At 58.2% G+C, this 51553-nt stretch overlaps 2 protein-coding genes across 2 annotated transcripts; both read left to right on the top strand.

The window, feature by feature from the left end:
• Positions 1–238: 238 nt before the first annotated feature.
• Positions 239–21269, top strand: EHD1 (EH domain containing 1). Its single transcript, XM_070427439.1, has 5 exons — positions 239–782; positions 5550–5647; positions 16092–16504; positions 18784–18948; positions 19324–21269. The coding sequence occupies exons 1-5, from the start codon at positions 379–381 to the stop codon at positions 19846–19848; spliced, it is 1605 nt and encodes a 534-aa protein (XP_070283540.1). The 5' UTR covers positions 239–378; the 3' UTR covers positions 19849–21269.
• A 6293-nt stretch (positions 21270–27562) lies between these two features.
• On the top strand, positions 27563–45921 carry CDC42BPG (CDC42 binding protein kinase gamma). The gene is made up of 37 exons (XM_070427437.1): positions 27563–27807; positions 30242–30333; positions 30412–30495; positions 30866–30961; positions 31255–31403; positions 31898–31991; positions 32249–32449; positions 32574–32822; positions 33220–33299; positions 34160–34257; positions 34347–34427; positions 34714–34811; positions 34908–35087; positions 35337–35429; positions 35576–35697; positions 35776–35848; positions 36061–36167; positions 36253–36367; positions 36590–36738; positions 36817–36905; positions 37217–37269; positions 37344–37448; positions 37543–37599; positions 37886–37991; positions 38252–38385; positions 38466–38605; positions 38703–38784; positions 39432–39648; positions 40528–40590; positions 40707–41306; positions 42388–42485; positions 42565–42649; positions 42791–42911; positions 43106–43223; positions 43403–43517; positions 43635–43720; positions 44752–45921. The coding sequence occupies exons 1-37, from the start codon at positions 27648–27650 to the stop codon at positions 44806–44808; spliced, it is 4647 nt and encodes a 1548-aa protein (XP_070283538.1). The 5' UTR covers positions 27563–27647; the 3' UTR covers positions 44809–45921.
• The last annotated feature ends 5632 nt before the right edge of the window (positions 45922–51553 follow it).

Here is a 51553-nt window from a genome sequence, read left to right as displayed (position 1 = left end):
GGCGGGGCGGGGAGCCGGGCCAGCGGCGCTCGCGAGATTTGGAATCGGCCAATGGGAGAGGGGGCAGAAAAGACGTGGCGCGGGGTCCGCGGGCCGGGCGCTTCCTCCCGCTCCCAGCTCCCTGCCCCCTGCGGCGCGCACGCCCCGGCGCCGAGACCGGCCTTATAAAGGGCGCCGGACGGGGCGCGCGCTCCACTCCGCAGAGGGCGCTGCGCGGCCTGTGACTTGCGCCTGCGCAGTGCGGCCCCCTCCCCGCCCCTCGCCCCGCCACCCGGCCGCCTCTCCGCCCCTCGGCCGGCCGGGCCCCGCCTCGGCTGCGCGCCTCGCCCCGCTCCAGCCGCCGCTCTCCCCGCAGCAGCCCGCCCGGTGTCCGGCAGCATGTTCAGCTGGGTCAGCAAGGATGCTCGGCGCAAGAAGGAGCCTGAGCTCTTCCAGACGGTGGCCCAGGGGCTGCAGCAGCTGTACTTGCAGAAGCTGCGGCCCCTGGAGGAGCACTACCGCTTCCACGAGTTCCACTCGCCGGCGCTGGAGAACGCGGACTTCAACAACAAGCCGATGGTGCTGCTCGTGGGCCAGTACAGCACGGGCAAGACCACCTTCATCCGGCACTTGATCGAGCAGGACTTCCCGGGGATGCGCATCGGGCCCGAGCCCACTACCGACTCCTTCATCGCGGTCATGCACGGCCCCACCGAGGGCGTGGTGCCGGGTAACGCGCTCGTCGTGGACCCGGGGCGGCCCTTCCGCAAGCTCAATGCCTTCGGCAACGCCTTCCTCAACAGGTACTCGCCCCTTGTCCTGGGGAGCAGGGGGGCGGCCGGAGCCCCGACCCCCCGACCCCGCGCTCGGGTCTCCCGCGGCCGCCGCCCCGCCGTCCTTTGTCTCCAGGGCCCCGGCGAGACCCTCAGCGACCACTCCCTGGGCCGGGACAGGGGTCAGGGGACAGGGTCCTCTGCCGCTTCATGGGAAACCCACCTGTGGCTCTGGGGTGGGCATCAGCGGCTCCCCCTCCCCCGGGTCTGTCACCTCCCAGAATTTTCTAGGTTATCAGTTTAGCTCCCAACCCACCCGCCCACCCCCGCAGAGCCCAGCCCCACTTCCCTCAGAACCAGGGGTTTAGTCAAGTCTGCACATCCTTCCCCCAGATTGGATGCACCTAACTCATTCAAACCACCCCTTCCTTCCCACAAGGGTCTGTTTTCTTAAGTGGAAAAATGTGGTGAAACTTGTAGCCATTCTTTTGCTGGTGCTGCGCTGCCTGCCCCGGGGCCGCTGGTTTTGTGTGGGGCAGGGAGGGTCTGCGCGCCCGCCCAGTTGGGGACCGCAGGCCGATGGGCTGGAACCCCTCTCTCAGGGTCTGGCTGCCTTAGGGGGTACAGGGGGCAGCGTCGCGTGGTGACCCTGGGAGCCCTGGAATGAGATTTGGACCCTGAATCCCTCAGCAGACGCACTAGGAGGCTCCTTAACCTACTTGGTTAAGTTTCCCCAGTTAACTGGGTGAAACTTGCCTTCCGGTGATGAGAGAGATCGGTCCTCCAAGATTCAGTCCTTCCCGATGCAACCAATGAAACGCAGTGACCTCTCTAAGGAGTGCAACAGCCACACTCACTTTTTTAAAAAAAAATACTATTGATTGATTTTCTTTTTAATTTTTTTTTAGAAAGAGAGAGAAACATCAATTTGTTGTTCCACTTACTTATATATTCGTTGGTTGATTTTTGTGTGTGCCCCGACTGGAGATGGAACCTGCAACCTGGGTGTGTGGGGGCGATGCTCTAACCAACTGAGCTACCCGGCCAAACTCACTCTTGTGTAAAGGAACTGGGAGCCCTAGTCAGCGTTCTTAAAACCCTTACCCCTCATCCCCATGGTGCATCCCGGGGACCTCACAATCTGCCGCCTCCCACTCGAGGAGTGACTCCACATGCCGTGCTCAGCCTGGGTCTGGGCAGCAGCCTCGCAGCCTTCCAGGTCTCCGCCCTGCATGATCACATTCCTTTCCAGACCCTGCTCAACTGGACAGGGTGGACCCGCTTGCCCCCAATCCCAGCCGCCCAGGCCTATTCCAGTCACAGAGCCGACCATTAACAGAGAAGACAGGCTGCTGTTGTCTTGTTGCCCTTTTCAGGCCTGTAAGCCTGCCCTCCTGTTTTATAGCCGATGGCGTTTGTGTGGCCTGCGTTGAGTCAAGCCCTTTGGGGAGGGCTCCTGAAGAGGTGCGGCCGTAGCCTGGAGCCTCTCTCCCGAGGATGCTGGCGTTTTAGAATTATTGTGTCTGTAGATAGGGGATTGGCTCAGACTGTTAGCTGGTGGGCGCGGTGCAGTCTTGTGGAAAACTTGGCTGCTGTGCTGGGAATTCCAGGCATTATTAGGTCTCTACGTTCACGCAGAACTTTGGGAGCTAGAAGGAAGGGTAGCTAGACCTACCTCTTTTGCCCTTAGGTTTCCACTTCTGCTTGAGATAGTAAACCTTTTTTTGGAAGAAGAAATGGGCATATGGCCTGCTTTTTTCATTGATTTGAGAGAGAGAGAGAGAGAGAGAGAAACATTGATACGCTGTTCCACATATCCATGCGTTCATTGGTTGATTCTTACATGTGCTTCACCACAGCCTTGGCGCGTATTGGGACGGCACTCTAACCAATTGAACTACCCAACCAGAGCATATGGCCTCTTTTTTGAATTTGCAGACCTAAAGTTTTGGAGCTAGAAGGGATCTTAGCCATCTAGGCCAGTGGTCGCCAACCTTTTGGACCTCACGGACCACCAGTGGTCCGCAGACTACCGGTTGGCGACCGCTCATCTAGGCAATCCCCACCTCATCAGTTCAGGAAACTATTCGGCCCCTGAGCCGGGTTGATTTGTGGAGCTCACCCTGCAAGTGGTTGCCGGGCGGACTGTTCGTGCAGCCTGTTGCTGCTGCTTCTACCTGGCAAAGAGCAGTTCGGGAGAGCTGGGCCCAGACAGGCACTTGGAGATGTAGGTGCCCCAGCAGCCACACTTGTTTCCTTCTTGCCACCACCTCAGCTCCAGACGGTCCCCAAATGCTAATGGCGCTGCCTAAAGGCCCTTCCAGCGGAGGGTGGGGGGCACGGGTGTGCACTGAAGCCAGGGCCTGAGCTGTGTCAGTCTGTGCCTCCTGGCCAGCAGGGCACACAAAGGGGGCTCTTCTCTGGCTGGCACAGCCTCTCCCAGGGCTCTTAAAGAGACCCATTGAGTCATGAACTTGACTTTCCGGTCTTTTCCCTCTAAGTGGCTGTTCTAAGACCAAAATCAGATGGAGCTGACTGAGGGAGGCAGGGCAGTCAGGGTGTCCTAAGATGGTCCTGTGGAAACTCCTTGTGTGACGTTCTCACCCACCTGTAGTGTGAAGTGAGATCTGTGCATCCTGGTTGGTGAGAAGATGGGATGGGATGCATCTGTACCGCCTGATCCCCTGAGTGTTTCCGCCACAGAGCATGTTAACGCACTCGCCAGGCTCATGTGCAAGGCTTTATTTCTCTAAGATTTTTAATTGATTTCGAGAGAGAGAGAAAGAAAGAGAAACATCGATGCCAGAGTAGGACATCAGTCAGCCGCCTCCTGCACACCCCGTACCAGGGATCAAGCCTGGGTACGTGCCCTGACCAGGAATCGAACCAGTGACCTTTCAGTGGACGACACCCAACCAGCTGAGCCACAACGGCCAGGGCTACAAGGCATTTTGTATGTGACTACCCAGAGCCAGCTTTACTCCGGATCCTTTTAGTTTGGTCTTCTCTCCAGTGACTCCCTTCCCTAGCTGGAGCCCCAGGTCTGGCACACACTTGTTTACAGCACGCAGCTCTGCTGCTGGCACCGGGGAGGATGCGGTCCAAGGTTTGTTCACCTTGGGCAGCTGGTTTTGCTCTGTTGTGTTTGCAGGCAGTACCTTTCACCCTTAGCCTGGGGGCCGCTGGTCACCAAGGGGGTGGGGCCTTAAAAGGGGAAGCTAAGCAGCTCAGATTTCTCCCAATTGTTGGAAAGGCAGCTTTAAGCCTGTGTCCTGCAGACCTTGGGTCAGTGTTTTCTTTGCTCACAATACCTTTTCCAGAGAAGTTGTCAAAGGAGCCTTTTCTGTGTCTAATCAAGAATCTCTGCTCCAGTCGGGACAGCCCCTTGCTGTTCTAAGTCCAGTGGGAACTTACACACACAGCTAAGTCCTCACTCATGAGTTGCTAGCCTCTCTGTGCCTTCATTCTTTTATTTTTTTTAAAGATTTTTTTTTTTAATTTCAGAGAGGAAGAGAGGAAGAGAGGGAGAGAGAGAAACATCAATCATTGATCAGCTGCCTCCTGCACGCTTTGACTTTCAGAGAATGATGTCTACTTCCCTGCCCACCGCCAGCCTGTATGGTCCTCCAGCTTTCCCTGGCTGCCACTGCAGCCCCTTCCCCCGAGGAGCTGGTGGAAGGGAAGGGCTGGGAAAGGGCAGCAGCAGTGGGAAAGGACCTACTCTCTTTGGTGTGTGGAAATGTAGTCAGTGGTGCTCTGGCCAGTGTGGCTCAGTTGGTTGAGCATTGTCTCATGTACCAAAGAGTTGCTGGTTCAATTCCCTGTCAGAGCACATGCCCAGATTATGGTCTCAGTCCCCACTAGACTAGGGGGCATGCAGGAGGCAGCCAATCAGTGTTTCTCACATGATGTTTCTCTCTCTCTTCCTCTCCCTTTAAAATCAATAAAAACTAGTCCTGGCCGGTTTGTTCAGTGGTTAGAGCGCCGGCCTCTGGACTGAAGGGTTGCGAGTTCAATTCCTGGTCAAGGGCATATATCTCCATTGCCGGCTTAATTCCTGGCCCCCAGTCAGGGCTCATGCAAGAGGGAACCAATCCACCCTAACCGGTTTGAGTCAGTGGATAGAGCTTTGGCCTGCGGACTGAAGGGTCCCAGGTTTGATAGTGGTCAAGGGCATGTACCTTGGTTGCGGGCACATCCCCAGTAGGGGGTGTGCAGAAGGCAGCTGATCGATGTTTCTCTCTCATCGATGTTTCTAACTCTTTATCCCTCTCCCTTCCTCTCTGTAAAAAATCAATAAAAATATTTTTTTTTAAAAAAGAGGGAACCAATCCATGTGTCTCTTTCACATCAATGGTTCTCCCTTTCTGTCTCTCCCCCTCCCTTCACTCTCTAGAAAAAATCAATAGAAAAAAATATCCTCTGGTGAGGATTAACAAAATAAATAAATTAAAACATTTTTTAAAAAGAAGTGTAGCCAGTGGTTGAGTGGTGACCTAGGCTCATGCTAACATGTCAGCAACTTGAGTGCTGAACTCTTGAACTCGGGGTGGGGGGGAGCTAAATGTGAGGGACGTGCTGATGTGGGTCAGTCTGAGCCTGCTGGTTGGATATCAGTTAAGAGACCATGTGCAGTCTGCTGGCCACCCCTGGCAACTAAGCTGATAGAAAACCTTTAAGTTTCTTGTTCCTGGAAAGGAAGCGGAGGTGGCGAGGGAGCACAGAAAGCACCGCTGTGCCCTCTAGAGCGGCGATAACTGAGTCTTGACCTCTCTCTTCTGGCTCTTGCTCGTGCAGGTTCATGTGCGCCCAGCTGCCCAACCCGGTCTTGGATAGCATCAGCATCATCGACACGCCCGGGATCCTGTCTGGGGAGAAACAGCGCATCAGCAGAGGTAAACAGACCGACAGCCCAGGGCACCTCCGGTGGTCGGGCTTCTCCCATCTGATGTCTGCGATGCAGACCAGATGCTGCCCTTGAGGGCTGTCCAGCCCAAGGCAGAGCCCATTTCCCATCCGCCCTCTGTGTCCACGGTTCTCCGAGCCAAGGAGCTCCTTCCTTCCTTGGCTCCTTTGCTGAAGTTACAAGAGCCATCGATGAAACCACAGTCAACGTGTGGTTTTCGTGCTCTCCAGCCCCTGGGGCATGCTGGGAAGGAAGACAGGACTGGAGCTGGGGCCTCAGGCTGGCTGTGAGGTCATAGGAAATTGCTTAGTATCTGGGCTCCAAGGTACCTCAGCCAGCATTGCTGACTGTGAATGAGCCAGCCCTTGGCTCTTTGGGCTCACTCACTTTTTTTTTTTTACATTTTTATTGATTTCAGAGAGGAAGGGAGAGAGGGTTAAAAACATCAGTGATGAGAGAGAATCATTGACCTGCTTCTTCCTGCACACCCCACACTGGGGATTGAGCCCATAACCCGGGCATGTGCCCTGACTGGGAATCGAACCGTGACCTGGTTCATAGGTCGATGCTCAACCACTGAGCCCGCCGGCCTGGCTGGGCTCACTCACCTTAGTTTGTGTTTCAAAGCTTTGCCTCCCAACACCATGTGCATTCCCAGTGAGTCCTGCAGACCCGTGGGAAAGCAGTTGGACTCTAGCAGGCTACCAAGAGGAGACGGGCAGGAATTGGCTAAATGTTGAGGGGCTGGCGGAAATGGTTTAAATTGCCTAAATGTCTGCAGTCTCCCTGGGCGTTGTTTGTGCTGAGTCTGAGTGCACCAGACCCATTCCGTGTTGTAAACTCCTGGTTCGATTTTGCCAAGCTTTTCTGAGGATCTGGTTCAGGATGCGCCTAACTGGGCTCTGTTTCTGCTGTCTCTCCCCGCCGCCCCCCCTTTTGTAGAAGGGAGGGGAGCTTGGGGCCTTGAGGTGCATGAGGGCAGGCAGATGATGTCTGGCAGGCCCAGAGGGGAGCCTGCAGCTGCAAATTAAAAATGGAAGGAGGGCAGTCTCAGAGAGGGGCTGAGGACAAGGGAAGTTTGTTTAACCATCAACTTGCAGATTTTTCCTGCACCCTTTCCCTCTGGGCTGCCCAGCATTGATGAGCACTGAGAGGGAAACACCTCAGCACTGAAGCCAGCAGCCTGAGATTTGGGGGGTGGTGTGTGTCTGCGGTAAAGGTCAGAGGATGTCAGGTTAGATCTGTACGTATAGTCTCCATCACCCCAGAATGTGGGCCCAGTCATTGGTGCTGGCAGACCTTGCTTCTCTTCCTCTCTAGGCCTGTGCCCTGCCTGTAGGATTGCATCAGAGCTTCCTGACCTGCTCTAGCTCTGTCTCTAGATCTGTCTTAAGCTTTTAGGTTCTCCACCCAAGGATAATGACATCCTAGGGGTTCAAGGGAGCAGATTTAGGGGCCCCTTTAAGAGGCCAGGGCCAGTTTTCTCCTATTGCTGTGATTGTTCCAACCTGGTGTTAACGTAAAAAAAAAAACCATTGAAACCTGTAAAGAATTTTTGTGAGTTTATTTGAGCCTAACTGTCCACATATGCCGGGAAGTAAAACCTCAACGAATTGAGATAATGCTCCGGAGAATGGCGGTTACATCTGTATTTATACATTGCAATCAAAGGAAAGGGATGTAGGTGGGTTACATGAAATTCATTGGTGATAGATTAAGGAGGAGGGATAAAGCAAAGCAGGGAAACCCCTGAGATTGGATAAAAAGTAAAATGATGGACACATACTTAGGTGGGTGCAGGAACATCTAACATGATAATGAAGAAATTTGTGGTATCTGTCCTGGCGCCCAGCACATTTGGTTGTGCCCTGAGGGGGTCCAGAAAAAGGGAAGTTACAAGTTACCTAGACATTTCAAAGGGTATGTTATCATAGATGCAAAAAGACAGATAGGCTCAGTTAAGGTAAAGGTTGACCTTGTCAGTGAAGATACTGGCCTAGGACGTAACTGCCCACCATAACTGCGTTTAAAGTTTAATTTCAGACCGTTCTATTTGGTTACTTTAGGTCTCTGAGTTTGCAAGACTGCCATGCAGGCCTCCCCTGAGCTTGTCAGGTTAGCATGTGGTTTTAAGAAAGTGCCTAAGCCTTGACATTTGCCAAAATAAGGCCAGAAAAGCTGAATCAGTTACTCTTAAAGGGAGAGTCCCACAAAGGGGATTTATTCTCAATCTCCCTCCAGGGTTGAGCTATCCTAGAGGGACTTCTTTGAACCTCTATAGAGCTTTCCTTTTAGTGACCTGGAGGAGTGAACGGAGGGGCTTCTGACTGGGGCCACCTCTGGGCTTCCACAGTGCTCCCAGCCCCAGAGGCCAGCTGTGTATATCTTTGCATAAAGGACAATAGCTCACAAAAAGAGGCTTATCTTCCCAAAATGCAGCCCTCAGTGTGACCTTCAGAGCTGGGAGTGAAGATATTTGGGGGAAGGATTTAGGGTCCTGTGGCCCCTGTTGTCACGGAAAAGGGAACTCAGAAAAAGCTCTTTTCCACCAGTGCGGGAAGTCCCCTGCTGGGCTGTCTTTGACACTTCAGCTTTTTAGAGCTCAGCCGGCTGAGAGGTTGGGAGCGTATGTCTTGCTACATTAGGCACCCAGATCCTGTCTGCTAGGCTGTTGCCGTCCCTGCCTCCCCTTCTCTCCCCAGAGCAGTCACACAGAGTGTATTTGACTGGGGGCAGGGGAGCACGCGGTGGGCAAGGCAGCCCTGGCCCTCAAGTTGCGTGCAGAGGGCAGATGCTGGAAGAGGAAGCCAGCAGGAGACTGGCTCCATTAGCTTTCCCCCTGGCTCCACCTGTGGGTCCTGCTATTCTTCTCCAGGTGTAGGGTGTTGGCCCCTCTGGGTCCCTGGGCAGCCACAGGCCTTCCCACCCATCATGGACAGGAAGGAGGGTGGCTTAATGAGAAGCACATGGCCCTGGCTGGGTAGCTCAGTTGGTTAGAATGTCATCGTGACATTCCAAGATTTCGGGTTCAGTCACCATCAGGGCACATACAAGAATCAACCAATGAAAGCATAAACTAGTGGAATAACAAAAATTGCTCTTCCTCCCCCTCTCTCAAAGCAATTTTTAAAAAGGTAAGTGCATTGTTCTGATAAAAGAAGGATTTTCCTCCTGTGAAGTAGTGAGACATCAAACTGATTTTGCCATTTCTTTCCCTTTGAAACCCTAGAGGTCTCAGTTTAAAGTGTTTTACTAGAAGTTGCCGAGTTGGAACTTGCTGTGGAACATTTTGGTGTCAGCATGTTATCAGCAGGAGAAAGGCCATCCTGCGGGGCTCTTAGATGTGCTGTGTGTCACAGGGTCCCGGGGTGGTGGCCACTGGTGGATGGAAAGGGAGTGGATTTCTCTTTGAGGCCCCACCCGTCAGTTACTGCAAAGGTCCCATGTCCCCTGGTCCGGCCGGGAGGTCAGAGCAGGGCAGTGTGTCCAGGCTTCCCGGCCGCCGCCTCTGTTCCCTTTGCTGCTGCGTGGAAAGCAGGTGTTTCCCTCTCAGAAAGACAGAGCCAGCAGAAGCCCTGGTTCCCGGGCAAGCAGCATGGGCGTCTGGTTCGCCATCCTCCCTCCCTGGAAGCAGAACATCCTTCTGGAGGTTGTGTGTGCATTAGAGCTGCTCATTACACCCGCTTCCATGTCCCACCCTGTGGCCTGGTCCCTCCTGACTTCCCCCCGTGGTCCCTACTGTGTGCAGGAGATACTGTCTGGGAGGTAAGGTAGGACCTGCAGGCCCACTTCCCTGTTGGGCTAATATTCTTAGTGACTTTATAGATAACGTTCTCCTGTGTCAGCTGAGAAGGTGACCTGCGGACGCAGGGTTCACTCGGGAGTGCTGCCTGTGCGACAGACAAGGCGTCCCAAAGGGCATCGGGCCGGCTGGGCCGGTGCCCTGGGCTTCCCGGCTGCTGGGCGCCGCACAGTCGCCTCAGGGTCCTTGGTAGCAGCAGGGGAGGCACCCTCAGGTGGAAGTCCCAGCCAGCGTGCTCCTGCCATGGCCGTGTGGCTGAGCTGCGCGGAACCTGTGGGTCTGTTTTCCCTGTGGCAGGTGTGGCAGCAGTGACGTGTTCAGACTTGGATCAGGAGGTCGGAGCCGCTGGCCTTGTCCTGGCCTTGTCCTGGCTTTGTGCCCCGTGAACCCACTTCACGTATTGTCACAGCAGCTGCACCTAAGAGGAAGCTATTGCTTTCCAGAGGAGGAAACAGAGGCTTAGCAAGTTGAGTAATTAGCCCAAGATGACACTCAGGCTCGCATGTGTGGTGCGAGGATTGGAACCCAGCAGAAGTGCTCACACTGCACTGTGCTGAGAGGGTGCTCTGGGGTGAAGGAGCCCCCGAGAGCTTGGATCAGACAAGTCTTTGACCCTCTTCGGTCATCACTGTGCAGGGCTTCTGAGCTCTCCTACAGCGCTTCTCTGCAGCCTGAGATCAGAATGGACCTGCAGTCACCATGCTGGCATCTTCCTTCCCTGTTCTCTGCACCAGTCCTAGGAGCCCTGACCATGGCTGCCTGTCCCCTGGGTTCTCACCTGCCCTCCGCTCACTGTCTCTGGTTCACAGGGTCTGTCTAAGACCAGGAGCCGGCCTGCTCCTTCATAGTCAGGCTCTGCCTCCTCAGGCCAGAGCTGGAGCCCTCATCCTTGAGCCGTCCCTTTGTGCTGACCCTCACGCTGACCACCTCCTCAGATGCCCCAGCCCTAAAAACCCTCCCGGCCAGAGTGTCACCAGGGCTTTTCAGCCATAGAATGCTCCATGGAGTTTCCCAAAAGCCCCTTGTAAGGCCTGAGTGCTGCGTGCTCCTGGCTGCCCAGCGCCCCCAGCACAGCTAGTGACCGAAGGTTCCAGCCCCAGGTCAGTACTTTAGGGGCCAGAGCCGCACAGAAGCTGCAACCTCAGGAGCCACTCCAGTGAGAGGACAATGTACGGCCTTGGTTCTTGTCCGGGTTGCAGGCATTTCTCCATGGACTTCTTGCCCCGGTGCCCAGGGCACAGCTGAGTGCCCTACAGATGTCAGCTGATTGAAAAGAAAGGCACTGGAAAATCCAGGACTTCCCAGACTCTGATGAGGAAGACGTTTTTCTGAATAGCATCTTGAGCTGGAGGGTGGGGAAGCACTGACTCAGCGGGGTTTCCCTCCAGATTCCAGGTCTCCTGGGTGCTCGGCCCCTGGGCAGCTCCCTCCTGAAGCCTTCCTCCCCCCGCTGCCCCCACCCTGTCCAGCCAGGCAGCTTTGGGCCCAATCCCTGGATGGGAATGCTGCCGGCTCTGCCGAGGGGCGTGGGCCACTCTGCCTACGGAGGAGTGGTACCAGCTGGTGCCGGCACTCGGCACCTGTTCCGAGGCTGCCAGCTCAGCGGCTGGCTGGGTAGCAGCTGGCCCGAGCGCCTGCAAATGTTCAGTTTATATTTGGGGTACAAGGCATTCTTCATGCATTAGAGCGGTCGTTGCTTACACACCCATTAGAACCTAAGCTTCTTGAGTCCAAAGTACAAATCCTGTGAGTAAATACTAGCAAACATTTACCAAGAGCTTACAGTGTGCCAGGCGCTCACTCGATGCCCACAGCAGCGCTGTGAGGGCGAAACACGCCATCTTCACATTACAGATGAAGAAACTAAGGCTCAGAGGGAATGTGGCCTGGCCGGGTCACACTGCTGGTTGTTGAGTGGAAGCTCCAGGATTCAGAAGGGGGCCCATCTGTCCTCCCCGCTGGCCTGTCCTGTGTTGTTGGGTCAGGTTTACTGAGGTCTCCATTGGACACAGTCACATTCACCTTTTTTAGGCGCACAGCCCTCTGAGCTGTCATGAAACCACCACCATGACCTACGTATAGTCTCCCATCACCCCAGAAAGTTCCTGCGCCCCTTGTAGGCACTCCTGATCCCAGGCAACCCACTAATCTGATACTTGTCCCTAAGGTTTTGCCTTTTCCAGAATGTCGGAAGGGAATCATTCCGTTTGTGTCTGGTGTGTCTGCTTTTACCTGGCCTGTGCTTTCTCGGGTCCTCACGTAGCTGAGTGTCAGTGGTTTGCTCCTTTGTTGCTCTGCTGTCCCACCATCATTTGTTATCCACTCAGCTAGCGAAGGGTATTTGGATTTCCAGTTGGGGCAGTTTTGAATAAAGCTGCTATAAACATTTGTGTACAGTGAAAATTTTAATTTCTTTTTAAATTTGTTTTACTTCACTGATTTCAAAGAGAGGAAGGGAGAGTAGGAGAGAGAGACATTAGTGATGAGAGAAAATTATCGATTGGCTGCCTCCTGCACGCCCCCTACTGGGGATGGAGCCCGCAACCTGGGCATAGGCCCTGAACGGGATTTGAACTGTGACCTACTGGTTCATGGGTCAAAGTTCAACCGGCCGGGTGATTCTCAGCTCTTTAATATTTGTTTTGCTCTCCTGGTCCAGCACGAGTTGGAAACGTGTGTGATGGAGAGCGATGGTAAGAAATACCCAGGCCCACACAGCTTGAATGGCAGGAAGCAGAAGTTGATTGGAGACAAACCCTCTATTGTTCATGTTCTAGAAGCTTTTGGAATGTATGAAGCAGCTTTTCCCCTCTGGCTGCTGGAACTGCCTGTGTCTGGAGGTGCTGGAGCAGGGCGAGCAGGCGGCAATCACAGCTGCTGCCTCTGCACCTCGGTGCTGGGTGCCGGGTGCTGGTGTGGGGAGAGGGAAGCATGGCTTGTCGGGAAGGCACCCCCCTCAGGAGGCACCCCGGAAGGCAGAAGGGACCCAGAGGAGGCTCAGGAACCCAGCCTGATGGGCTCCACCTTTCCCCTCTCTTCTCCCAGCCCCCAGGACCGTGTGGGTGGGAGGGGTTATATGTGCACAACATAAAACGTAACCATATTTTGTTGTTGTTCATCCTCACCTGAGGGTATTTTCCCATGGATTCTTAGGGAGAGGGAGAGGGAGGGAGGAAGAAGGAGAGGGAGAGGGAGGGAGAGAGAGAGAGAGAGACCTCCCGCACAGATCTAACCTGACATCCTCTAACCACTAAGCAACACTGGCCAGAGCAAGACTTAGCCATTTTTTAAAAGATTATTTTTATTGATTTCAGAAAGGGAGAGAGAAACATCAATGATGAGAGAGAATCATTGCTCAGCTGCCTCCTACGCACCCTCTACTAGGGGTCAAGCCCAAAACCCAGGCATGTGCCCTGACCAGGAATGGAACCGTGACCTCTCCCTTCTCTCTCACCAAAAGCGAGCGTTTTCCATAATAAACAGGAAATTTCATTCACCTGCAAAAAAGAGGACTTAGCTCTGTTGGCTCTGCGTTGAGGTGCTGGTGAGTGACAGTGTGTGGCCGGGGCACCCAGCTCTGGCTGGGGCGTAGGGATCTGCAGGCTGTGACTCCGGTGCCTCGCTCCACCTCCTCCTCCTTTCCCTTTCCCTGTCTGCTCTTGGCCCCCCACCGTTGGGGAGGGGGAGGCCCCGATGGGTGGAGTGTGGGGGTGACCTCAGCTCCCCGCTGCTGTCCTCACTCCTGGGCCAAAGCTAACTTGGGCTTGAGCCCAGCCCATCAGGGCGTCCCTGTTCCCAAAGCTTTAGTTTTGGCATCGCTGCCTCCCCAGCTGTGGGACTCTGGTCATTTGAACTTGTGTCAGTCTGAGGACAAATAGTTTGACGAGGGGAGAAGTTGGGCCTCATTTCTGCTGAGAGGGAGCCTCTGTTCAGTCCTGAGTCATCGCTTTTTCAGCGCTGACCTGCTGGTCGCAGAGCAGCCATAGAAGGCGCTGGCGGAGTGGCCTGGGCTCCTCAGCCTGCGCCTGCGCCTTCCTTTCTGGTTTTCTGCAGACAGCTTCGCTCTGGGCCCCAATGTGCTGGGGCCACAGGGGCTGTACTTTGGAACCAGCCGTGAGGGCACTTGCTCCATGCCCTGCCACACTGAGCACGGGAGGCTGGTGGCCCTGCCCTTTGCCTCCAGCTGCCCGGGCCTTCGGAAGGCTGGCTGCTCCCCTGCCCAGCCTGGGGGTTCAGAGTCGCAGGGGCTTTGCTGCACGCCCCCCCCCCCCCGTTCCCCCTCCCCCCCTCGCTTTCACCTCACCTCCACCACATCAAGAAACCCCAACCAGCTGAGTGGCTGCCTCTGACTAGAGCATCCTGTTTCCTGGTGTGCTGGGGTGGGCGGAGGCTCTGCCTCGCCCTGGAGGCTGCCATGTGTGCGCAGAAGCCATGGATTTGGGGGCTTCCTTAAGTGTCCGTGTCTTGGCCACAAGAGGAGAGCTGGCCTCTGGCCTCAGAGCCAGACCCAACATTTGTCACGTAGTTCTTGACCCGTGATGCCATCCCAGGCTGCTTGTCCCCTGTTCCAGTGGCCCTGTCACCTCTCCCCTCGCCCCGCCTCCATGGAAGTCATTCCAGTGCCCGGGCCTGTGCTGGGAGCCCAACACATTGCCTCATGTGACCCTCCCATGATCTTAGAAGGAGGACTTGGTTTTTAAACTGGATAGACGAAGAATGAGTAACTCAGAAGTTAAGGTCACAGAGTCAGTGGCTGGAGCTGGGGGTTGAATCCAGAACCGTCTTCTTTAAAATCCTGTTTTCTGAGTGCCCGGGGAGAGGCTGGGAACGCCGTGGCTTCAGGCTTGCAGAAACTCCGAAGCACACTTGAACCTGGGGGCCTGGCAGCCAGAATGTTTATCCAGCCAGGCAGGGGGCCAGGGTTCTGGTCCAGTGGAGGCCGCAGCCTTCAGGGCCGGGCTGTGGCCTGGCACTCAGCCCTGAGCTCGGCCTCAGGTTCCTAGAGCGGGACTGCCCTCCCCGTGGCCCTGTAGGTTGCGCTGGGCCCTTTCTTGACACTTTGTCCTTTTCTTTGGTCTCCTCCCCTACCGGATAGCTTTTCTGTTCCATGGTCTAGAAAACACAGGTCTGAATCCCCACCTGGCAGGGGGCTGAGGTGGGGCTGAGGAGGGGCCAAGTGGGGAGATCGGTGTGGCTGGCTTGTGTCCCCGTCTCTTCCCCATAGGAGTGGCTTCTCTGGCTAAATCTCCGGAGCCTGACTGCGCTCTGGGAAGTACAGGGGGCTCCTAAGAGGGCCGGCCCCCATCTGGGTGGCCCGTGGGTAGCAGGTGGAGAGCGAGAGGACAGATCCCAGCGACAAGGAAATGCCCAGAGTCACCCGGAGAGGCAGTGCAGTGCAGGGGCTGGGGCCCAGGCTTCCCAGAGCTTCTGAAGTCCTGGTGTCCACAGGGGCTCCTACCTCTCCTTAGGGTTCCTAAAAGGTGAGAAACAGTTTCCCTTCTTCTGGGGGAAGTGAAAGAAATGGAAACATTTTGAAGTGTAATTACAAAATAGGATACAAATTCAACCACTGTTAGCGAAACCCCCAAATCCACTGGCTTCAGTCAGGTATCAGGTAGCGTCTGTGAGCATAGCAGTTCAGCGAGGCCGTCCTGGGCGCTCAGCTTTGCTCTCTGAACCCACGGTGGCTGCTCCAGCTCCCACTGTCACATGTCCATTCCAGCCGCAGGAGAGGCAAAAGGACAGAGGGCTCACACTCCTTTTCTTGTTCATTTCTGCTGTCAGGCAGCTGGTGGGGCGGTGTGGTGGGGGAAGTCCAGCTGAAATAAGACAATTGTTCCTGAAGGAAGATTTCCGGTTAACGCTCTCTGTTAGCGCTCTCTGCCACGGACGCCCGCGCACCACGGGCGGTGGGAGCCAGCAGTGAATGGAGTGGAAACTGGAGTCAGATCAGCCCTTCGCTTTGGGGAAGTGTTTAAGACCTAGCGAGGGAAGTGGTTTGTCACTTCATGAGCTCGTTGTGGAGCAGAGGTCAGCAAACTCTCCGTCGGGGTCAGGGACTTCATGTTTTTGGCTTTGCAGGCTTTACAGTCTGTCGCAACACGGTGAACTCTGCGCTGTAGACGAAAGCAGCCGCAGGCGGTGTAGCCCAGTAGAACCTCACGTGGAGAAGCAGGGGGTCGGCCAGATTTGGACCCTGAGCTGCAGTGTGCCAGCCCCTGTTGTAGGGAATGCATGGGATTCCTGCAGAACAGGGAGCCGGCAGGTGCTCGCGCTGTTTTCCGCTGTCACTGCTGTGCCAGGGCACCTGCCTGGCAGCACCCGAGTCTGTCCTGCCACACAGGGCCGAGCCGCGCTGCTGGGGTCTCCTCACTCCTGCCGGAGTCAGACCCACTTCAGAGCGCGGGCGTGGTGACTTCCTTTGCATTGTTGATTTTCTAAGCGTCTCTTAACGCCAGGTGCTGCATGGGTGAGGGCGCTCCCGTGGTGGGTACAGAAATGGGAGACCTGATGACTCCCTCAGGGTGCTGAGTACATTCTGGAAATGTAAATGACCCAGGTGGAGAGGTACCAGGCCACAGCAGAGCCGCCTGTCCCTGGGGCCCCTGAGCTCACCCTCCTCTTCCCACAGGGTACGACTTCTCGGCTGTCCTGGAGTGGTTCGCCGAGCGGGTTGACCGCATCATCCTGCTCTTTGACGCCCACAAGCTGGACATCTCCGACGAGTTCTCAGAAGTCATCAAGGCCCTCAAGAACCACGAGGACAAGATCCGCGTGGTGCTGAACAAGGCCGACCAGATTGAGACCCAGCAGCTGATGCGGGTGTACGGGGCCCTCATGTGGTCCCTGGGGAAGATCATCAACACTCCCGAGGTGGTCAGGGTCTACATCGGCTCCTTCTGGTCCCACCCACTCCTCATCCCCGACAACCGCAAGCTCTTCGAGGCCGAGGAGCAGGACCTCTTCAAAGACATCCAGTCTCTGCCCCGGAACGCTGCCCTCAGGAAGCTCAACGACCTGATCAAGAGGGCAAGGCTGGCCAAGGTAGGCCTGGGGTGGCATGCCTGCTCCAGGGTGGGCTCCTGTGCTGGGACTGCCACTGGGGCCCGGGGGTTGGTCTGCCCAAGACCCATCTCTGCAGACCCCCAGCCCCAGCCCCATTGCACTGTGTCTAAACCAGTCCTCTCTCTGCACCTGTGGGCGCAGCTGTTTTTTTAAGTGAAATTCTTAATGCACATGAACCTCAAAATGGAAGGTCCCACTGTACCGTCAGCAGCCTGGGGAGTGGAAGTGGGTGGAGGTGCAGCTTAAGGCCTCACGGGCTTCCGCCCACAGGTCTCCTGAGCACTGAAATACACTTGGCAGATGCTGGCGCTGGGGACACAGTGGGGACTGACAGCAGGTCCCCACCCTTGTAGCACTGGTCAGCCATAGCAGGGAAGGCATATGCATATAAAGCACAATTTGGGGAGACCCAGGCTGCTGCAGAAGCAGACTGGGGAGCTCTCTTGGTGGGCGGGCCAGGCCGGGGGGCCTCTAGTGGGAGCTGATGCTTAAGCCAGGACAGGAAGCTAGTGGAGAGGTGGGTTTCTAACCTGTGGGCCCAGAGAGAATGCTGGTGGCTTCAGCCTCCAGAGGCCCTGTTATACCATCCCTGCCCCTCTGCGGAAGCACGGGGCCTGCTGGCACCTGCTGGCAGCATCTGAATTGCTCAAGAGGTTGGAATCTCAGTGTCTGGCCGAGCACATGACCCTGGGCTGGCTGGTCAGCGATGGGGGCCTGCAGCGGCCCTTGTGCATCCCTGATCTCTGATGAAAGGGCCGTGGAGAGCAGGCGGCGTGCAGAGGGTAGGAAGGCAGTGTGTGGTGTTTGGCTTTGGCGAAGGCAGTCCTGTGGCCTGTGAAGCAGGCACCCTGGGCCCCTGAGTATCAGGACTGAGGATGGGTCTTCCCCGCTGGGCGGCAGGCCTGTCCTGGGAGAGCCGAGAAGAGCCCTGCCGGCCTGCTCCTGCCTCAGGGAGCCACTGCCCGTGTGTAGCCCTGAGGTTTTGAGACTCCGCCGTGGATAGAACACCGTGGCCCAGGGCACCCCACACTCTCTTGAGGCCTGGTGTCAGGTAGCTTTTGGCCTGAGTAATGACAACTGACCCTCATCCTTTGCCGCCGGCTGTGTCTGTTGCCCAGAGTGCTGGACCAGCACATGGGAGCTCGCTAGGAGCTGGGTTCTCAGGCCCACGTCTGCCCTGCTGAGCATTTGGACTCGAGCCCCTGGTGACCTGTCTGCCTAGACAAATTGCAGAGGCCCCCAGGAGAACACAGGGCTGTGCGCTTTTCTAGCTGTGTCTCTGCTGGAGCCTTCTTGGTGAGTGTCGCTCGTCCTAAGAAAGGAACCTGTGAGAAAACCTGAATAATTGGCTCCTGACCTCAAAGGACTAAGGGACACCTGGAGCTGAAGAAGGACAGGCAGTGAGCGGAGAAGAGGCCACAGGGAAGGGCGGCTCCCCTCCCTGCCCTGCCCCTCTCCTGGACCAGCTCCCTTCCAGGACAGAACAAAGGGCAGACTTCCTCCTGCTTGTTCACTTACAGAAATGGTTGTGTCATCTCCTGGCCTGAGGGCACATTGAGTCACTTTGCCTGGGAAACTCGGCCTCCAGCCTTGTTCCCCCACCTGCTGTTCCTTCTCCTGGCGTGTGCGGCTCTGGGCTCTGGCGGCTCTCTCTGCCCTGACTCTGGCCTGCTTCCCTCCAGCCATTCTCAGCCAGGGCCAGGCCGTGGAGGGGATTGAATGGGGTGGAGTCTGGGAGAAGGTGGCCGGCTGGCGGGCTGGCTGCAGCCTTCCAGGGCTGAACACTGCGTGGCAAAGGCAGGGGATTTGAAGGGCTGGTGCCCTGGAGGGTTGTCAGCATTACCAGCCCGATGTGAGGAAATGAAGGTGTGCAGCCTTGAATTGGCAGATGTCTAAGCAAGGTATTGAAGCTAAGATAAAGCTTGAAACATCTGGGGAAGCTTGTGGTGTTTTTCTAATCCTTAGTCCCCCCAAGGCTTTGGTAATGACAAAGTGGAGCATAATTCAGGCCTGGTGGTGTTTTATGACCTTGATGTGAGCGTCCACATGTCTGCACATGCAGGAGGGTGGGGGCCCTGCCCTGCTGCCCCGTGGAGGGGTCCCTGGGGGAGGGAGGCTGCGGGAAGCAGAACGTGGGCTTGGGACTGCCTTTGCCCTCCCGGGTCACAGCCCTGGCTTCCTGGGGCAGCCCAGGTGCAGGCCACACCCCTGCCGAGGTGTCCAGGAAGCCTGTGACGCCCGCTCCTTCTGCCGCACAGGTTCACGCCTACATCATCAGCTCCCTCAAGAAGGAGATGCCCAATGTGTTCGGTAAAGAGAGCAAGAAGAAAGAGCTGGTGAACAACCTGGGAGAGATCTACGCCAAGATCGAGCGGGAGCATCAGATCTCCCCTGGCGACTTCCCGAGCCTCCGCAAGATGCAGGTCCGGTGGCCCACACCCTAAGCAGGCTGGGGGCACTGGGTCTCTGTGGGGTGGGGGCTCCCAAAATGGAAGCAGCTGGGAAAGTCACCAGCCCCCCACCCAAATCGGAGAAGTTGACCCAGGTCCTCAGGGAATGGGGGACAGGGCCAGGCACTCTGGCCTCATCCCAGTTCATTCTCCCCATAGCCCTGCCAGGAAGGGACTCTTTTTACCTTCCAGGTTACAAATTGGGGAGCCAGGGCCCAGTGGGGTTAACCGAGTTGCCTGAGCTGTGAAGTGGTTCCCTCTTTCTCTTGGGAACCCTTGCTTTGCCCACTCCATCTGGAGCCTGGGAGGGCCCAACCCACCCTTCTCCTTCCTCCCCGCCCACCACAGGAACTCCTGCAGACCCAAGACTTCACCAAGTTCCAGGCCTTGAAGCCCAAGCTGCTGGACACAGTGGACGACATGCTGGCCAATGACATCGCCCAGCTGATGGTGATGGTGCGCCAGGAGGAGTCCCAGATGCCTTCGCAGGTCGTCAAGGGCGGTGCCTTCGAAGGCACCATGAATGGGCCCTTCGGGCACGGCTACGGCGAGGGGGCCGGGGAAGGCATAGATGACATCGAGTGGGTGGTAGGCAAGGACAAGCCCACCTATGACGAGATCTTCTACACACTGTCGCCCGTCAATGGCAAGATCACGGGCGCCAACGCCAAGAAGGAGATGGTGAAGTCCAAGCTGCCCAATACGGTGCTGGGGAAGATCTGGAAGCTGGCTGATGTGGACAAGGACGGGCTGCTGGACGACGAGGAGTTTGCCCTGGCCAACCACCTCATCAAAGTCAAGCTGGAGGGCCATGAGCTGCCCACCGATCTCCCCCCACACCTGATCCCACCCTCCAAGCGGAGGCTCGAGTGACCAGCCGGCCCCGTGCGTCCAGCCAGCAGAGACGGGGGGAGGGGAGGGTCACCGGTTCTCAAGGTCCATAAAGACTGAGTGGCTGTCTCCTCAGCTCTTGAAAAGGAAAACCACCATCTTTCTTTCAAAGGCTGTTCCTGGGCCCAGCAGGGGAGGCAGGGTGATGCTCGAATGTGAATGATGGAATTTTATGCACAAGAACTATGGATATTTTTAATATATAACGTTAGAGGCAGCCTTCTTTCTTGCCTCCGCCTCCGTCTGACAGCCCCATGCCTTCACGCACACCGCTGGCCTCCCCCTTGCCTCCCGCTCCGGCTGTGCAGCACTCAGCGCCCACAACCACTCCCGGCGCACCCCTCCTGCCAGCTGCCGGGCTGGGGCCTGTGTAGACAGGAATGGCTGGATCTGGGTTATTCCGAAGCTGAGCGCAGCTTCTTCGGGCCAGTGGCCTCCTCCCCATGTCCCGGACTCGGTTCTTGTGCCTTTTGCCACCTCTCAGCCCCCTGCGCACAGCCCTGCTCTTTGCTCTCCTAGCCTCCCGCCCCTTGCGTGGCAGTCACCGAAGCAAGGCCCAGCTGCCTTTGGGGGATCAGAGGGGTGGGTGGGTGTGAAAGAAAACATCTTCCAGAAGATACATAAGCTAGTGTTGGTTCCGGAAAGTAACACCTCTTATACTTGACTGGGTTTTCCAGTAACTTCCCAACCACTCGTTCAGAAGCTGTGATTCTTGTCTCCTTCCGCACTCTAACCAGGGGCAGCTCTACCCGGGAGCCATGAGACACGGTGTGTGCAGAGCTCCCCCGCCGGGGACCCCGGAGGTGTTCTCTGCGGCACCCTCTCACTCCCTGGATATTCCGGTGCACCTCCCTGCCCCCACCCTTGGGTGGGTGCTAGGTCCTCATGAACTTGGCATGGTTTGGTGCTCTAGCCCCGGCCTAGTGGCCAGAGACCAGGGATAACCCAGCCCCTTGAGCAAAGGAAGGTGGGATGCCCTTAGAGCAACCCCTTCCCCAGGCTGTGAATAAACAGGCAGCGAGTGGCCAGCTCAGGCCGCCTCACGGCTTTGCCTCGGCCGGGCTGTCTAAGCGGCGCGGGGCCTGGACATACTGCCGGCTCCACGGCCTGCAGCCGCCATCACTCCCACGGGGTCTCAGGGACTCCTGCACTCCGACTTTTCCAGCCCCGCCCACCCTCCCAGTGCTGCTCTCCAGGCGTCCGTCCGCTGGGTCCCAGTGGCCAGGAACTGGCCTGGTTACGTCCAGCCGGCCTCGGCCCACCATTCCGTACGGTATTAGGTGAGGGTGAAGGTGCATTGTTGAGAATTCACTGTTTCCGATGCAGTGGCTTTTCCACGCTCACCTGTGGGAAGAAAAGCAACTAAGACAAGACTTTCTTGAATTAAAGAAGTTTGTGCTGAAGCTGGCTTCTGGTGCTGCGTTCTCTCCCAGGGGCCTGCTCCCCACGGTACCTGCTGGGGCACTGGCAGGGCAGGGACAGATTGGCAAGCCTGCCAGGGTGGGGCCCAGGCGCAGTCACGCTCAGCTCTGGCAGCTACTACCTCTTAATAGACGCCCGCAGACAGGGCTGATGACCCCTTTCCTTGTGCTCGGTGGGGGCTGAGCAGGGGTTTGTTTTAGGAAAGGATGGGGTGAAGCTGGGAGAATCTCTGATGACAGAACTAGGGTGCCTGCCCTGGGGCTGGGGAGAAGGTACCTGCCTTGTATGATCTTCACAGCATCTCCCCCAACCTGGGCCCGCCCTGGACATGGGCAGACAGGTGGGCAGACAGGTGGGCGCCCATGGGGCTCTGGGCACTGGGAGGGATCAAGTAGACAGTGGTTGACTGGACTTTGTGCTAGGCCCGGGGGTGGGGTGGGGGTGGGGTGGGGTGGGGTGGGGTGGGGGTGAGAGTGGGGTGGGGTTGAGATACAGTGAAGCTGGTACTCAGACCAGCAACAAAAATACAATTACTTAGGGTGGGGCCGGCCATGCCTCAGATGGGGGTGTGGAGGGAGGGGGCGGGAACTGCTTGTACCAGCCCAGGGAAGGAGACAAATTGGGAGCTGATGCACCATGCAGGCCTCAGACGTGTAATCAGGGTGGAGCGCGCCAGGCTCACTTGTGGCAAAAGACAGGATGTGAACAGGTGCCCACGGTCCTGCCAGCAGGTTGTGCGTGCCAGCCGGCTTGGGTGTCTGGTCTGACCACCAGTATCTGATCGCCAGCCTGGCACCACTCAGGCGGTTTGCCTTGTACCGGGGTTACCTTGGCCATCATGATGGGAGGTGGGTGTTTTCCCCCATTGCACAGCCAGACTCAGGTGGGCAGGTATATAGGATAATTCAGACCTGGTGTGCCTGACTCCAGGTGTGTAATCCAAATGCCCACCAGCCTGTAATCCAAAGTACCCTTTTCAAAGGAAAAACAAAGCCTGCAGCTCACTCCACCCACCCCACCCCCGCCCCCCCAATTCTAAGCTACGGACTCAGATTTGAGAAACCCACATGGAAGATTAAATGCTACCACTGCAGCTGGGGCCCGGAAGGCTTGGCACAACCCCTCAGTTTGCAGGGTCACCCAGGAGGTGCAGCTGGCTCGCTCAAGCTGGAGCACAAAAAGAACGCGGAGTGTGAGAGGAGCGCTGCCTGGCCGCTCTGCCCCCTCCACTGAGCCCGCACCCCACAGTCAGCACCCTCCCCCAGCACGTGGAGGCAGGGTGAACCCCTAAGGCTGCTCCAGGAAGTGGCGGTTGATCTGAGACTTACAGGGCCAAGGGCAGGTGGCTGCACCCCTGCTGGCCTGGAGCTCAGGCCCCTGGTTTGAGTTTTACAGATTGGGGGTCTTCTCAGGCAGTGATGGGAGTTCAGGGGGGAGCCAGTGTGTGGACAAAGGAGTGGCCACCCCTCAAAGGGCAGCATCTGCCCCTCACCTCGTCCCCAGCTCCCTAGCTGGCCAGGACCCTGGATGAAAGGCCCCTTCAGAGCTGCTCGGGTACAGGAGAGCTGATTCTACCCGCACCCAGAGCTCCTGCAGTAAGAGGCCTTTGGGGCCATCTGCCCACGTGGCACCTCGGAACCCATGATGCAGGACGCAAGGGGGCGCACCCACTGCTCCGGGCCCCACACGGGAGCCCTTCATGTGAGATCTTGTCAAAACAGTCACTTCTGCCGTCAAAAATGTTACCATGAAGCTGACCCCTCGTCCTGTTCTCATCTCAAAGAGGCGGTCACAGAACTTGCCCAAGGCCACCAGGCTTGACAGGGTCAGGACACCCAGCCACCAGTTCTGCCCCTCCATCCAAAGCACACAGAGGGCGGGGTCAGGCAGACAGGCCGGGTCGGATCCCAGCTCCGCCGCTCGCTCCCTGAGCCTTGTCTTCCCTCCTGAGCCTGATTCCTCGCTGGAAAAATGCAAACAGAAGCTCCTGCTTCAGAGGCAGGGCCCCTAGGGTGGCCACCTCTGCTCAGCACCCAGTGCAGTTGGGGGGCCCGGGGGGGTCCGGGGGGGGGGTGTTAAGGGTCGGTGCAGGGAGCCCAGCGCCCCACCCAACTCCCAGAACAAAGCAGGTAGGACCCACCCTTCCCGAAAGCAGCTCACAGACTCGGTGGCGCCCATGGGCCAGAGGGGTGGTGGCCGATGGGGCTCAGGCCTGGCTTCCTGTGCGCCCAGAAGGTTTGCTGATTATAAAACCACATGGCCTGCAGCCTCCGTGGAGCGTGGGAGCCCCTATGGTGTGTTGGAGCAGCACAGAAGGTTTCTGGAAGAAAAGCCAGGATGATGAAATCACCATCTGTCCACCCATTTGGAGCTTTGGACTTTTCAAAGGACACACCCTGGTGTGCTGGGGTGGGCGGGGGAGGAGGAGTGCAGGGCTGCCAAGGACTAGCTTGGGGAGTGGGGACCCTCAACATCACCCTTTCCATCAGCCTCTCCCCCACATAGACACACGTTTAGATAAAACGTGGAGCCTGAGCGGCAATGCAGCTCCCACCCTCCAACCACACTCTTCCTAGTCCAGCGGTTCTCAACCTGGGGGTCGAACGACCCTTTCACAGGAGTCGCCTAAGACCATCGGAAAACACATATATAATTACATATTGTTTTTGTGATTAATCACTATGCTTTAATTATGTTCAATTTGTAACAATGAAAATACATCCTGCATATCAGATATTTACATGATGATTCATAACAGTAGCAAAATTACAGTTATGAAGTAGCAACGAAAATAATTTTATGGTTGGGGGTCACCACAACATGAGGAACTGTATGAAAGGGTCGCGGCATGAGGAAGGTTGAGAGCCACTGGCCTAGACAGTCCCACGACCATGGGTGGCCACCCCGTGTACCTCTTGCCCCTCACACCTGAGCTGGGGCAGTTCTCCACTGTGAACAGACAGCAGCCCAGAGAGAGGGAAAACAACTTGCCCACGGCCACAGGCCTGGTCAACAGTCTGACCCCCAGCCAGCCTCCCTTTGGTCCCTGGCTCTCTGGGGCAGGGGTGGGGCACTGTGCTTCCGGTGGGGCCCAGGGCCAGGGCAGCGGGCCAATGCAAGTGGCCCTGCAGGCCCATCTGCTGAGAGTGGCTTCCTGAGGCCTGGCTGGGAGAGGCTCACCCCCAGCCACTGAAGGGAGCCCCATAGGCCTCTCAGGAGGCCCAAGAGGTGGCTGGGACAGACCCCGAGGCTGCCTGTGTCTGAGCCACTCCCAGGCTCAGGGACCTATGCTCTGGGGTTCAGAAGGCCTGGGTTCCTGGCCACTCCCCTGCCCTGGGCTTCACCTCCCCCTCTGTGGCAGCCCCCTTATGTGAACCACCATTTTCTTTCTGCTCGCCTCAGAAATATACCAGAGGATATATTTTCCATTGATTTTTAGAGAGTAGAAGAGGGAGGGAAGGTGAGAGAGAAACATCCATGTGAGACACTTTGATTGGTTGCCTCCCACCCTCTCCTGAGCAGGGCCAGGGATCAGGCCTGCAAGCCAGGTACGTGCCCTTGACCGGGAATCAAACCCTCGACCTTTCGGTATACGGCCAACACTCTGAGCACACCAGACAGGGCCTGACAGTTTCTTTTTCTCGTCATCAAGGCCCTTCCCAGAGGCCTACATCAAGTCCACCGCCCTCTGGCCTTTCCCTGTCCTCAGCGTCTGGGGACACAGGCTGCCCTTCTGCTGCCAGGCACTAGCCTCGGCCTGGAACCAGGAGAAGCTCAAGGCTGGCACCACCCACCTCCCCAGCCTCAAGGTATTAATCTGTTATGGGAGGGCCCTTGTGAAGATAGCAGATCTTAGCTTTGAAATACTAAGGACCACAGGAATGAAGATGTAATTACCATGATCTGCTATCCCCAGGGCTCCCTAGAGCTAGTGCCAACACCTCAATACCAAAGGGCCTGGGAAGGGGGAGAGGTATGGGAGGACAGGCGCCCCTGCGCCTGGTGGGCCTCCGGAAGCAGTGACCAGGGCGTGTGAATGAGGAGGCGATGGGAAAGTCTTCTGCTCAGACTCACTGGGCCAGGGTCTTTGCCACACGCAGACCCTGCTCCCTGGGGTGAGGCCTGTGCAGCCCTGGTGGTCTGGCTCACACAAGATTAGAAAACAGATCTGCTGGGGCAAAGCAGGGCCCAGTGCAGGAGCTGCTTCTGATGGCGGGGCTGGGGGACTGGCTGCTTGTGGAGTCTGGAGCAGGGGTTCAGGTACAGACTGAGTCTTGAGGGGTTTTCTGACCTTGAGCTGCAAAGGAGCAGGGAGCCAACCCCCTTTTACAGACAAGGACACTGAGGCTTGGAACAGGATGTGACAAAAGGAATACAGGACCAAAGGAATCAAGTACCAGATGGACTGTGCCCCCCGTAGACACCGGTGGGTCTCAGTTTTTGTCTGTTTCCCCTCTGCTGTTCTACGCGGGATGGAGTATGAAGGGTCAGGGAGGGACCTGAGAATTCAGCGTTCAGAGAAGCTAAGAAACTTGCCCGAGGTCACACAGGGAGTCAGCCAGGACCCAGAGGCCCCCCCAGCTGGTCCTTGACTGCTGACCCTGGGGGCTGGGTTGGAGTGGGTTTGGGGATCAGAGTGTCCAGGAGGGGCAATGAGGAGTGGTCCGTTTTCCTACCCAGGAGCCTTTCCCTACCCTGTAACTCCCCAGAAGATGGGAACTTGGGCTGGTCTGGAGCACCTGGCCCTCCGCTGGTCTCTGGCACCCCCCTGTGGCCTCCCAGGGCATTAAACCCTACCGTGGGCCCCGCCCCCAAAAGGAGGATCCAGAATGCTACAGGTGAGAGCCCGGAGGACTCAACCACACAATCCCAGCCCCCCTCCCAGAAGACACAGGCCATTGAAATTTAAATCTTGGTAACAATAATAATAATAATAATAATAATAATAATAATAGTAGTAAATCCTGGCTCCCTTCCCCCACCTGGCTTGGGTAGGAGAGAGCCTGTTGTCTTGGTTCCCCCAGGGACAGGTCTCGGAGGAGATCAAATGGGAGAGACCTGTGAGGAAGCCCCGGGCTGCTAGGGATGCTGCTTCAGCTCCAAGGACGTCAGAGTGCCTCCTCCCTCAAGGCTCGCAACCGGACCCAGAAGACTCCAGAAGGTCTCCCCGCCTGAGGGAGGAGGCAAACCCGCCAAAAAGATCTTTTTTAATAGAAGAATTTGTTATCTAAAGCCGCTAAAAACCCCACCCTTCGATCCCTCCTCTTGGACAGACCCACCGTCCTGTGGTTTCTGGTCCAGCCCAGCTGGAGACAGCTGGGCAGAAGTCAGAAATGCCACTGGATAAGCCAACCCCGCCCTCTCCTGATCTCCAGCCCCGGTCAGACTTCTCCTTGGCCTTTAAGTTCCAGGCCGGCGAAGGCCCTGCTCCGCCCAGGGCTTTGAGAGCCTGTGGTGGCCTGCTCTCCCCCCTCCCCCCAGGCGTGCATCTCCTAAACTCTAAGGACCCCCGGAGACTTGCCATCAGGGAAGCAATGGCCAGCGGCAGCTTGTCTCTTGCTAACTCCCTGAACCTGGCCGCAAGGCTCCCTTTTCGCTGGCTTCTCAGTGATTTAGCTAAGGGTCCCCTCATCCTCGGCCTCTCAATTCATTTTGTCCTTCCCAAGTCTCAGTGTGTCCATCTGCCAAATGGGTGTGACCATTCCTGCCTCACACACCTGTCTCCCAGGTGGCTGTAAGGATACGAATAAAATGAGAGCAGAAACTGGCGAGTTTTTTGAAGGGGGACATCCCGGGAAGGGAGCGGACTACAACTCCCATCCGGCTCCGGGGCCGCGGGCGTCCCGAGCCCCTCTCCCTAAGCTGAGAAAGAGGCGGCCGCTGCCCCGCCAGCCGAGGGGAGCTGCCGAACCCCGGGCACCCCCACCTGGTGGGGGGCGGGCGAGGGCCCAGGTCAGGCTGGGTCTAGGGCCGCGCAGGGGTCTAGCAGGCTCTCCAGGAGCCCAGAGACCCCCGCCTGGCCCCGCCCTGCCCAGGAGTTCGTGGCGCTTGGGCCCGCCCCCCCACTTCCTGGCCGGGATTGGCTCCGCCCCCGCTCGCCTCCGCCCTCCCACCTTCACCTACTGTCGGATCTCCCATTGGCCGGCGCGCACCTGCCCGTCCGTCGGGGGGCGGGGCGGAGGGCGGGGCGGGGCGCCCAGGTGAGGGCGCGCTGGAGGCCTCGGAGGAAGGTGACAGCGGGGAGGGCGGGAGGGTGGGGGGAGGACGCGCGGAGGATCCGAGGACGGACAGGCGGACCGACCGACGGCGGACATGCGGGCGGCCCGGCTCTAGCCCGGGCCGGAGCCTCGGCCGCAGCCATGGAGCGGCGGCTGCGTGCGCTGGAGCGGCTGGCGCGGGGCGAGGCCGGCGGCGGCCCGGGCCTCGACGGCCTCTTGGATCTGCTGCTGGGGCTGCACCATGAGCTCAGCAGCGCCCCCCTGCGGCGAGAGCGCAACGTGGCGCAGTTCCTGAGCTGGGGTGAGTGACTCGGCCGGGACCGCGGAGGGTGGACGCGGGACTCCGCCTCAGGACCCTCTCCCTCCGCGCTGCCCGCCCACAGCCCCTCCCACAGGGAGCCCCGCGCCCACAGCCCCCCTCCCCACCGCAGCCGCTGGGCACTGGCCTGACAGCGGACCCGCGGGCCTCTTAGTCACCTGCACACCTTACCGTCGCTCAGATTCACACTCCTTTCCACTCACAGACCCTGGGACATGCACACGACACTCATCTCACATGGACAGACTCAAAGAAACGTGGTCCCAGGTTAGACCCAGACACAGGTGCAATACACGCTCGACAGCGAGTCACGTCCAGATCTCCCTCACGCATCGCACCGCATGACCTGTGAGAACACAGACCCACACGCACACTCCGTGCATGCCACCCGCTGGCACACATGTGTTCTCAGGCTCCTGCACCCCACACGGCCGCACTGAGACGCTCGTATTCAGCTGGTGGAGAGACACCTGCTTCGACGCACAGTCTGTGGGTGTCACACTCCCCCCCACACGCACTCCCATCTCCCTGCATCTAAGACCACCCCCTGTCTGGACTGGACACCAACCTCAGCCCCTTTGTCCAAGCCGCTGGCCAGGTTTCCTGAGGGCTTTTCCCCAGGGCCAGGGAGGGAGGCCTGGCTGGAGGTGGATCTGTGCCCCTTCCTGGTTGACTCATCTGAGTCACCGGGAGTGGCTGGCCCGGGGTGACCCTGAATTCACTGTGAGCACCGGTGCCAGCCAGGCCATGGGGGTAGGGCATGGGGCCTGGCCTGGAGGGAGGGTGAGGTGAAGCGGGTGTTTGCCCAGTGGGCAACTAGTGTGCAGGCACTCCTGAGCTCTGGGCAGGCACAGGGCCCAGCCTGGCACAGTTGGGGGCCTGATACGTGCCACTGAGTGGTCCCCAGCCCGCAGCCCTTCCTCAGTCCTCCATCTCCTTGCTGCCTTCTCCTCTCCCCGGACTCCTGCACCTGATGCTTGTGTCTCACTGTGTTGTCATCACCCCCTGTGACGCCACACCCACGTGTGTGTGTGTTTGCACACACATGTGCTCCTCCCTGCCTGCCTCTGGCACCTCTGCCTGGGACCCCAGTGTGGGGGCCTGTTGACATCGCCCGAGGTAACTTGCAGGGTGGTGACTCACTCTGCTCCTGCCCCAACTTGTCCCAAATCCTGCCTGGAGCCCCCATCCCCTGGGGCAGGGCCAGGGGACTGGGCAGCCTATCCTGGGGACCTGGGTCCTCCTGTCTATGGGCCCCTGGTTTGGGCCCCTGTCTGGCTGATGGGTAGCCGTCCTGGCCTCGGCTCCCCCTTGGAGGCCTGTGGCTGCTCCTTTCAGCTGCACACACAGACCTGGGAAAGAGACAATTAATTTCTGTAATGAGGTTTCCACCCCTGCTGCGGGGGTTCTGCCTGATAAACCTGTGGAGCAGCTCTCTGTCCCACCCACACACCCGCCCAGCTGGCAGGGAGTTTACCGCCTGGCAGGGGAAACTGAGGCAGGGAGTCAGACTGCAGCTGACCCCAACCCCTACTGGTCACTCTTGGCCTCCCTCAGTTTCTAGGCCCCAGTCCCACCTCCCGGCCTGGAGAGGGCCTGGGCGTGGCTGAAGATGCCCCATGTAGGAGTAACAGGGACTGCAGGAAGGAGGAGGATCCTGGCCAGGTGAAGGCCAAGTCCAGAGAGGGAGGCGGGCTCAAGGGCTGGTCAGGCCCAGAGGAGGTCCTGAGTGCTCGCATCTTCCAGTGCCAGCGTCAGGAGCCGCGGAGAGGTTTTGGCCCTGCATTTGAGTCTTGTGAGGATCTGGGCAGACCTAACTATGCCTGCCGACGAGGAGGCCCCACATGGGGAGACCCTGTCCTATCTGTCCTCTGGGCTCCCCCAGGCCTCACCCCAACCAAGGTACCCTGGTGCCTACAGGGGCCCAGGACTGGGCCACAGCTCCTCAGTGGCAGAGAAGCCTCTCTGGGGACAAGGAATGTTGCCTGTCCAGTTTCCCAAGACAGGCTCTGGCCTGGTCTTGCTAGGTGGCTAAGAACTGTGAGCTGGGGGTGGGAATGGTATCCCCACCTGCCCCGGGTGACCTGGCTGGCCAGGGGCAGCCCCCAAGCTGGGGAGGACTACAAGTTCCATCAGTCCCTGGGACCCAGGCTGCCTGGAGTCTGGGGGCAGAGGTCCAAGGATTCAGGGAGATCTCAGGGCCAGGTAGTCAGCAGAGTCAGGATCCCACCTTGCATGCATCCTGCTCATGGCTGAATGGGCTGCAGCCCCTCTCGACCCCTTAGCCAGAGGTTGTTCTGGGGAGGTCATCCTTGCCCTGGCCTCATAGGAGTTATAGCTTCTGGCTGTCCCCAGGTGAGAGAGGGACCTGGGGCCTCCCCGAAGGTTCCCTGAGCCCCGCTCTCTGTCTCCTCAGCCAGCCCCTTCGTCACAAAAGTGAAGGAGCTGCGGCTGCAGAGAGATGACTTTGAGATCTTGAAGGTGATCGGCCGAGGCGCCTTCGGGGAGGTGAGCAGAGGGCCTGGGGGGGCGGGAGGAGGGTGTGTGCCCCCACGGCACTGAGTCCAGTGCTCTCTGTGGCCTCAGGTCGCCGTGGTGAGGCAGAGGGACAGTGGGCAGATTTTTGCCATGAAAATGCTGCACAAATGGGAGATGCTGAAGAGGGCCGAGGTCAGTTTGGAGTCTGGTGAGACTTCGGCACCCTAAACACGGGGGAGGGGGAGGGCGAGAGGGTGCTGGCATACAGGGCGTGCAGGCGAAGAGGTGGTGTGGCTGCCTAACAGGCAGAGGGTCCACCCCCAACGGCTGCCGACTCCCCCATCCCTTCCTCACTAGAAACCTTCCTTGGAAGCAAGTGGAGTTGTTCCCACCTCCCTTATGATAACACTGAGGCCCAGAGCCATAAAGCGTGGGCTCTGGCCCATACAGAGACCTTAATCTGAGCTCCTAGACTTCCTGAGTTTTACTCCATCCCCTGAGCTGGCGTGGGGCTGTCCTGGACTCTGATCCCACCCCATCCCGCCCCCCAAACCTGCTATAGACAGCCTGTTTCCGGGAGGAGCGGGACGTTCTGGTGAAGGGGGACAGCCGGTGGGTGACGGCTCTGCATTACGCCTTCCAAGACGAGGAGTACCTGGTGAGGATCCCGGGCCAAGTTGGAGGGGGTTGCCTGGGGACAAAGGAGAAGGCCCTTGGGGTCCAGAGGCACTGGGCCCAAGGGGAGAGAGGGCCCTCCTACTGGGACCAGCAGGCTTCCCCTCCCAACCAGCTCCAGGGCCTGGACCCTACGCCTGAGTCCTGACTGGGAGCTGGCTGCCCCAGAGCTGGTGGGAGCCATAGCCCTGCCTCCCACGGGGCCACTGGGAGGTGGGGTCCTGGGGCAGGTGTCCCTTTTCCCATCTGATTCTTGCCCTCCCCACCACCATCCAGTACCTGGTGATGGACTACTACGCCGGTGGGGACCTCCTCACTCTGCTGAGCCGCTTTGAGGACCGCCTCCCGCCCGAGCTGGCCCAGTTCTACCTGGCTGAGATGGTGCTGGCCATCCACTCTCTGCACCAGCTGGGTTACGTCCACAGGTGGGGCCCGCAAAGCCCCCGCGCCCTCTCCAGTCCCTGCCGACAACTCTGGGGACAGCTGCCATTCGCCGAGCACTCACCACGTGCCGAGCCCTGTGCTGGGTGCTTCACCTGCTTGATGCCTCTGAACACTCACACCAAAAACTTTATGTGATGGGGCTGCTCATTGTTCCATCAGATAGATGAGCAAGTCAGGGCTTAGCACAGGTGAGCACCTGCCTGGTTCCAGGTGACTCAGCTGGTGGGTGGCCAAGCTGTGGTTTGCTCCTGTGTCCCCCACAGTATACTCTGCTGCCTCTGAGGGTCGTCCTTACGGATCCCTTTCCCCAGGCTAGCCACCTTCCTCCTTCCTGGGGGCTAGGAGGCCTGGCCACCAGCCTTCACCCGTCCCACATGCCGCATGCAGGAGCATCTGTGAGCATACACACGTGTGCCCGTGCACACACCCAGCCACACACACAGGTCAGGCCCCTCACTCTCCCCGCCTCCCCCAGGGATGTCAAGCCGGACAATATCCTCCTGGACATGAACGGGCACATCCGCCTGGCCGACTTTGGCTCCTGCCTTCGTCTCAACAACAGCGGCATGGTAAGGACTCCGCCCCGGGGTGGGGCAGGGAGCACGTGGCTGGAAACACCCCCAAGGCCTGGGAGGCACCAGGCCTAGTGCAGGGGGCATCAGGCTCCCAGGGGAAGGAAGGACTAGGCCCAGGGCCCAGGTGGGCGCACCAGGCCAGCCAATGCCTGGGGAGTGGGGGTGCCAGGCCTAGACCCTTGGTGAGGGGCCAGCAGGCCCAGCCAAGCCGGGGGCTGTCCTCGTGTCCTCATCACCACCACCGCCCACAGGTGGACTCGTCAGTGGCAGTGGGGACTCCCGACTACATCTCCCCTGAGATCCTGCAGGCCATGGAGGAGGGCAAGGGCCACTACGGCCCACAGTGTGACTGGTGGTCACTGGGGGTCTGCGCCTACGAGCTACTCTTTGGGGAAACGCCCTTCTATGCTGAATCCCTGGTGGAAACCTACGCCAAGATCATGAACCATGAGGTCTGGCTGCCAGGCTCGGGGGTTCTGGGAGGGCAGCGGGACTCCCGAGTCCACGAGGTTGGTGGTGCCTATAGGTGGGGGTGGGATTCCGGATACCCACCCGCGCCTCTCCCCCGGCCTGCAGGACCACCTGCAGTTCCCCTCGGATGTGCCGGATGTGCCGGCCAGTGCCCAGGACCTGATCCGCCAGCTGCTGTGCCGCCAGGAGGAGCGTCTGGGCCGAGGAGGGCTGGACGACTTCCGGAACCATCCCTTCTTCGAAGGTGTGGACTGGGAGCGGCTGGCGAGCAGCACTGCCCCCTACATCCCTGAGCTTCGCGGGCCTGTGGACACCTCCAACTTCGATGTGGACGATGACACCCTCAACCATCCGGTGAGTGGTGGGTCCCACTGCAGGAGGACCCTCCCTGGCTGTGGGAAACCCCTAGAAGTTTCCCAAAGCAGTTGCTGGGCTGGGCCTGAGGCCTTCAGACCCCAGAGGCTCTTGGGAGTTACAGTTCACCTGCCTTGAGGTGGGTTGTGCCAAGTGAGGGTCCTTTACCTCGTGTCATTCTATTAACCAGAAGTTGTATAAGGAAGAAGACGCCCAGTGGTGTCTGGGAGGCCATAGCCTCAAGGACTCATGGGAAGTGTGGTCTGTTTAGGTGGGGGCCATGTTCCCACCTGCGCAGGAGGAGGGCGGCACTCCCAGTTCCCAGGCGTCTCCTGGATCTGAAGCCTCGGCCTGGAGCTGTGCCCGGAGACTCTAACTCTTTCCCCTCCTTCTGCAGGGGACCCTGCCACCACCCTCCCATGGGGCCTTCTCAGGCCACCACCTACCATTCGTGGGCTTCACCTACACCTCGGGCAGGTGAGTCTGATCCTCACACACCTGGTGGGAAGCTGGGGGCTGCCTGGCTTGGAAGACACTGGGAGGGTAGCCTGTCAGGACTGGTGCCTGCAGGGGACAGGTGCTGAGGATGTGTGCTCTGAGCCGCAGGAAGACAGGCCCCCGTGTCCTCAGGGTCCCGTGATTCCATGCCCAGGCCCCCTCCGGGTCCCACCCAGCATTTGGCCCTCACAGTTCCCTCCATGGCAGACTAGAAGTACACTGGACTGGGAGCCACAGGCCTCGCATGGGAAGGGCCCGTGCTGCTGCCCAGGCCTCACCTTGTGCCTCTGTAAAATGGGCAGGATGACCCAGTTCCATACGTGGGGCTGGCCTGAGGCCATAGTGAGGTCCCGGAGAAGAGGCAGTGCAGGTGTAAGCAATGCATCTGAGCCGCACGCGTGCAGCGCCCACTGGGTGCCGCACTCATGGGTGCTCACTGTTCGTTCCCCAGGCGTGGGGCCCATGGGACCCATGTCACCGAGTCCTCTTGACGATCCTTGGAAGAAACCCTGTTATCACCTCCATTTTCCTGTGAGGAAACTGAGGCTCAGATATGTTAGATGACTATTCACGGTCACATAGCTTGTAGGGGCTCGAACCTGGACCTGGGGGATCTGGGAGCCGCTGCCCTGGGCTGCTGCCCATGGTACCAGCCCGGGGACTCCCAAGGGCAGGGTCTGGTCGGATTTGTTTCTCTTCCCGGCACAGAGCCCAGGGTTGGGTACAGACCTGGCACAGAGTGGGTGTTTCTTGGGTGAATGAATGATTGGATGCGGGAGAATGGAGGCGGTTTTAGCGGGTGGGGTCCCTGCTGACCTGTGTTGCCCCGCTCTCCCCAGTCCCGGCCCCGAGAGCAGCTCCGAGCAGCTGGCTGCCCTGGAGCGGAAGCTCCGCTGTCTAGAGCAGGAGAAGACGGAGCTGAGCCGGAAGCTCCAAGGTACCGGGAGCCGGCGGGGCCAGGGCTGCGGGTCTGACCCGGGCTCCTGCCGCGGACTAGCTGCTCACCTGTGGTTCTCCCCACGGCAGAGGCCCTGCAGGTCCCCTCAGACCACCGGGAGCTGGAGCAGCTGCGGAAGGAAGTCCAGACCCTACAGGACAGGCTGTCAGGTATCCTACTCACCCGTCCCCGCCCCTCCTCTGCCCCCTGCCCTCACCTTGGGGCTGACCTGCTTTCCCAGCACACCTGAGTCCACCCTGGGTTCCAGTCCTGCCCCTGCTCTGTACCTGCGGTGTGAGCTCAGGGAGTTATTAAACTCTGAGCCTGCACATGGGAAATGGGCCGAGGAGACCCCCCTCCCAGGCTGGGGCCACGGCTCCACGAGACACTGCAGGCGGGTGCCTGGCTGAGGCTGGGCAGTCAGTATGTGCGGGTCTCAGTGACAATTCCTGGCAGAGACGCTGAGGGACAGCAAGGCCCCCTTGTCGCAGACGGATGGGCCCCCTGCTGGTAGTGACAGTGACCTACAGCAGGAGAGAGACCGGCTCCTGCAGGTGAGGGCCTGGTGAGGTGGGTGAGTGGCCCAGGGCTCGATGGTAGGAGGCCCTTGCCCTGACTCCAGGCTTGTCCTCCCCGTCCCGACTCCCCAGGAACTGGCAGAGGCTCGGGCAGAGCTGCGGGCACAGGAGAAGGAGCTGTGCAGAGCTCAGGGCAGGCAGGAGGAGCTGCTCCAAAGGCTGCGGGAGACCCAGGAGAGAGAGGCGGCCTCAGCCAGCCAGACCCAGGCCCTGAGCTCCCAGCTGGAGGAAGCCCAGGCTGCCCAGAAGGACGTAAGTGATCCTTGGCATGGCTGGAGGAAGCCCAGGGAGCTTGGGTCAAGGTTCTGGGAACATCAGGTGCCTTTGCGCTCCCCACTGTGGCCGGCAGAGGTCTGAGCAGGGGATGATGGTTAGGGTGCGCGGGCTGGGGCTCCCTGCCTCACTCCTGCTGTGGCTGGCAAAGCCCAAGAGTCTGCAGCAAGGCCAGGAAGAGGCTTGGGTGGGCAGGTCAGCACTGGCTGCCTCTGCACCCCATCACAGCTGCAGGCCCAGGTGGCCACCCTGAGCCGGGAGGTGACACAGCTTCAGAGACAGCGGGAGCGAAGCCTTGAGAAAGAATCTTCCCGGGTCAAGGTACTGAGTTCTAACCCCCAACCCCCTAAGGGGCACTTCCCTCCGCCTGACCCGACTCAGGGCCCTCAGGTCCAGGCCTGGGTCCCAACGGTAGAGTGGGCCATGGCTTCTCAGGCCCCTGCCCTGACCCCTGTCCGTGTCCTCAGACCGTCCACACTGCCTCTGAGACCAACGGCACGGGATCGCCTGAGGGCGGGCCTCAGGAGGCTCAGCTGAGGAAGGAGGTGGCCGCCTTGCGTGTGCAGCTGGAGCAGGCCCGCGGCCATGGGTGAGCTGGGCAGCTGGGGGGTGGGGGGCAGGACCAGGGCCGATCGTGGGAGTAACCGAGGCATCCTCTCCTCTCCAGGCCCAGTGGAAGGGAGGAGGCCCTCTGCCGGCTACAGGAAGAGAACCGGCGGCTGAGCCGCGAGCAGGAGCGGGTCAGTAGGGTGGACAGAGGGGAAGACAGCCAGGCAGAGGGACCTGGCAGGGGCACAGCAGGAGAGGTGGGCAGAGCGGCCAGGGCCCAGGGCTGTCTCCCTAGGGCAGTGCCCATAGCAGGCAAGCTGTAGGGGGTGAGCAAGGGTGGGCATAGGCAGGGCTCCGCTGCTCGGGCCCTGGGGACTGACCCCACCTCCCACCTGGCCCCCAGCTTGTGGAAGAGCTGGAGCGGGAGCAGCAGAGCCGGCAGCGGCTGGAGGGCGAGCGGCGGGAGACAGAGGGCAACTGGGAGGCCCAGATCGCCGACATCCTCAGCTGGTGGGTGCCATGGGCTGGAGGCTGGAGGCTGGGCCCAGGCGGAGCTGAGGACTCAGCCATGACCCTGAGCCCCCTTTCCAATCAGGGTGAATGATGAGAAGGTCTCAAGAGGCTACCTGCAGGCCCTGGCCACCAAGATGGCAGAGGAGCTGGAATCCTTGAGGAACGTGGGCACCCAGACACTCCCTGCCCGGCCGCTGGTGAGCCCCAGAGACACCCAGTGGGGAGGGGGTGCCTCACTCTGGAGGTGAGGACACAGCTCATGGAAGAGCAGTGACTTGCTTCAGCCCACAGTGTCATCGGCAGAGCTGGGGCTGTGCGCCTGATCAGGTGGCGTGGGCAGTGGTGTGCTCTGGCGGGAGGGGGCCTCTGAGGCAGCCAGTCCCAGGGGGCATCTTACATGGGTGCCCTCTGGCCACCAGGACCACCAGTGGAAGGCAAGGCGGCTGCAGAAGATGGAGGCCTCGGCCAGGCTGGAGCTGCAGTCGGCCTTGGAGGCCGAGATCCGGGCCAAGCAGAGCTTGCAGGAGCAGCTGACACAGGTGCAGGAGGCCCAGCTGCAGGCCGAGAGGTGAGCCCAGGGCAGGCGCTGCAGAGGGCACCAGGACCGTGCCGGGGCGGGTGGTGAGCTCTCACCGGTTCTCCCCAGCCATCTGCAGGAGGCCGAGAAGCAGAACCGGGGCCTGCAGCAGGAGCTGGCTGCTCTGCGGGAGGAGCTGCGGACCCGCGGGCCAGGAGGTGAGTGGCCGTGTGCATGGCTGTCCTGGAGCAAGTCCCCCACTGCAGCCTCAGTTACCAAGGGGTCCCACACAGCCTTGCAGGACGTGGAGACAGGAATTTGTTCCAGACGGTCGCTTACCCCACCATCTGTTAGCCAGCACGTACTGAGCACCTACTGTATGCCAGGTCCCGCCACCACAGCCCGCAGTCATTGCCCCACTTCACTGAGATGGAAACTGAGGCCCCCACTGGCCCATGGCTCCTCAGGAATAAGTGTCAGGGCTGGGCCAGGGACCCCAACCCCAGTGACCCCCACCCTCTGTTTTCAGACACCAAGTCCTCAAACTCCCTGATCCCCTTCCTGCCTTTCCGGAGCTCAGAGGTAAGAACCCGGTACAGGGGCTGGTTGGGGAGGGTCCTGGGGACGGGCACAGAGGCCTTAATTTTGCCCCCAAGCCCCAGAAGGATTCTGCCAAGGACCCTGGCATCTCAGGAGAGGCCCCAAGACCCGGAGTGGAGCCAGAGCTGAGGCCGGAGGGCCGACGCAGCCTGCGCCTAGGGGTAAGGATGGTGGGAACCTGCGCCTGGGGGTAAGGACGGTGTGCCCATGCGTTTCTCACCTGTTTGCTCGCTCTTTCCCCCTAACCCCCCACAGGCTGTGTTCCCCAGAGGACCTGCTGCTACCACAGCCCCTGCAGAAGGTCCTGCAAAGGTCAGTGCCTAGAGGGTGGAGCGGGGTGGGGGCACCAGGCCGTTCTGCTGGGTTTCCAAGGACCCTCGTGGTTCCTCCACCTGCACCAGGGCCCGCAGACCACGTCACGGGTGGCGGTGGCGATGGGTTTGAGGGCTGCCACACACTCACTGGAGCTCAGAGCTCACGCTGCCAGCTGGCTCAATCCCTGGTCCTGGCCGACACTTCAGGATTGCCTCAGGAGTGGGGTGCAGGGCCCTGAGAGGCTGAGGTCTGACGTGAATAACAGCCATGTCCCCCCCCCAAGCCTGGCTCACACATGCTGCGCCCCCGGAGTTTCCCGTCCCCCACCAAGTGTCTGCGCTGCACCTCGCTGATGCTGGGCCTGGGCCGCCAGGCCCTGGGCTGTGACGGTGAGACCCCCCGCCCTCCCCGGCCCCCTGCCTCCCAGGCACCAGCCACAGCCCCTAGAGGAACGAACAGAAATGGCCCCGATCCTGACACAGCAGGCTCCTTCTCTCAGCCCCGGCTACGTTTCCACTGCTAAGTTTTCCTTTTCCCCCTCGATGGGGAGTCAGTGACAGCTTGGGTGCCTGGGGCTGGGAACGCCCCGAGTCCTGGTTCTGGGCTGCCCCCACCCAGGCTCACACCCCGTCTCCTGCTTTCCCCGCAGCCTGCGGCTACTTCTGTCACTGGACGTGCGCCCCACAGGCCCCACCCTGTCCTGTGCCCCCTGATCTCCTCTGCACGGCCCTGGGAGTACACCCCGAAACAGGCACGGGCACTGCCTACGAGGGCTTCCTGTCGGTGAGCTGGGGCCGGGGAGGGGGAGGACAGCGCGGGCGGCACGGTGGCCGGGCGGGCCCTCCCATGCCTGCCTTCCCCAGGTGCCGCGGCCCGCGGGCGTCCGGCGGGGCTGGCAGCGGGTGTTTGCGGCCCTCAGCGACTCGCGCCTGCTGCTGTTCGACGCCCCAGACCCTCGGCTCAGCCCGGCCAGCGGGGCCCTCCTGCAGGCGCTGGATCTGAGGTGGGCGCCCGGCATTGGCATGGGACAAGGGACAAGTGGGTGGACGGGGGGCAGCCAGGGGGAGGGTGACCGCCTACCTATTCCGTGAACCTCGCAGGGACCCCCAGTTCTCAGCCACCCCAGTCCTGGCCTCTGATGTTATCCACGCCCAGTCCAAGGACCTGCCACGCATCTTCAGGGTAAGTGCCTGGGGCAGGATGGGCCAGACCACCGTCCACCGTCGACTTTTCTCCATCTCCATGGCTGACCCCTTCATCCCGGCCCCTCCTCTCCGTGCACCCACGCTCCATCCTGGAGGGCAGGGTTTTCCACACGGGAAGCTGGCTGTCCTGCCTTGTTAGACTCACCTGTGGCTCCCCGTCACCCTCAGCATGCTCCTGCCGTGGCCTCGAGGCCCTACATTTCTGACCCTGCAGGCCTTCCCCGCCTCTCCCTGGGGTCTCTCTGCTCTGACCACACCTGGCTTTCTCCACTTCCGTAGTGCCCTGCACTCTGGACCCCTTCACCTCTGCTCCCTCTGCCAGTCCCTCCCCTACCTTTGCCATTCCCGGGACTGCCTCTTCCCCTGGGAGGTCACCCTTCCCCGCTCACCTGTGTCCCCACGGTGCCCGCCAATCCCCTCCCACAGCACCGGGCAGGGCTCTGCAGTTGTCCCTGTGCTTGTCTGACCCCCTGCCTCGCTCATCACCTGCTCTAAGCAGCACCTAGCTCTGCGCCCGGCAAGCTCACGTCTGGGTTAATTAGCATCAACTGCTGCACAGAGAGAAGGGAGGAAGGACAACTGGCCCTCGGCCCGCAGCCCTCCAGCCTGGGTCTCTGCCCACAGGTGACAGCCTCCCAGCTGACGGTGCCACCCGTCACGTGTACTGTGCTGCTGCTGGCGGAGAGCGAGGGGGAGCGGGAGCGCTGGTTGCAGGTGCTGGGCGAGCTGCAGCGGCTGCTGCTGGACACTCGGCCCAGGCCCCGGCCTGTGTACACCCTCAAGGAGGCCTACGACAACGGGCTGTCCCTGCTGTCGCACACGCTCTGCGCTGCCATCATCGGTGAGCCTCATGCCAGGGGGTGCGGCCTGTTCCGGGCAGCCTGGGGGAGCAGTTAGGGCCTGTAGGGACAGTGCTGGCCCAGCCAGTCACGAGGGCCGCTGCCACTGCCCAGTCCCTGCAGCTGTGAGATGTGGACTCCGCCTTGCACACGAGTCCTCCACCGTCCCCTCGGCGTGGCTGTGTGAGGAGCCCAGGCTGGGGCAGCAGCCTGGCTTCTGCTGCTCAACTTCTCTGGGCCTCCATCTGCTTTTTCTAAAAGAATCTCAGGCGAGTGAACAGAGCAAAGGTTTTAATAGGAAATAAGCCAGGTGTTTTGCTCTCAGCTCTCTGAACTGGCAGCTGGGTGACCTGAGCCTCACACCGTCTCCCATGAGGCTGCTGGGTCGGCAAGGAGCCTGGAGCCTCCCTGACAGACGGCTGGGGGAGAGGCGCTCGCAGTGCTCCCAGTAGCCTGGGCCTTGTGTGGTCCGCCAGGTCTCCTGTGTCAGTCAGGAGTCAGGGCAAAGGGGTATTTATTGAGCAAGGATTGCCGTGAGCTTCACTTACCTGCATTGCTTCATCTCCAGTCTCACAGCAGCTGAGTGAGGAAGGTACCATTATTGTCCCCACTTTATTTTTTATTTTTTTATTGTCCCCATTTTACGTTAGGGGAAACCGAATCTCCAAGACTTACCCCAAATCCCACAGCTTGGAGTGGAGGGCCTCTCACCCATCCCTGCCCCCACAGCCTTTACCATTAGAGCCATCTGGACTCTGGGACAGAAGGGTTCAGTGGCACAGGGACAGGGCGGAACGGAGGCTCAGCAAGGGCAGGTGGACTGCCCAGGCTCTGCCTCTGAACAGGCCTCTGACCCCTGACCCTCTCTTTCCCTCTCCCAGACCAGGACCGGCTTGCTCTGGGCACCGAGGAGGGGCTGTTTGTGATCCACCTGCATAGCAATGGTACATGCCAAGCTGGGCCAAGGCTGGTGTGGGCGGGGCTCGCCCCAGGGCACAGGAGGATGGGCACTGAGCTGCTTCTCACCCACCTGGTGGTGACTCTCTTACCAACTCCACAGACATCTTCCAGGTGGGCGAGTGCCGGCGGGTGCAGCGGCTGGCTCTGAGCCCCACTGCGGGCCTTCTGGCCGCGCTGTGTGGCCGAGGCCCCAGCGTGCGCCTCTTCCCCCTGGCCGAGCTGGAGAGCCCAGAGGTGACAGGCGCCAAGATCCCTGAGTCTCGAGGCTGCCAGGCGCTGGCAGCCGGGCGCATCCTGCAGGCCCGCACCCCTGTGCTCTGTGTAGCTGTCAAGCGCCAAGTGCTCTGCTACCAGCTGGGCCCAGGCCCGGGGCCCTGGCACCACCGCATCCGTGAGCTGCAGGCACCAGCACCCGTGCAGAGCCTGGAGCTGCTGGGCGACCGGCTGTGTGTGGGCGCAGCTGGTGCCTTCTCGCTCTACCCGCTGCTCAATGAGGCTGCGCCCTTAGCCTTGGGGGGCAATCTGATGCCTGAGGAGCTGCCGCCATCGAGAGGGGGCCTGGGCGAGGCGCTGGGTGCCGTGGAGCTCAGCCTTAGTGAGTTCCTGCTGCTCTTCACCGCTGCTGGGGTCTACGTGGACAGCGCCGGCCGCAAGTCTCGCATCCATGAACTGCTGTGGCCAACATTGCCCACAGGCTGGGGTAAGGCCAACGGACAGCCGGACTGGCCCCTGGGGCCGGCTTGCATCGCATGCATCAGAGGAAGACAGGTCCTGCCCAAACACCTGAGCTGGCATCGGAAGCCAGTGTGCACCCTCCTGCCTGCCCATGCCCAGCTCTACCCTCAGTGCCTCAGAGAGGATCGTCCTCTTCCATGCCTTAGATCACACCTGCCCCCTGCCTGAACTGCTCTTCTTTTTGTACCTGGCAAACTCTGAAGTACACCCAGCCCAGGCCCTGCTCAGGCCCCATAAGTGACCGCCATGGTTGCTGTCATTGTCACTGTTTCCATGCTCCCTTCCCCGCTCTTCCTCATCATGGGTCCTTGGCTCCTTTTTACTCCCCCACCTCTATGTTTGACCTCTGCCCTGGCTCTTAGCACCCTCTGGTAATGACTGTTCTGGTGCACTGGGGGCTTGCACATCCGCTGGGCTGGTTTCTTCATCACATCCAGCACCCACCCCTGACAAGCACACTCCAGGTGCTAGGACTGTTTGGAGGAATGAATGAATGAATGAATGAATGAGTGGGGCAGTGGGGAGTTTGGCACATTCACAGGTGCCTGGTGTAATGGCGTATGGGCTGAAAGAGGGACAGAGCTCCCTTCATGAGCAATGGCTCTTCTGGGGTGGGGCCTGTGGGTTGGGTGTAGCACAGACTTTCAACAGGTAGGCGTTGGACCCAGACAGCCTGGGGCCAATTCCCAGCTCTCACTCACCACTGGGTGACCTTGCCCATTGCTTAGCTCTGAGGTTTCTGATCCCTCCTCTGTAAGTGAGGGGTTGTTTGAGAATTAAAGGAGAAAAAAAATATGCAAAGTGGTTAGAAGTATGCCTGGCACGGCAGAGAGTGGCACTCCAAGATCCTTATCTCTGGTTTGTTATGGAAGCTGGGTGGGGCCCCCTGGAAAGTCTTCAGAAGAAGGACTTTTGGTGGGGCAGAAAGTACTGCACTCTGCTCTGGCAGGGCACAGGGTGTTCCCGTGGTGCTGAGGAGGCAACAAGCCCAGAGAGGTGCCTGACTTGCTCAGGGCTGCACAGCACAAGCAGTTTCTACCCCGCAGGTTATGCGGTCCCCTACCTGACGGTGTTCAGCGAGAACTCCATCGACGTGTTTGATGTGAGGAAAGCAGAATGGGTCCAAACGGTGCCCCTCAAGAAGGTGAGGGCCTGCCAAGACCCCTGGGGCTGGCCTGGGGAGGACAGGGGGCATGGTGTGACCTCTGTGCCTGTTGCCTCAGGTGCGACCCCTGAACCCAGAGGGCTCCCTGTTCCTCTATGGCACCGAGAAGGTCCGCCTGACCTACCTCAGGAACCGTCTGGCAGGTGAGGGAGGGTGTTTGCTTGTGTTTGTGGGTACGCAGGTGTGCCTTCACCTGTGCGCACGTGGGGGTGAAGGACTCAGCGCCCGCGGACTGGGGCCCTGGGGACTCGTGAGCACTGCCCAGCTCTTCGCTTCTCCCACAGAGAAGGACGAGTTCAACATCCCCGACCTCACTGACAACAGCCGGCGCCAGCTGGTCCGCACCAAGAGCAAACGCCGCTTTTTTTTCCGGGTGTCGGACGAGCAGCGACAGCAGCAGCGCAGGTGCGCGCGTGATGCAATGGCTGGGCGGGGCCTCCAACCCTTGGGGGCGGGGCCTCCAACCCTTGGGGGCGGGGAGAAGCAAAGGCCCGCCCCGGGGGGCGGGGAGTCACCCCTGGGAGAGGGGGTCCCCGGGCGGGAGCGGGTGGGAGCTGGCACCTCCGCCTACCCCGTCTCTAAGTCACTTTTGCCCGCAGGGAGATGCTGAAGGACCCCTTCGTGCGCTCCAAGCTCATCTCACCGCCCACCAACTTCAACCACCTGGTACACGTGGGCTTTACGGACAGGAAGCCCAGCGCCAGGGACCCGCCCCCGGTGAGTCCAGAGCCAATCACAAACCTCCTTGGTGAGGCTGAGCCAATCAGCGCTTCTCCGGTGCGCTCGCTGCTGCCCTCAGCTCACCTGGTACTCGGCGCTCAGCACGGCCAGGCTAGGGTTCAGTGCCACGGTCTATTGTGCCACTGAGTCCCACCCCCCGCACCGCCCCCCAACAGGCTCCTGAAGGGAAGGGCCGAGGTGCCCGCAGCTCCGTCCCGCAGCGGCCCCACAGCTTCTCCGAGGCCTCGCGGCGCCCAGCCTCCATGGGCAGCGATGGGAACGCGGACCCCAGTAAGAACAGCCCCACAGCCGCCTGCACCTCCACACGTCTCCCCCGGGTTTCCACCCCCTTCGGACCCCTCAAATCTGACCTTGTGTTTTTGTCCCCCCACCCTGTCCCTGGAACAGTGAAGAAGAAGCCGTGGACATCCCTGTCCAGCGAGTCCGTATCCTGCCCGCAGGGATCTCTGAGCCCCGCAGCCTCCCAGCTACAGGTGAGCCAGTGGGCGCGTTTCCCTCCTCATACAGGCAGTTCTGCTCGGTATTAGGCCCTTTGCTGGGACCTGAGGCCAGAGAACAAGCTTAGCCCATCCTTCCCTGGATCCTAAGAGATGCAGACCATTACCTGTCCCACCCCACAGTGGGCCCTGCGGAAGCCTGGAGGTGGGGGTCTTGGCTCTGACTGTCCCCGCAGTGTGGCCCCCGGAAAGGTTCCTGGCCTCTCTGAGCTTGCCTTGCCTGTAAAATGAGGTTATTGTGAGGCGGTGTGAGGCGATGACACCTCCGCATGGTGCTCCGCACATGGGGACAGTGCCACAGAGGGGGACCTCTTGGGATTCTTAACGGAGGCCCAGCCCATGGCAGAGAGCAGCTCACTCTGGCTGGAGATGGGAGTTCCTACTCATCCTCCAGCCTCCTCTCCAACTGTCACCCCCATCACCACCCCCAGCCACACGAGGCCACCCAGGGCCCTGGGCCTTGCCCTGTGCGGTCACACCTTCAAGCTCTCGCCCCTGCTCTCCCTCTCCTTTGGATGCCCTTTCTTGTCCTCACCCCGATTAATGCCAGGCCAGCCTCCAAGCTCTGCACCGATGTCACCTTTTTCAGAGACCACCTGACTACCTGGGCAGGTGTCCCTGCTGCTCTGGGGCTGGTGCCACCTGTGTGCCCGCCGCCCGCCCATTCCTTGTCAGTCTGCTGTGCTTTGGTTTTTGTCTGAGTGCCAGTCCGCCTCGACTGTGGGCTCATTGATGGCGGGGATCAAGTTTGTCTTCTGTCCAAAGGAAAGCATGTCTGTTGATTGAGTGAAGCATAGAGTGAGTGAACAAAGAGACGTTAATTTGGACGCCAGGATTAGGTGCGAGTTCCCCAGTTCTCACGTAACCGCACCCCCACCTCACATCAGCCTCCTCCGAGGGCCCTGCTGCAGCCGGTGCTGGGTCCTGGGAAGGCCCCGGAGACGGTGGCTTGGCGAGGAAAGAGTCCTTTCCTTTTCTACCCTGACTTCCTCCTCTTTCCCCTCTAGGTCTCAGAGCGGCCGCGGAGCCTCCCCCCCGCCCCTGAATCAGAGAGCTCCCCTTGAAACCCTCTGGCAGGGCCCACCTGAATCCCAGGGCTGAGATGTGAGGGAGCAAAGAGCCTGAGGAGAGCCACGCTCCGGCTGGTCCGGGACATGTGGAGATTCGGACTCAGGGAGAGCCTGGGCTGGGGAGCCACTGGGAGGCTGAGTCCCCGGGACCTGGGAACCTGACTCCCAGCCCTCATCCCGCCTGTCTCCTCTACTCCCAGCCCATCCCGTGCGAGCCACTGGGAACAGAATGGTCCCCCTTCCTCTATGGGCCGGGGGCTCTTCTGTCCTGGTGTCCAGGGATGATTGTGCCAAAGCCCTCGTTTTCAGTGCCAAGCCTCGGGGTTTGGAAGAGTCAGGGACGGAGAAGGGCCAGGTCCCTGGCAGCAGACTCAGGTCTGGGCTGCGCACTGTCCAGCCCCCAGGGAGGCCAAGTTGGGGCATATCCCAGTCTCTGCTCAGGGACCGGGCGAGAAGGACAGGCTCTGAGCCAGAGGAAAGAAGTGAGAGAAGCAGGGGGCAGGATGTAGGTGAAGGAAGTGAGAGGCAAGTAGGGAGAGAGGAGGTGATAGTGATTAGAAGGAGGGAAAAGCCATCCAGAGGAGAGAGGGATAAAGGAAGATGGATGAACAAGAGAGACAAGGGGAGAGGGAATTGGAGGAACACACCCACGGGTCCTTTCTCTGGGGAGGAGCTGGGTGGGGTTGGGAACAGGGAGAGGCTCAGTAAGCCAACTGACATTGTCATCTAATCCGTCCTGAGGAGAAGAGAATTCCTAAGCAGGGATGGGATGGGGAGGGTATTTATATGGGCTACCTGGTGGGAGATGGGCGCCCAACCGGTCCACTGGCGGGTCTCCAAGCACACTTTGGCCCTTCCCCAAAAAGGGGGGTCCTTTTTCTCCAAGCTTCGACCAACTGTGTATTAGGGGATCATAGGGGACATTTTATTATTGAGCACAGTCATTATTATTATTATTATTATATTACTATTTTTATTAAACCTCCCCCTGCTGATGAGTGAGGGGCAAAGTAAGTATTTATCTCCTCAAATGCCCTATTCCCGGGAGGGGTCGACCCTGATGCTCTGCGATGCAGGAAGGAAACAATAAAGACAACTTTGTAAGTTGCTGGCCTGGCCGCCTGGTTGTGTCTTCCTGGGGTTCAGAAAACGGGGAGGGTGGGGGAAGGACCAGAAATGGAGGAGGAGGGAGGGTATCAAAGCAAGTTAAAGACCAAGTTGTCTTCCCTGTATTTTCAGGAATCAGGTGACACATTCAATGGGGGTAAATGAAAGTGTCTAATAACAAAGGGATGGTAGCAGGAAGGAAACCCATGGGGGAGTGGGAGTGCCCCAGACCCCAAGTAGCAGGAACAGGCAGTGGTGCTCCCCGAGAAGAGCTGTGGCTCTCAGAAGAAGAACTTGGCCGAGGCTGAGCAGGAAGGCACCCCAGGAAATAAATTCCTCCTCCCCAGCTAGAGCTTCGTTTTACTGCAGGTCCTAGAAGGTGGCCGTAGGGCCTCTGAGCTGTGAGGCTGCTGAGAGCAGGGAGGAGGAGGGGTCTCACTTGTCCTGTGACTGGGCAAGACCCAGGTGAGGCAGAGCTGGATGAGGAGGGAGGGGGAGACCTGGGCCTGGGATCAAGGCAGGCCTGGGGGACTGGCAGGGCTCATGGCAGGCTCTGCAGCTACAAGTACCAAAGTCCCAGGTGTCATGTCGGGTTGGTGATAGGGGTTGGGGGTGCCCATGGAATTCCAGGGCCTGGGTAGGAGCCCAACCCTGAGAGTCAGACAACCTGGATTCTAGTCTAGCTGTGCAGTCATGAGCAAGTTACCCGACCTCTCTAAGCCCCGGTTTCCCCTTTGGCAAGTGGGGATCATCAAGCCCATCTCAGGGGTGGTACCATTGAGATTTGGTGAGATGAGTGTAAAACGCCTTTGCCCCACTCAAGAAATGTCTGTTCTCTTAAGATGCAGAAGCCCAAAGCGAGGGCCCAGGGAATCTGAGGCCCCTTGCAAACTAAGACCTCCAATCATCCGCCCTAGCACCCAGCAATAATTTAGTCAAAAGATTTTCATATTTTCTAAGAATTTTCTTCAGCCCTAACCGGTTTGGCTCAGTGGATAGAGCGTCGGCCTGCGGACTGAAGGGTGCCAGGTTCAATTCTGGTCAAGGGCATGTACCTTGGTTGCGGGCACATCCTCAGTAGGGGGTGTGCTGGAGGCAGCTGGTCGATGTTTCTCTCTCATCGATGTTTCTAACTCTCTATCCCTCTCCCTTCCTCTCTGTAAAAAAATCAATAAAATAAAATGAATTAATTTTCTTCAAGCATTTTATGTTAACTAATCTCAACCCTACAGAAAGAATACGAACTCCCTGAACTGTTCACCTAGATTCACCAATTGTTAACATTACGCTGCTTTTGTTTTCCCTACACATCTACCTGCGTCCATGTATACATAGCATGCAGTCTGCTACCACTTGAAAGTAAGTTGTAGACATCTTGAACTTTGCACCGAAATACTTTGCAGGCATCTCATAAGGAGCCACCAGAAGCCATTGTTATTGTCTGGAGAGATTTAATATCAGCACAACAATATTGTCTAATATACAGTCAGTTATGGGTTGAATTGTGACCCCCACCCCCAAATTCCTATCTTGATATCCTAACCTCAAATATCTCAGTATGTGACCTTATTTGGAAATAGACTCACTGCAGATGTAATTAGTTAAAATTAGGTCCTGCCTGGCTGGCATAGCTCAGCGGTTGAGCATCGACCTATGAACCAGGAGGTCCTGATTTGATTCTCAGTCAAGGCACATGCCCAGGTTGTGGGCTCAATCCCCAGCGAGGGATGTGCAGGAGGAAGCAGATCAATGATTCTCTCTCACCATTGATGTTTCTTCTTTTTAAAATATATTTCTATTGATTTCAGAGAGGAAGGGAGGAGAGAGAGATAGAAACATCAATGATGAGAGAGAATCATTGATTGGCTGCCTCCTGCACGCCCCCTACTGGGGATCTGGGATGGAGCTGGCAACCTTTTGGTGCACAGGCTGACCTCCAAACCAACTGAGACACACCAGCCAGGGCATGATACTAACATTTTTGAAGGATCCAGGCCAATTTTTTTTTTTTGTAGAATGACCAACAATTTGCATTTGTGTGATTGTTTCCTCATTAAATTCAGAATGTTTTTGTCAAAATTATTACATAGCTGCTCTGACTGGTTTGGCTCAGTGGATAGAGCGTCGGCCTGCAGACTGAAGGGTCCCAGGTTTGATTCCAGTCAAGGGCATGTACCTTGGTTGCGGGCACATCCCCAGTAGGGGGTGTGCAGGAGGCAGCTGGTCGATGTTTCTCTCTCATCAATGTTTCTAACTCTCTATCCCTCTCCCTTCCTCTCTGTAAAAAATCAATAAAAATATATTTTTTAAAAAATTGCACATGGGCCCTAGCCGATTTTGTTCGGTGAATAGAGCATCAGCCTGAGGACTGAAGGGTCCCAGGTTTGATTCCAGTCAAGGGCACATGCCTGGGTTGCGGGTTTGACCCCAATAGGAGGCAGCCAATCAGTGATTCTCTCTCATCATTGATGTTTCTCTTTCTCTCTCTCCCTTTCTCTCTGAAATTAATAAAAATAATTTTTAAAAAATTACACCTGCACCTCATGTTGTGTGGCCACTGGAAGCACTGCTCCAGATCTTTTCACTGCCAATAAGGACATAATCATAATGTCACGCAGCCCACTCTCTCCCCAACACCCCTATCTATTCAGCTCTCCAGCCCCAATACATTTTGGACCCCGTTGGAACCTAAAATCCACTGATTTTGCCACACTTCTGCTGTCCCCCGTCCATCTTGTGGCCTTGCATGCCTCCTCACACAGCCTCAATTCCAGGTCAGTCATTCATCATAGTCACTTTTTTGCATGAATGTATTTGTTTATTCAGCAAATATTTGTTGAACACCAGTAATGTGTCAGACATTCCTTGTCCTTGTGGAGCTTATATTTTGTTGGTAGGAGACAAACAATAAACAAATAAGTAAATTGTATTATGTACTAGAGCAGTGGTTTTCAACTGGGGGTAATTTTGCCACCAATGGGACCTTTGATAATGTCTGGAGGCATCTCTCGTTGCCACTACAGGGAGAGGGGTGCTATTGGTTTCTATTGGTAGAAGCCAGGATGCTGCTGAACATCCTACTGTGCACAGGCAGTCCCCAAATACAAAGAATTACCCGGCCCTCAAGTCAGTGGTGCCTAAGTTAAGAAACCTGCTCCAGAGATGTGACTGCCTTAGAGAAAAGAAAAAAAAGTAGAGTGGGGTGGTGGGATTAAAAGAGGAATTTGTGTTGGAGACTGTGGATTTAAGTAGGTCTAGTCAGGGTGGGTCGGCTTCATTGAGAAGGTGACATTTGAGCAAAAGTGTGAAGGAGGGAGGGAAGAAGACCAACTAGGCCTCCTATTTCGTTGCGGGAATTCAAGTACTCGTCACATGTGCCTGTGTCCCCTGCCTTCCCTCTAATTATTGTGGATAAACTGGTTGCGTTCCTAGCAAAGGCCAAACCTCTCACTCAGGAGCTCCCTCCATCTGTTCAGGCCATCAGTGCAGCAATGCTCTCAACAGGGACACGGGAGTATTTGTTGTTAGTTTGGCTCAAATAAACTCTTATTTTTAAAAAGCCACCAGCAACAACAACCACCTTATATTTTACCCTCTTCCCCTCCCCCCAACTACCATCTTATTTTTCTCCTTCCCTTTGCTGACAGAATTGTGTATTATCCCTCTCTCCAATTTTTTCCTCCCATTTTTCATTTATTTATTAGAGGGGGGGGGAACATCCATTTTGTTGTTCCACTTATTTATGCATTCATTGGTTGCTTTTTTTGAGAGAGAGAGAGGCATCTGCTGTTGCACTCATTCATGTCTTCACTGACAGGGGATAGAACCTGCAACCCTGGTGCATTGGGACGACACTCCAACTGAGCTAACTGGCCAGGGCCATTGGTTGGTTCTTTTTGCTTTTGATTTTTTTTTAATTGACTTTAGAAAGTGAGAGAGGAAGGGAGGAGAGACAGAGAAACATTAATCGGTTGCCTCCTGCATGCCCCCTACTGGGGACTGAGCCCGGAACCTGGGCATGTGCCCTAACGGAGACCTCTTGGTGCAGGGGACGACGCTCAGCCAACTGAGCCACACTGGCCGGGACTGGTTGATTCCGGACCACTAAATGCAATCTTCTGATTTAATCTCTTCTAATCAACCAGTACCCCAAAATCTTGGCATACTCAGAGGATGGCCTAACTAACTGAGCTACTAGGCCAGGGCCTCCCATTTTTCACGAGCCCAAGAACTTTGGGCTTTTTCCTCTGAATTGCTCTTACTGGGGTCACCAAAAGGTCCCACAGAGCTAAATGCAGTCAGTCCTTGGTGCTCAGCTTGCTGACCTGGGAGCAGCATCTGACTACCCATCATGCCTCTGCTCCATGCCTGGTCTTCTGCAGCAGACGCTCATCTGTTTTCCTCCCATTTCTCTGGCTGATCCCGCTCATGCTTTTCCTGGTTCCTTCTGGTCTCCCAACCTCAACACGAAGGAGAACACAGAACTCAGCGCTTGGCGATTCATCTCCATATACCTTTCACACAGCTTCTCCTAATGTTAATATATTACACAACCACATACATTTGTCAAAACTAATAGATGAAAATTATGAATGAAGCTACAGACTTCATTTGAATTTCACAAGTAGAGCTCCGAGGCACCCAAGACTTGACTGTTGTGTTTTCTTTCTTTTTAAATAAAATAAAATAAAATAAAAACAAAATCCCTTGTGTTGAGGGCTGACTCAATAGATCGCAGCGAGGGAACTGCTCCACTACATACGAAGCCCCAACCCAGACGCAGGTCGTCTATGATTGGCTTAGCACCAGGTTCCCCACGAACGTGCGTTGCGTGAAGGGTGAGGATGGCTTGGTTTTAAAGCTGAAAGTTGCATATGCCCGTAGTCCCCTCAGTCCTGGGCAGATTGGGGCAGTCGGCCATCTATTCACCAGCTTTTCCATTAATGTCCTTTTTCCGTTTCAGGATTCAGTTCACCATATTGCATTTAGTGGTCCGGTCTCTTTAATCTCTTCTAATCTGCAACAGTTTCTTAGTCTTTCCTTGTCTTTCATGACCTGACACTTTTGAGAAGTACTGGACAGACAGGTATTTTGTTGAACGTCCCTCAGTTTTGGTTTGGTTTGCCGGATGTTTTCTCATGATCAGACTAGGCTTATGGATTTTAGTGGGTTTTTTTGTTGTTAATCCTCACCTGAGGATATTTCCTCCATTGATTTTAGAGTGTGGAAAGGAAGGAGGGAGGTGGGGGGAGGGAGGGAGAGAGAGAGAGAGAGAAAGAGAGAGAGATGGATGTGAGAGAGACATCAATTGATTGCCTTCTGCAGGTGTCCCGACCAGGGCTGGGGGTCGAACCTGCTACCGAGGTAGGTGCCCTTGACCAGAAATCGAATCCGTGACCCTTCAGTGCAAAGTTCTAACTATGGAGCCACACTGGCCAGGGCGAGGCTTATGGATTTTTGAAGAAGAAAAGCCACAGAGGTGAAGTAGGGCAGACATTTCATCTGCTTTATTCACTGTTTCGTATCCAGTGCCTAGAACGGAGTGCCTGGCCCATTGCAGGCACCAGAAATGTGTCTGTTGAGTGAGGAAGGGTATGCATGACCGACTCTGCAGAAGTTATTGAGGACCGTG

Source organism: Myotis yumanensis, unplaced genomic scaffold, assembly GCF_028538775.1.
Source record: "Myotis yumanensis isolate MYYU_CA2020_CCGP unplaced genomic scaffold, mMyoYum1.0.hap1 SCAF_10, whole genome shotgun sequence".
NCBI lineage: Eukaryota > Metazoa > Chordata > Mammalia > Chiroptera > Vespertilionidae > Myotis > Myotis yumanensis.
Note: the sequence above shows the minus strand (reverse complement) of the source record. Positions and strands in the feature narration are given on the sequence as shown.

Coding starts and splice junctions, on each gene's coding strand:
- EHD1 (XM_070427439.1), top strand. CDS start 379: ATGTTCAGCTGGGTCAGCAAGGATGCTCGGCGCAAGAAGGAGCCTGAG. Junction 16,505..18,783: donor AGAGGGCAAGGCTGGCCAAG/GTAGGCCTGGGG, acceptor TCTGCCGCACAG/GTTCACGCCTACATCATCAG. Junction 18,949..19,323: donor CGAGCCTCCGCAAGATGCAG/GTCCGGTGGCCC, acceptor CGCCCACCACAG/GAACTCCTGCAGACCCAAGA.
- CDC42BPG (XM_070427437.1), top strand. CDS start 27,648: ATGGAGCGGCGGCTGCGTGCGCTGGAGCGGCTGGCGCGGGGCGAGGCC. Junction 30,496..30,865: donor AGATGCTGAAGAGGGCCGAG/GTCAGTTTGGAG, acceptor AACCTGCTATAG/ACAGCCTGTTTCCGGGAGGA. Junction 31,404..31,897: donor CAGCTGGGTTACGTCCACAG/GTGGGGCCCGCA, acceptor CGCCTCCCCCAG/GGATGTCAAGCCGGACAATA.